General features: G+C 48.6%; 2 protein-coding genes across 3 annotated transcripts in view; both read right to left on the bottom strand.

Annotated features, from left to right (window-relative positions):
- IGLL1 (immunoglobulin lambda like polypeptide 1) overlaps window positions 1-4,848 on the bottom strand; it is a 7,940-nt gene extending 3,092 nt beyond the window's left edge. For both annotated transcript variants that reach the window (XM_032139450.1, XM_032139449.2), the window contains exon 1: window positions 4,121-4,848. In XM_032139450.1, coding sequence (XP_031995341.1) covers window positions 4,121-4,326 — 206 coding nt within the window. In that variant the 5' untranslated portion in view covers window positions 4,327-4,848. The remainder of the gene's footprint in view (window positions 1-4,120) is intronic.
- A 2,409-nt stretch (window positions 4,849-7,257) lies between these two features.
- Window positions 7,258-27,104, bottom strand: LOC116459203 (uncharacterized). Its single transcript, XM_032139515.2, has 5 exons — window positions 27,014-27,104; window positions 26,370-26,800; window positions 24,419-24,604; window positions 22,830-22,912; window positions 7,258-7,603 (listed from the first exon to the last, which is right to left on the bottom strand). The coding sequence occupies exons 1-5, from the start codon at window positions 27,102-27,104 to the stop codon at window positions 7,366-7,368; spliced, it is 1,029 nt and encodes a 342-aa protein (XP_031995406.1). The 3' UTR covers window positions 7,258-7,365.
- Window positions 27,105-50,763: the final 23,659 nt, after the last annotated feature.

Raw genomic sequence — 50,763 nt, forward strand, 5'->3', positions numbered from 1 at the left:
AAAAAAAAAAAAAAAAAAAAATTAGCTGTGCGTGGTGGCATGCACCTGTAGTCCCAGCTACTCTGGAGGCTGAGGCAGGAGAATTGCCTGAACCTGGGAAGCAGAGGTTGCAGTGAAGCAAGATCGTGCCACCACACTCCAGCCTGGCAACAGAGCAAGACTCTGTCTCCAAAAAAAAAAAAAAGAAGTGTAATATTGATCTCTCCCTCTCTATCCTACTACATACAGTCCCATTTCCTTTTATTTTTTGAAACGGAATTTCACTCTTGTTGCCCAGGCTAGAGTGCAATGGTGCCATCTCGGCTCACCGCAACCTCCACATCCTGGGTTCAAGTGATTCTCCTGCCTCAGCCTCCCGAGTACCTGGGATTACAGGCACGTGCCACCACACCTGGCTAATTTTTTCTATTTTCAGTAGAGACGGTGTTTCTCCATGTTTGTCAGGCTGGTCTCGAACTCCCGACCTCAGGTGATCCACCCACCTTGGCCTCTCAAAGTGCTGGGATTATAGGCGTGAGCCACCACACCCAGCTCCATTTTTATAATTGCAGTAAAACATACATAGCATCAATATTTCCACTTTAACTATTTTTAAACGTAGAGCTCCGTGGCACTAAGTACATTCACACCGTTAGGCAACCTTCACCACCATCCATCTCCAGAACTCTTTCATCTTCCCAAAAAGACACTCTAAACCATTAACTACAGCCGCCCATTCTTCCCTCCCCCTCGCCCTGCTAACCTCGAATCTACTTTTTGTCCAAGTGAATTTGCCTATTCTAGGTACCTCATAGAAGTGGATTCGGCCGGGCGTGGTGGCTCACGCTTGTAATCCCAGCACTTTGGGAGGCCGAGGCGGGCGGATCACGAGGTCAGGAGATCGAGACCACGGTGAAACCCCGTCTCTACTAAAAATACAAAAAATTAGCCGGGCGTGGTGGCGGGCGCCTGTAGTCCCAGCTACTCGGAGAGGCTGAGGCAGGAGAATGGCGTGAACCCGGGAGGCGGAGCTTGCAGTGAGCCGAGATTGCGCCACTGCACTCCAGCCTGGGCGACAGAGCGAGACTCCGTCTCAAAAAAAAAAAAAAAAAAGAAGTGGATTCAAATGACATTTGTCCTTTTGTGTCTGGCTTATTTCACTCAGTATAATGTCTTCAAGTTTCATCCATGTTGTAGAAGATTTTTGAAATTAATTTTAAAATAATTAACATTTAAAACCTATTAAGACCTATTAAAAGTAGTACAGGCTAAGCAGGGTGGCTCACGTCTGTAATCCCAGCACTTTGGGAGGCCAAGGCGGGTGGATGGCTTGAGCCCAGGGGTTCAAGACCAGCCCAGGCAACATGGCGAAACCTCATCTCTACAAAAAATTATCCCGGTGTGGTAGCGCATGCTTGTAGTCCCAGCTACTTGGGACGCTGAGGCAGGGATATTGCTTGAGCCCAGCAGTTGGAGGCCAGCCCGGGCAACATAGTGAGACCCCCATCTCTAAAAAAATAAAAACAACAAATAAATGTACAACTAAACATAAAAAGTGATACACAATATGTTTCTTAAAAACAATGAAAATATCTTTTAATAAGCTATGAATAGAAGAGACATTTATTTGGTAGGAGATATTTACCAGAATTCTGCAGTAATAATCACTTTTTTTTTTTTTTTTTTTTGAGACAGGGTCTCCCTCTGTCACCCAGGCTGGAGTGCAGTGGTGGGATCTCAGCTTACTGCATCCTCAACCTCCGAGGCTTAAGCAATCCTCTCACCAGCCTCCTAAGTAGCTGGGACCACAGGCAAGTGCCACCATGACTAGCTAGTTTTTATAATTTTTGTAGAAATGAGGTCTTGCTGTGTTGCTCAGGCTGATCTCGAACTCCTGGGCTCAAACAATCCCACCTCAGCCTCCCAAAGTTGTGGGATTACAGGCATGAGCCACTGCACCTGGCCCATAGTATTTCTAAAGATTATAAAAACTCATATTCATACCCCCGCAGCATAATACTTTTTTTTTTTTTTTTGAGTGGGAGTCTTGTTCTGTCATCCAGGCTGGAATGCAGTGGTGCCATCTCAGCTCACTGCAACCTCCACCTCCTGGATTCAAGCGATTCTCCTGCCTCCCTCCCCAGTAGCTGGGACTATAGGCTCCCGCCACCACACCCAGCTAATTTTTGTATTTTTAGTAGAGACAGAGTTTTGCCATGTTGGCCAGGATGGTCTCGATCTTCTGACCTCGTGATCTGCCCACCTTGGCGTCCTAAAGTGCTGGGATTACAGGCGTGAGACACAGCACCTGGCCCACAGTATTTCTATAAGATTTCTAAAGATTCTAATATAAAAACGTATATTAATAGCCCCCCCAACATAATACCATTTTTATTATCTGTGTCTCCCTCCACCTGTCACCCGTCCCTTGTGGAGACCCCTTGGGCCTTCCCCATCCCAGTCTCTGTTCTGTAGGCATCACCCTGCATGTGGCTGTCTCCTCACCCAGCCCCCACTCCTTGTAGACTTGAATTGGGGCAAATCTAGATCCTTTGGGACCTCAGCCCCAGCACAGAGCCTGACCCTGATGGGGAGTCCTTGCCCAGAAGTCCATGCAGGACACTGCCACCTCACCCCGCCTCCATGGCTGGGCTCCTGGTGTGGGTCAAGTCGGCTGCCACTGCTGGAGCTCTCACCACAGCCACCCCAGCATCCTCTGGGTGGGTGGGAGTCTGAAGGCCCTCACCAATCAGGGCCCCTCGGATTGCAGAAGGGGAAACTCAGGCCCGGTGTGGTGGCTCACGCCTGTAATCCCAGCACTTTCGGAGAAGGCTGAGGTGGGCGGATCACCTGAGGTCTGGAGTTCGAGACCAGCGAGGTCTGGAGTTCGAGACCAGCCTGGCCAACATGGTGAAACCCTGTCTCTACTTAAAAAAATACACAAAATTAGCCAGGTGTGGTGGCAGGCGCCTATAATCCCAGCTACTCCGGAAGCTGAGGCAGGAGAATCTCTTGAACCTGGGAGATGGAGTTTGCAATGAGCCGAGATCTTGCCATTGCACTCCAGACTGGGCGACAAGAGTGAAACTCCGTGAAATTTTGTTTGAAGAAGAAAAAAAGGGAAACTCAGGCCCCAGAGGTGCATGTGTCAGCTCGATCAGCTTCGAGGATGGGACAGGGGAGAGCTAGAGGCCATCCAGCTTGGGCCTTAGAATCCGTGCCCATGAGCTGAGTGACTTGGACAGGTCGCCTCACCTCTCTGGGCTCTATCCCCATCTGCACAAAGGGGATCACAGCAGGACCTGCCTATGGGGCCACCGAGAGGGAGGTTCTGCCCCTGAAATGATTATCGCCTGTGGAGTATAACGTGCACCAGTGATGAACAGGCTGTTGTGTCCCAAATGGTCATAAATGGACCCAGATACTTGGTGCTTTGTGCTGGGACCTTCCACCACACGCAGAGTGGTGGCAAGGGCTGAGGTCACACAGGGAGTTGTGGCCTCCCAAGAGCCTCTCCTGGGCTTTTTCTTTGGAGGCACTTGCACCCTGGATAAGCTTGGGTCTTCTAGGGGCTGGTTTCAGGAGGCAATGCTGGCTGAGGTCTAGTGACCCAGGGACTCCAGGAAAGGCCCCTCACACCTCAGCTGGAGCTCCAGGGAGTGGCCCCTGCCCAGTGAGGGTGGGAGTGGACAGGTGACATAGGCCAAGGGGAAAAGAGGAGGGGGAGGACGAGAGGGGAGGAGGAGGAGTGGAGGAGGAGGAGTGGGAAGGAGGGAGAGGCCTGGGCACCCTTCAGGGATAGCGGCCACCACTCCTGTGGATGTCCTGCCCCTGCCTCCAGTCCTACCCTACCCCAAGGACTAGGGGGAGGTGAGGGAGACATTCACCTTGGTGCCAAATGTTAAGTGGGGGAAGAAATCTCAGGAATCAAGATAAATATTTTAATATGACATTAAGCAATAAAAAGTAATTCAAACAAAGATGGACAAAATCTTAACACTTTAGTTAAAATCAGTGTGTCTGTGGCTCCCCTCCAGGGGTTAACCTTCCTCCTCACCCCTCTGGCTTGTCTCCCCTTGGTCATCCTTTCCTGCCTCTGCCACCTAGACCCCCACATCCCCTGGAATCTCTCACCCCTTACCTGCCCCACCGGCTCCTCAGGCTGGACCGGCTGCTTCCTCCAGGGGCTCCAGGGCCCAGGGCCCTGCTCTGCGGTGCAGCTGTTGGGCGCAGCAGGCCATGGGTTACCACGGCCAGACCCAGCAGCAGCAGGGGCCAGCGCTGCCTGAGGTTGGGGCCTGGCTCACCAGGGCCCTCAAGGCCCCCCTGGCCTGTCCCTGGCCTCATCGGCCCTCAGGGTCGGAGGCCCTTGTGGCCTGACTTGCAGCGTGGGCTCCCTAGAGAGTGGTGCCCTGGTCCCTCTCGCTAGCAGCAGCTGTCCCAGTGCACCCCAGTCCCTGTGGCCCCATCCTCATCCTCTGGTCCCTGCCCCCAGCCAGGCCCCTTCCAGAGTCCATGACCGTTACCCCTGGGGTTCTATCCCAGAGGCACATCTGCCAACTGCTCTGCTGTGGTCAGGATCCAGGGCTCAACTGCCTCCCACACCTGTCAGCTTGGCCTTGCCCCTGGGGCCCTGGGTGCTTTGTTTGGGGACCTCCCACCACAGGCAGAGGGTCGGCAAGGGCTGAGGTCACACAGGGAGGTCGGCTGCACTGTGGCCCCCCAAGACCCTCCCTTGGGGCTTTCCTTTGGAGGCACTTGCACCCTGGACGGGCTTGAGTCCCCTCGGGGCTGGTCCCAGGAGGTGATGCACCTGACTTCCCTCCTTCCCCACTTCCCCCAGGGCGTCCTGGGTCTGTGGAGCATCTCACTGGGGTCCGGAGAGCTGCCCAGCAGGAGTTCCCCAGGGCTTGAGCTCAGGGGGCTGGGCTGAGGCTCCTCCAACCAGCCCTGGAGGGAGGTGTGGTTAGAGAGGAGGAAACAGGTTTGGGTTTAGCCAGAAGCCACTCAACGGTTCAAGTCCAGGAATCGTGAGATAAGAATGAAAATGTTGTTTAATGCACCATGTTCAGCACCTCACGGACCTCATATCGCAGTCACACATACACACCAACCACCCCAGCTTCCTGAAAGTATAATTGACAAAACTGTACGTATTTACCACCTACAATGCGATGCTTTGCCACATTGCAAAATGATTAAATCAAGCTGACACACACGTCCGTCACCTCCCATACTTACGCTTTTGTAGTGAGAACATGGAGGATCTAATCTTAGCAATTTTCCAGTATACATTTATTAAGTGTAGACTCCATGTTGTACGATACATCCCCAGAGTTCATACTTATAGATTTCACTCAGAGGCCAGTAGCTTCCTCCCGAGCAGTGAGTGCATCTTGTCATGGCTTCTGACAGGCCCCGGGTCCTCTCCCAGCCCAGCATCTCCGACCTCTCCCAACATCTCGGGACCCTGTGCTTTGGTGTTGAGGGAGCAGTGGCAGTCAGGAGGGACTGAGAACCTGTGCTGGGCGACCAGGGCCAGGCTCTTTTGCTGGTGCTGCCAGAGACGCCTCAGGTCACCCAAGAGTCTCAGGTTCCTCTCCTTCCTCCAGAGGTGGGGCTGGAAATGCTGCTGGCTCTGCTCACTTTCCAGGGCTGGGTTGAGGTTGGTGTTGGGAGATAATGCATGTCAAAGTGTTGTTTTCTTCATCTGTAAAAAAGTAGTAACATACACACAACCTAAAATTTATCATCTTTTTTTTTTTTTTTGAGAGTCTTGCTCTGTCGCCAGGCTGGAGTGCAGTGCGGTGTGATCTCAGCTCACAACCTCCAACTCCCTGGTTCAAGCAATTCTCCTGCCTCAGCCTCCCGAGTAGCTGGGATTACACCACGACAAGCTAAATTCTGTATTTTTAATAGAGATGGGGGTTCCACCATGTTGGCCAGGCTGGTCTCGATCTCCTGACCTCATGATCCACCCGCCTGGGCCTCCCAAAGTGCTGGGATCACAGATCTGAGCCACTGCGCCTGGCCCATCTTGACCATTTTTAAGTACACAGTTCAGTGGCATTAACTACATTCACAATGTCATGCAACCATCGCCACCATCCATTTCTAGATTTTTCTTTTTTGAGAGTCTTGCCCTGTTGCCTAGGCTGGAGTGCACTGGCGCAATCTCAGCTCATGGCAATCTCTTCCTCCCGGGTTCAAGCGATTTTCCTGTCTCAGCCTGAGTGGCTGGGATTACAGGCGCCCACCACCATGCCAGCTAATTTTTGTCTTATTAGTAGAGATGGGGTTTCAGCATGTTGGTCAGGCTGGTCTCGAACTCCTGACCTCTGATCCGCCTGCCTTGGCCTCCCAAAGTGCTGGGTTTATTTTACAGGTGTAAGCCATCGCAACTGGCTTTTTCTTTTTTTTTTGAGACACAGTCTCACTCTGTTGCCCAGGCTGGAGTGCAATGGCATGTCTAGATCTTTTTCATCTTGCAAAACTCAAATTCTGTCCCCATTCAACACTAACTTCCCATTCCTCCCTCCCCCAGCCCCTGGCACCCACCGTGCTAGTTCCCGTCTTTATATTTGGCTACTCTGGGTACCTCCTATTGGTGAGACCATACATTACTTGTCCTTTGAAAGTCCTTTTTAAACTGGAAAGTGCTGCATGTATAATACCTTCAGGGGCTTATTATTATTATTATTATTATTATTATTATTATTATTATTATTATTTTGAGATAGTTTCACTCTGCTGCCCAGGCTGGAGTGCAATGGTGCTATCTCAGCTCACTGTGGCCTCTGCCTCCTGGGTTCGAGCAATTCTCCTGCTTCAGCTTCCCAGGTAGCTGGTCTACAGGTGCCCGCCATCATGCTAAATTTTTGTGTTTCTAGTAGAGACGGGGGTTTCACCATGTTGACCAGGCTGGTCCCGAACTCCTGATCTCAGGCGATCAGCCCACCTCAGCCTCCCAAAGAGCTAGGATTATAGGCGTGAGCCATCGTGCCCGGCCGATTATCATTATTATTATTACCAGCTGGCCCAGTTAGTGTGGCCTGGAAAATGTTGTTAACCATCATAAAATAAATGAATCCTTGATGATACTGAGCTTCAACTGCCACTCTTCAAATTTTGCACTGCAACTCAGAGGGTGTGAAATTAATTCCAATGGCTGCAACCAGCATTTTGTTAAAGTGAGGCAGCCCAGAGCTGACTCCAGCTGGAGAGCGAGCTGTTCAACGGGAGGGATGGTGAGGGTTCCTGGAATGTTGCTTCAGTTACCTGAATGCGTAGATATGCTCTGGATAACGATGGAAGATCTACTTCTTGCTGGAAGTTTGGATGGAAAATCTTTTGGAAAGTGCTGTCCTGGAACACCTGGCCCAGCTGTCAAATCCCCTCTGGCATTTCCCCAGCGGCTGATCCACTGTCACATTTGAAGCCACCCTCTGCCTTAGGTCCTCCGTAACCCTGTCCACGCCACCGGGTGTGTCCCTCGGAGCAGTGCCATCCAATGGCTTGTCCAGCGCTGTGAGGCTCTCCCCAGCTTCCCTCAAGTTGAGTTTCATCCTGGAGCTGGGCCATCTCACACATCCCCTTGGCATCTGCCAGCCATGGTTGTGGGATGCTATAACAGACAGACGGAGAGACAAACAGAAGACTTCACGTTATCTCATGGAGATCACGAGAACCATAGTGAGCTTAGGCTCCATGGACTGATGCTCAGATCCCAGTGTCCCACAAACACTGAGAGTCCCCTAAGCGCCAAAGGCTGCATCCCAGACAGCTCCCGATCGTCGGGGAGATGGGCAAGGTGCTGAGCAGTAATGAAATGTGGACACCCTAAGAAACACTGATGCAAGGACAGGGGAAGCCCCTGGGAGGCCCCAATCCAGTCTAGCTTCTCCCCTGTTGGGAGCCTTGGTCCACTGCTGCCCCTGACCCTGGCTCCTCTCACCTTCAGGGCTGGAGCAGCACCTGCCCTGGGGGTCTGCTCCCTTCCCAGCACTCCCCTTGAGTGTGACACTCATCACTGCCTGGGACTCAGAAGCTGCGGTTCTCCCAAGGACAGCCCCACGTCTCGGGAGAGGAAGGGATTGTTTTAAATAGTGCCCCCAGCGGCTCCCTTTAGGGCCCTGCCTGACCCTGCACCTGCCATGGCCTCTCAACAGAGGCAGCCTCAGACCACATCTTTCTGTGGTGGGAAATCTGGGTCTGGCTGGATCCTGGGGACCTTGCGGGGCTGGGCTGGGCTGGGCCTCTCCAGCAGGTGCAGCTGCAGCTCTGACCACCCAGGCTCACCTCACCCCTTCCTGGACTGAGATGTGTCCAGGCCTGGGCAGAGGAGGTTGGGTCCTGCTGTCCTGCTCAGTGACCTCCCTTTTTAGGGTCCCTGGTGCCTCTGCAGAGCCCTCTGGGTCCTGCCTGGCTGTCCTCTCTCAGAGCACAGGTGACTGCCCCATCCAATCACCTCTGCCCTGCTCCCATGTTTGTGGGTGTCCCCCATTCTGGCCTCCTGCTGGTCAGTCCCCTGCCCACTCTCTATGCCCCAGGCCTCAAAGACTCCGCCTGTACCACCAAGGATCCCTCTCTCTCTCAGGCTGTCTCCAGAGGAAATACAGGACCATTTTCCTCAGGACCCAGAAGTGAAGGCTCTAGAAACTCTCAGGTTTTCAGGGTCACTGGAAGTGGTCTGTTATTTTGGCAGCTTCAAAATATTCTTCAAAGCCCAGAAGTCTTGAGGTTTCCTTGGACATTAGGATGATGATGTACCTACCATTATTTGCGGCCAGGGTGATGTTTAATTTTATGTGTCAACTTGGCAGGGCCACAGTGCCAGATATTTGGTCAAACATTATTCTGATGTTTCTGTGGCATTATTTTGTGGGTGGGATTAACATTTAAATTTTACATTTCACAAATTTGTGAAAATTAAACAACAGTCTTTTTTTTGAGACAGGGTCTCACTGTTGCCCAGGCTGGAACGTAATGGTGCAATCATAGCTCACTGCAGCCTCAACCTCCAGGGCTCAAGGGATAGCTCCCACCTCAGCCTCCCAAATGGCTGGGATTTAAGTTACCAGTTTCCCTCTATGTGCTGATTTATCTGTATCCTACAAATTTTTATGTGGTAGTCTCATCATTGTTCAGTTCAAAATGTTACCTAATTTTATTTTTTGAGTTCTCCAACTGTTGGCTTATTTAGCAGTTTCTTTTCTCTCTTTTTTTTCCCTCTCTCTCTCTCCTTCCTTTCCCTTCTTTCTCTCCTTCCTTCTCTCCTTTCTGTTTTAGAGACAGGGTCTTGCTCTGTCAGCCAAGCTGGAGTGCAGTGGTGCAATCAGAGCTGACTGCAGCCTCCAACTCTCAGGCTCAAGCGATCTTCCCACTTCAGCCTCCCAAGTAGCTGGAACTAGAGGAACATGCCACCACGCCTGGCTAAATTTTGTTAAATGTTTTGTTAAGAGAGAGGGTCTTGCTATGTTGCTCAGGCTGGTCTCAAGCTCCTGAACTCAAGTGATCCTCCCGACTTGGCCTCCTGAAGTGCCGGGATTACAGGCGTGAGCCACCATGCCCGCCTAGCAGCGTTATTTCTTAATTTCCAAATATATGAGGATGTTCTAGTTATATATTTGGTTTTGGGGGATATTTTGTGGGTTTTCTTTTCTTTTTTTTTTTTTTTTTTGAGACAGTCTCACTGTCACCCAGGCTGGAGTGCAGTAGTGTAATCATGGCTCACTGCAGTCTCCAACTCCTAGGCTCAAGTGATCCTCCTGCCTCAGCCTCCTGAGTAGCTAGGACTACAGGCACATGCCACCACACCCAGCTACTTTCTCTTTTATTTTTATAAAGACAGGGTCTCACTATGTTGCCCAGGCTGGACTCAAACTTCTGGCTTCAAATGATCCTCTTGCTTTCGCCTCCTAAAGTTCTGGGATTACAGGGATGAGTCACTGTGTGCCCGGCCATGTATTTGTTATTGATTTCTAGTTTAATTGTATGTGTTTAGGGTGCATACTCTGAATAATTTCAATTCTTTGAAATCTGCCTTATGGAGACTTGTTTTGTAACTCAATATATAGTTACTTTTTGTCAATGATTCTTGTCTGTTTTTATCTTTGAAGAGAATATGTACTCTGCAACCTGAATGCAGTGTTCTAGATATAACTCCATTAAGTACTCAGTATTGTCTTTCAATCTTCTATTTATTTTTGTTTTTTAGGGTTTGTCTGCTGAGAAGGAATCATCTCCCTCAGGGACTGTGAATTTATTTGTCCCTGTAGCTCAGCAGTTTTTGGTTTCATATTTTTTGAGACTACATTATTAGATGTATACAAATTTAAAACTGCTAGTCCGGCTGGTGGCTTATGCCTGTAATCCTATCACTTTGGGAGGCCAAGGCAGAAGGATCACTTGAGCCCAGGAGTTTGAAACCAGCCTGGGGAACATGGTGAAACCCCATCTCTACAAAAAAATTAAAAACTAGCTGGGCATGGTGGCTTGCACCTGTAGTCCCAGCTCCTTGGGAGGCTGAGGTGGGAGGATCATCTGAGCCCAGGTCTAGGCCACAATGAACCGTGATCACACCACTGCACTCCAGCCTGGGCAACAGAGTGAGACCCTGTTTCAAAAGAAAACCAAAAAACACCATTACCTCCCTGATGTTCCCTGATGAGGTTTTTGTTTGTTTGTTTGATTGTTTTTGAGACTGAGTTTCACTCTTGTCACCCAAGCTGGAGTGCAATGGCAGAATCTCGGCTCACTGCAACCTCCTCCTCCTAGGTTCAAGTGATTCTCCTGCCTCAGCCTCCAGAGTAGCTGGGATTACAGGTGCATACCACCATGCCCGGCTAATTACTGTATTTTTAGTAGAGACAGGGTTTCACCATGTTGGCTGGGCTCTGTTCTTGAACTCCTGACCTCAGGTGATCCACTCGCCTCGGCCTCCTAAAGTGCTGGGATTACAGATGTGAGCCACCACGTCCAGCCGAAATAAAACTTTTATTAGCATAAAATAGCCCTATTTATTCCGGATGACACCTTTTACCTTAAAGTTTCTTTTGTCTGATATCTATATAACTACATCAGTTTTCTTTTGAGTAGGAATTTCACGGTATCTTTTTCTGTTTACTTTCACAGCCATTCTCTATCCTAGCCCACCACCCCTGCACACGGGAGCTCTTCTCTAAAAGACTTACATGTGCCCTTACCATGCAAGAGTCATATCTGTTCTTGCATTTCCAACAGTTTAGTCGCATCTCTATGATGGGATTTCTAGGCCTTTTCTGTACAGTATCTGGGGCTGGGATAGCACTGCCGGGTGCCCCTCCCCCCATGCTTCCAGGGTACATGTGCAATGTCTGTTATAGACCATGTCAGAGAGCCATCCTGTGGGTCCCAGAAACCCAACTCAAGGCTTCAGACAAGAAGGGAGTTACTGCCTGGCATAACCGGGAATCTGGACATGGGGCACCTAGGGTCATTCCATCCCAGAGCCCTGCTTCCATTCCTGTGGGTTTCTCCCTGCCCTTTCCCCCAGTTGGCTGGATTTACTCATGGGAAGCCTTATCAGACCAAAATCCGAGGGGACAGAGAGGCCTTCTCCATCATCCAGGCAGAGGGGCCCATCCCTGAGGACCAGGACCAGGGCCAGGGCCTGACTGCCTTTCCTGGGGCACAGAGAAGGGAGGGAGTGGTGAAGGCCTCAGGCCTAGGACAGGCAGCTGACCACCACCCTCCCCTCCCCACCATCCAGGCCAGGGACAATCTGAGAACCAACTAGCAATCCAGCAATGGGACACATTCAGCAGAACCCTTGAAGGTGCCCCAGGAACCAGGCCCAAGGATTCTGATGTCAGGGCTCACAGAAACCCAGGGGTCTCCCCACCGTGCATGCAGTGTGACAAACACTCTCTCCTTGAAAAAACTTGGGCCAGGCCCCTCTAAGCCTTCTCAACTAGGCTTTGACCTTGAGCTTCAGTCCCCACCTTAACTGCGTCTGCACTGCACAGTTTTAGCAAGATTCCTGCTAAGTGGGTTTAGCCATAGTCACCTACCCTCAACATCTGATCACCTTCCCTATCTGCTCAAATTCCCTATCCCCCAGGTGATGTCTGATCACCCTGGCCTGCCTGCTGAGGAATCCCCACTTGCCCATGCTATATTCGCATGGAGCCCAGTCTCATACCGAGGCCTCTTCCCCACTGCAGTAGTTCCTGATAAAATCTGTTTTGACCCTTTTGCTACTGTCCAGTTCTGGCTTTCTTTTTTCTTTTTTTTGAGACAGAGTCCTGCTCTGTCACCCAGGCTGGAGTGCAGTGGTGCAATCTCACTGCAACCTCCGCCTCCCAGGTTCAAGCAATTCTCCTGCCTCAGCTTCCCAAGTCACTGGGATTACAGGTACCCACGGCCACACCCAGCTAACTTTTTTGTATTTTTAGTAGAGACGGAGTTTTGCCATGTTGGCCAGGCTGGTCTTGAACTCCTGGCCTCAGGTGATCCACCTGCCTCAGCTTCCCAAAGTGCTGGGATTACAGGCATGAGCAACCGTGCCCAGCCCGAGCTCTGATTTTCTATAACAAGTTGGGAAGGCGCTCGGTGGGAGGGTTCAGCCCACAGCAGAGAAGTCTATTCAGAATCTCTTCCTTCTTGAAGGTCACACCTGAGCTGCCCTCCTCCTGAGAACACAGACAGCTTCCAGGCAGGGGGCCCTACTGTGTGCCCAGCAGGTACCTAGGGCCACCATTTAAGAGGGTGCTCACTCTCAGGTGCTGACCCTGTACTCACACAGATGCCTGCTCCCCTCACTCTGGTCCTGGGCAGGCCCAGCACCTCTGCATCAGTCTTATGGCCTCCAACCGAACAGGCCTGTAATGAGTGATGGCTGTCGCTTCCTTTCTGCCACCCGGGTATCTCACAATTTTTTTTAGCCAATTCTGACCCCAAATCATATGGAGAAGGGGTCTGTGGGAAACTTAGTTCTAGTTTAGCCAGGTGGACACAGGGCAAAACCACTCCAGCCCACCTTTGTCATTGTGGCATTTCTGCACACTTCCTCTAACCAGATTAACCTCCAGATAAGCCACTAGCAACATTATGCTTCTGCCAAACATGATGAAACTAGGCTTATATAACCCAAACAGGATAACCCTCCCACAAAAGGACTCAGGTCTATAGATCACTTCATCCATCTTCAGGTGATGTTTATTACTCTCCCAGCTGATACACACACACACACACACACACACACACACACACACCCCTTTGATATTCTATAACGTAGATATCAAAATAGGTTACCAGCCAGGCGAGGTGGCTCATGCCTATAATCCCAGCACTTTGGGACGCCAAGGTGGGCAGATCTCGAGCCCAGGAGTTCAAGACCAGCTTGGGCAACATGGTGAAACTTTGTCTCTACAAAAAATACAAAAATTAACCAGGCGTGGTGGCCTGAACCTGTAGCCCCAGCTACTTGGGAGGCTGAGGTGGAAGAATCACCTGAGCCCAGGAACTCGAGGCTGCAGTGAGCTATGATGGTGCCACTGCACTCCAGCCTGAGCGACAGAGCAACACTGTCTCATAAAAAAAACCCAAAAAAACATACGTATGTATGTTTGTACATATTTATATGTGTATGTGTATATATAAAATAAAAAATATACAAATGTTCATATATAATACAAAATTTAAAAGTAGGTCACTTATTAACATAAGAATATATTAATCACAGGGAAATGAGGAGGAGAAAGTGTTACTAGTGTTACGACAAATGCAAATATAGTCATATCAAAACAAAGAAGAAACATCCTCACTCTGAGAGTCCTCCTTTCTGTCACTCTCACATGGCTGCAGCTGGTGCTGACTGTTTCCACTACCCATTGTGTATTCTCTGTGCCCTCAGCAGATACCTTGGTGTTACCCGTTTGGCGGGGTGACTCAAACCCTTATTCTTGAAGGGCTGGGCCATTCACGCCCCTGCCTGAATTACGTGGCTGTAGTTTGCAGTATGTTACCACAGGACATGAAGGGACCCCGAGGCTCTCAGTGTTCCAGACATATCCTCCCTTCATCCCTCTCTGTGTGGCAGCGCCCCAATACCCTGAAAGTTTGGCTCGATCCCCCGATGTCTATTGTTTTCTGGCATAGGGAGCCCACAGTGGCCAAGGGGGCAGCCTCTTGTGGAATTGGTCGAAGGTTTCCTCTCTTGGGAATTAAAGCCTCTAAAGCAGCAGAGCCCAGAGCTGTGAGCTGTGTGGATGGGAAGCACCTTCTGTTTGTTGATTTCCAGAGCCATGAATCCTGGCTAGGGGGGAGGTGATGCCACATAATGGCTCTCTGGTTGCATTTTAGTGATTGATTTCTAGCATCGTTGCATTGTACTACAAAAGCATAACCTGTATTTCAGCCCTTTTTTTTTTTTTTTTTTAGATGGAGTGTTGCTCAGCCACCTAGGCTGAAGTGCAGTGGTGTGATCTCAGCTCACTGCAACTTCCACCTCTTGGGTTCAAGCAATTCTCCTGCCTCAGCCTCACAAGTAGCTGGGATTACAGGCATGCACCACCACACCCAGCTAATTTTTGTACTTTTAGTAGAGATGGGGTTTTGCCATGTTGCCCAGGCTGGTCTCGAACTCCTGAGCTCAAAGTGATCTGCCTGCCTTGGTCTCCCAAAGTGCTGGGATTACAGGTGTGAGCCACTGCACCCAGCCAGCCCTTTGATATTTGGGGACATATTCTTTTTTTTTTGCGATGGAGTCTCGTTCTGTCACCCAGCCTGGAGTCACAATCTCAGCTCACTGCAACCTCCGCCTCCCAGGTTCAAGTGATTCTCCCACCTCAGCCTCCCAAGTAACTGGGATTACAGGTGTGCACCACCACACCTGGAGAGAGAGAGAGAGAGAGAGAGAGAGAGAGAGAGAGATATATAGTGTATATATATATATATAATGTGTGTATATATATATAATGTGTATATATATATAATGTGTATATATACATAATGTGTATATATAATGTGTGTATATATATGTGTATATATGTGTATATATATAATGTGTATATATGTGTATATCTATATAATGTGTATATATGTGTGTATATATAATGTGTATATGTGTGTATATATATAATGTGTATACATATATAATGTGTATATATATATAAAATGTGTATATGTATATAATGTGTATATATATAATGTGTATATATATAATGTGTGTATATATATAATGTGTATATATATAATGTGTGTATATATATAAAATATATATAATGTCTATATATATAAAATATATATATATAATGTATAAATAAAATGTATCTAGAGATGGGGTTTCACCATGTTGGCCAGGCTGGTCTCAAACTCCTGACCTCATGTGATCCGCCTGCCCCACCTCGGCCTCCCAAAGTGCTAGGACTACAGGCGTGAGCCACTGGGCCCAGCAGGGGACATGTTCTTTATAGCCTGGAATATATGCGCTTTTGTTCCGTATCTGCTTGAAAAGAATGTGTCCTGCACTCGGAGCGTGCTCTGCTCCGTGGATGGCATAAGGCTGTCTACTGTCTTCCTCAAACCTTCTCTAGCCTTTCTCACTCATGGCCCACTTATTCCACTAATTACAGAGATGTGTAAGAATCTGGGAGCACCTCTACATCTATAGGCATCCCACACACAGCTGGAACGGGGCTCCCCTACACAGGTCTGGCCTTCAGGCCTACAGAATGGTTGAGGCAAAAGGAAGAAAAAGACACTGAGCCCCAAGCGGAGATGTGGGGTCCTCCTCCCCCAGCTCAGCCTGGGCCAGTCTCACAGCACCCCCTGGTGGCCTCCCGCTGCAGGTCACACACTTATACCCTCAAGGACTGCACTGGAGCTTCAGACAAGGAGGGCCACTGTTCCAGGCCCTGTTCTTGCTGGATGGGTCAGGTCTCTTCCTCTCCCTCCCTGGGACTCCCCTTTCTCCACCGACTACAAGGAAATGGGCTCCTGCCAGCCTTCTCGCTGTCTGAGAACGTGAAATGACAAGGTCTCCTGTTGAGATCTTGAAATACTCCAAGCGCTTCCCGCTTCACTCTTCTATGAACCGAGCTTCCCTCAAAATTTCTGCTGACCCCACCTACGAAACAGGGAAGAAACCAAGGGCAGGTTAAGCCTCAGCCATTGTGAGGGTCTATCTGAGGCCTGGGGGGTCCTGTCAGGAGCTAGGTTGTGGAGCACATGGGCTCAGGGAAAATCACGGCTGGGGTGCTTGTGAAATCATTGTTTTTAGGAAATACGTAAATATGTCAGGCATTAAGGCGACATGAAAACATAACAGTGAGACGCAAGAAGAAAATGGTTATAGTTGAACCCTATTTTCTCCTTTTCCACTAGCCAAAGGGCTGGCTCTGACCCCAAATTTGGCCTTCTTCCCTGGTTCAGCTGCACCTGACACCCAAAATACAGCACAGGGCTGGCGAGGGGGAGCAGGCCCTCTGCTTCCCATGTTAGAGTAGCTAACATGGGAATAGAACTCCCCCAAACCTCCAGCCCAGGCTCCTTCCGTGGCTCTGGGAGGGGTGTTTCCCAAGGCATGTCCTTCCCTCCAGAGGAAGGCATGTTCAGGGAACACAGGAACTCAATGGGGCTGGAGCATGGAGGGTCCAGAGATGGGGAGCCAGATCAGGAAGGGTCTGCAGGCTGACCTTGACACTTTGGTTTACCTGGGACTCAATGGGGCTGTTTGAGGAAGGGAATGACCCCATCAGGCTAGCAGGGTAGAAAGCACTCTGGCTGCCGAAGGCAGAATGAATACAAGGGCAGTCAGGTCAGGAGGCTGTGCACTGGGCCAGCAGAGGGATGGCAGCAGCCTCAGGTAAGGCAGAGTAATCAGAGAGAAGGTGGCATCCAGTGATATCAAGGAGCAAGACTTAGGGGGGATCCGTGAATTAGAAGGTAGAGGAGGAGGGGGTTTTTGATTCCAGGCTTAAGAGGAGGAAAGGACAGGAAGTAGAGAGAGGGCTGAGAAACACCATCAGTATGCGTAACAGGCAAGAGAAAGTCACTTGTTCACACAGCAAGTGCTACTGGGAGGCCTATCCCATAGCCTCTTCAGGGGCAGAGCCCATCCCTCCAGGGCCCAGTCTGCATAGTGGGAAAGGAAGATGGGCAGAGAGAGGCTGATATTGGGCACCTCTGGGGCGGGCCGCTGATAGAAGGGAGAGGCTTCAAGCTTTAAGATAAGACTTCCAGCCAGGTGGCTCACACCTGTAATTCCAGCACTTTGGGAGCCTGAAGCAGGCAGATCACCTGAGGTCAGGAGTTTGAGACCAGCCTGGCCAACATGGTGAAACCCTGTCTCTATTAAAAATACACACACACACACACACACACACACACACACACACACACACACACAATTAGCTGGCGTGATGGCATGCACCTGTAATCCCAGCTACTTGGGAGGCTGAGGCAGGAGAATTGCTTGAACCTGGGAGGCGGTGGTTGCAGTGAGCCACGATCATGTCACTGCACTCCAGCCTGGCGACAGAGCGAGGCTTCATCTCAAAAAAAGAAAAAAAAAGAAATTATTCCTGAAGAAACACAGGTATCAGACTTGCTAGACAAAGACCTTAAAACAAAACCATCTTAAATATGCTCAAATAGTTAAAGGAAAACATGGACAAAGAACTGAAGGAAATCAGCAAAATTACATTAATAAAATGAGAATATCATTAAAGAGATATAAAAAGAACCTAAACAAAAATTCTAGAGCTGAAAAATACAATAACTAAATTGAAAAATTCAGTAGAAGAAGTCAATGGAAGGTTCAAGCAGGTAGAAGAGAGAATGAACAAACTTGAAGAAAGTACATTTGAAATTACTTTGTCTGAGGAGCAAACAGAAAAGAGCAAACAGGCCAGGCATGGTGGCTCATGCCTGTAATCCCAGCACTTTGGGAGGCTGAGGCGGGCACATCACCTGAGGTCAGAAGTTCGAGACCAGCCTGGCCAACATGCTGAAACCCTGTCTCTACTAAAAATAGAAAAATTAGGCCAGGCGCAGTGGCTCATGCCTGTAATCCTGGCACTCTGGGAGGCCGAGGCAGGCAGATCTCAAGGTCAAGAGACTGAGACCATCCTGGCAAACATGGTGAAATCCCGTCTCTACTAAAAATATAAAAATTAGCTGGGCATGGTGGCGCATGCCTGTAGTCCCAGCTACCTGGGAGGCAGAGGCAGGAGAACTGATTGAACCCAGGAGGCGGAGGTTGTAGTGACCTGAGATCGCACCACTGCACTCCAGCTTGGCGACAGAGTGAGACTCCATCTCAAAAAAAACAAAAACAAAAAAATTAGCCAGGCATCGTGGCGCATGCCTGTAATCCCAGCTACTCTGGAGGCTGAGGGAGGAGAATTGCTTGAACCCAGGAGACGGAGGTTGCAGTGAGCAGAGATGTCACCACTGCACTCCAGCTTGGATGACAGAGCAAGACTCCGTCTAAAAAAAGAAAAAAAAAGAAAAGAGCAAACAAAGGTGAAGGCATCCTAAGGGACTACGGGACACCATCAAGAGGACTGAGATACACATTATGCAATTCAGCAAAGGAGACGAGAAAGAGGAAGGGACAGAGATTATTTGCAAAAATGGCCAAAAACTATCCCAAATTGGAGAAAGACGTGAAACTACAAATCAAAGCAGCTCAATGAACTCCAATAGAATTAACCAAAAAAAGATCCACACCAAGACACATTATAATCAAACTGGCAAGTGGCAAAAAATCTTGAAAGCAGCAGCCAAAAAAAAAAAGTTGGCTGGGTATGGTGGCTCACGCCTGTAATCCCAGCACTTTGGGAGGCCAAGGGAGGTGGATCACCTGAGATCAGGAGTTCAAAACCAGCCTGATCAACATGGCAAAACCCCATCTCTACTAAAAATACAAAAAATTAGCCAGGTGTTGTGGCAAGTGCCTGTAATCCCAGCTATTCAGGAGGCTGAGGCAGGAGAATTGCTTGAACCCGGGAGACAGAGATAGCAGTGAGCCGAGATTGCACCACTGCACTCCAGCGTGGGCAACAGAGTGAAACTCCATCTTAAAAAAATAAACGATTAAAAATTTAAAAAAAGGTGCTTGTCAGGCATTAAGGCGACATGAAAACATAACAGTGAGACGCAAGAAGAAAATGGTTATGGTTGGACCCTATTTTCTCCTTTTCCACTAACCAAAGGGCTGGCTCTGACTCCAAATTTGGCCTTCTTCCCTGGTTCAGCTGCGCCTGACACCCAGAATACAGCACAGGGCTGGGGAGGGGTGGGGAGAGGGATTCCTCAATGAGATTGTTAACTGATTTCTCAGCACAAACTATGGACTCCAGAAGGGAGTGGGGTGATAGATTTAGCATGCTGGGGGAAGAAAAACAAACCTGTTAACTGCAAATTCTATACATGTAAAAAAGTATCCTTTGGTTACTATTAAAAACAAACTAAGATCCCAGAAATAACAAGTGCTGGAGAGGATATGGAGAAATTGGAACCCTTGTGCAATACTGCTGGCAATTTAAAATGGTGCAGCTACAATGAACAGTGTGGCAATTCCTCAAAAAATTAAAAACAGAATTATGATACAAAGTAGCAATTCCATATCTTTGTATATAGCTGGCCCTCTGTATCCAAGGGTTTTGTTGTTGTTGTTGTTTTTTGCCCAGGCTAGAGTGCAGTTGCACTACCTCGACTCACTGCAACCTCCGCCTCCCGGGTTCAAGAAATCCTTGTGCCTTAGCCTCCCGCATAGCTGGGATTACAGAAGTGCACCACCATGCCAGGCTAATTTGTATTTTTAGTAGAGATGGGGTTTCACCATGTTGGACAGGCTGTCCTGACCTCAGGTGATCCGCCCACCTCAGCCTCCCAAAGTGCTGGGATTACAGGCGTGAGCCACTGTGCCCGGCCTGTATCCATGGGTTCTGCATTGTTGATTCAACCAACTGCACATGGAAATTGTAGTTAGGCCTATGATAACTGTGTCTGTTCTGAACATGTGCATACTTTTTTTTCTATCATTATTCCATAAACAATACAGTATAATAACTATTTACACAGCATTTACATTGTACTGGGTATTATAAATAATCTAGAGATGATTTAAAGTATACAAGAGGATATGCACAGATTATATGTAAATACCACCTCATTTTAAATCAAGGACTTGCATATTTGCGGATTATGGTATCCTCAGTGTGTCCTAGAACCAATCCCCTGTGTGGATACTGAGGGATGACTGTATACACAAAATAACTGAAAGCAGGGTCTTAAAAAGATATTTATACACCCATGTTCACAGCAGTCTTATTCACGGTAGCAAAAACATGGAAACGGGCTGGGCACAGTGGCTCACACCAGTCATCCCAGCACTCTGGGAGGCTGAGGCGGGTGGATCACTTGAGGTCAGGAATTCGAGACCAGCCTGGCCAACATGGTGAAACTCTGTCTCTACCAAAAAAAAAAAAAAAAAAAAATCAACAAAAATTAGCCCAGCGTGGTGGTGCATGCCTGTAATCCCAGCTACTCGGGAAGCCGAGGCAGGAGAATCGCTTGAACCCAGGGTGGGCGGCAAGCCATCCAGGTGCCGAGGCAAGAGACCGAGGGCACGAGCTGTTCCAGTATAATAAAATATATAAAACAACAAGAGTTATACTAGATCTAGATATGATTATATATGAATATCATTAATCATTAGTTTGTAGCAATTACTCTTTATTCCAATATTATAATAATCCTTGCTCTATAATCATAACCTAGGAAAAACCAGGCCATACAGAGATAGGAGCTGAGGGGACACAGTGAGAAGCCACCAGAAGACAAGAGTGCGAGCCTTCTGTTATGCCCAGACACGGCCACCAGAGGGCTCCTTGGTCTAGCGGTAATGCCAGTGTCTGGGAAGACGCCCGTTGCCAGGCGGACTGTGGTCTAGCGGTAGCCTAAGTGTCAAGGAAAAACACCGGCTACTTAGCAGACTGGGAAAGGGAGTCTCCCTTTCCCCAGGGGAGTTTAGAGAAGACTCTACTCCTCCACCTCTTGTGGAGGGCCTGACATGAGTCAGGCTCGCCCGCAGTTATCTGGAGGCCTAACCATCCCCCTGTGATGCTGTGCTTCAGTGGTCACGCTCCTAGTCCTCCTTCATGTTCCATCCTGTACACCTGGCTCTGCCTTTTAGATAGCAGTAGCAAATTAGTGAAAGTATTAAGAGTCTCTAATAAGCAGAAATAATGGCATAAGCTGTCTCTTTCTCTGTCTCCTCTCTCTCTCTGCCTCGGCTGCCAGGCAGGGAAGGGCCCCCTGTCCAGTGGACACATGACCCACGTGGCCTTACCTATCATTGGAGATGGCTCACTCTCTTTATCCTGCCCCTTTGTCTTGTATCCAATAAATATCAGTGCAGCCTGGCATTCGGGGCCACTGCTGGTCTCTGCGACTTGGTGGTAGTGGTCCCCCGGGCCCAGCTGCCTTTTCTTTTATCTCTTTGTCTTGTGTCTTTATTTCTACACTCTCGTCTCTGCACACGGGCAGAGACCCACTGACCCTGTGGGGCTGGACCCTACACCCAGGAGGTGGAGGTTGCAGTGAGCGGACATCACACCACCGCACTCCAGCCGGGGCAACAGAGTGAGAATCTGTCTCCAAACACATACACACACACACACACACACACACACACACACACAATAAGGAAACAATCAGTGTTCATCAATGAATAAATGGATAAGCCAAATGCGGCATATACATACAATGGAATACTATTCAGCCTTAAAAAGCAAAAAAAAAGTTCAGACACTACAATATGGATGACCCTTAGGGATATTATGCTAGATGCAATAAGCCAGTTACACACAAAAAATACTGTATGATTCCACTTACACAAGGTACTTAGCATAGTCAAAATCATAGAGACAGAAAGTAAAATGGTGGTCTCCAGGGGAGGGGTGGAGAGGGGATTGGAAGTTACTGTTTAATAGGTATCTATTTTTGTTTTATGAGATGAAAAGAGTTATGGAGATAGATGGTAGTGATGGTTTACAACATTTTAAATATCTTTAATATCACTAGGCTGTACACTTTTTTTTTTTTTTTTTTTTTTTAAATTTTTTGAGACGGAGTCTCGCTCTGTCGCCCAGGTTGGAGTGCAGTGGCGCAATCTCGGCTCACTGCAAGCTCCGCCTCCCGGGTTCACGCCATTCTCCTGCCTCAGCCTCTCCAAGTAGCTGGGACTACAGGCGCCCGCCACCACACCCGGCTAACTTTTTGTATTCTTAATAGAGACGGGGTTTCACCGTGGTCTTGATCTCCTGACCTCGTGATCCGCCCGCCTCGGCCTCCCAAAGTGCTGGGATTACAAGCGTGAGCCACCGCGCCCGGCCGGCTGTACACTTATAAAAGGTTAAGGCTGGGTGAGGTGGCTCACATCTGTGATCCCAGTACTTTGGGAGGCCAAGGTGGGAGGATCACTTGAACCCAGAAGTTCCAGACCAGCCTGAGAAACATGGTCAGACTTATTCTCTACAAAAATAAAAAAATTAGCTGGTTATGGTGGCAGTGCCTGTAGTCTCAGCTACTCAGGAGGCTGAAGCGGGAGAATCCCTTGAACCTGGGAGGCAGGGGTTTCAGTGAGCCGAGATCATGCCACTGCACTCCAGCCTGGATGACAGATCGAGGCTTCATCTCAACAACAACAAAAAGGTTTGGCTCCTATCCTGCCTTCTTTGGAAAGCCATTCCTCATCATCTTACAAAGTACTCTAACCTTGTGATACATTGCAGGAGTTTGTTGGTTATTTGTTATAAGCTATATGTGGCCTTGTGATGTTTCTGTGATTCTCACCTTACCCTGTTATGTAAATCCAGGAGTCACTCTTGATTCCAATTCCATCCAATCCATTTACTTCAGTTTTATGCCCATGCAGGATTTCCTGGGAAAAAAATTAGAGGATTTGGTTTTGAAATAATCTTAATTTTAAAATTTTACAATAAGACACAGATACAGAAAAAAAAAAAAAAAACCCGCACAAAACATGAGAACTGCTGGGCCATGGTGGCTCACACCTGAAATCCCAGCACTTTGGGAAGCCGAGGTGGGCAGATCACCTGAGGTCAGGAGTTCAAGACCAGCTGGGCGCGGTGGCGGGCACTTGTAGTCCCAGCTACTCGGAGAGGCTGGGGCAGGAGAATGGCGTGAACCCGGGAGGCAGAGCTTGCAGTGAGCTGAGATGGCACCACTGCACTCCAGCCTGGGCAACAGAGTGAGACTCCACCTCAAAAAAAAAAAAAAAAAATACAAAAATTAGCTGGATGCAGTGGAAGGTGCCTGTAATCCCAGCTACTCGGGAGGCTGAGGCAGGAGAATCACTTGAACTTGGGAAGCGGAGGTTGCAGTGAGCCCAAGATTGCACCAGTGTCCTCCAGTCTAGGATACAGAATGAGACTCCAGCTCAAAAAAAAAAAAAGAAAAGAAAAAAGACAAGGTCTCCCTCTGTTGCCCAGACCAGAGTGCAGTGGCGCGGTCACAGCTCACCGCACCCTTGAACTCCCACGCTCAACTGATTATCCTGCCTCGGCAGCTGGGACTACTGGCATGCATCACCATGCCTGGCAAAGTTTTTAATTTTTTGTGGTGATGGTCTCGCTATGTTGCCCAGGCTGGTCTTGAACTCCTGGCCTGAAGTGATCCTCCTACCAAATCCTCCTTACAAAGAGCTGGGATGACAGGCGTGAGCCACCGTGCTCAGCTCCCCGAAGCTGCCTGTTCCTTGAGCACGATGTCTAGGAAGGGGAGATGGAGTGAGAGCAGCACCGTGGGGAAGGGACGGGATTGCCACCCTGAGCTGTGTGACGCTAGGCCAGACCCCTCTTCTCCAAGTGAGATCAACCACATGGGTGATTTCGGGAGCCCGTGCCCGCTCACACAGCCTGGATTTCAGCTTCGTAGGTGGATGGGAACCTGTGAGGGTTTAGAGATGCTGGGAGAACCTTTTTCCTGGGAGAGCTGTCCAAACAGCGAACGGAGCCACCCTGGGCCCCGGTGAGGAAGGATCCTACCAGAAGCCCTCACCACTGTCTCGCTCCATGCCGGTGGTGACGGTGATGTCATCGACATAGATGGTGGGTGTCGTGTATAGAAGCAGAGACCGCTGCAGTCCCGCGTAGTTGAAGAAGTCAAAGTAACCCTTGGGATACCTAGGGCGGGAGGACTGTGGTTCGCTAGGCCCTTGCCATGGGTCTTGCCATGGGTCTCCCCCATGGGTCTTGCCATGGGTCTTGCCATGGGTCTCCCCCTACACAGGGCACAGCCCCCAGGGCAGGGTAAGGCCCCCCACTGTCCCACCCCAGGAAACAGGCTGTAGGTGGCAGCTGAGAGTCCCATGCTGTTCAGCAGCTGTGTCCACCCACCCGCCCTGCCTGCTCCTGGCCACACTGACCACGATGGCATGGAGGTTGGCACTGCCAATCCTCAGCACCACTCCTGTGCGCAGGTCCTGGATCCATCGCTCCAGCAGGGTCACCTCCCATTCATACCACACCCAGCTGACAAAATGCCGCAGCCGCCAGCCCTGGCCGATGTCGTTGAAGCTGGAGGGAACCAGCATGTCCAAGGTGGGGCCCAACTGCGAAGAGAAGGGCCGGGCTCAGCTCCTAGGCCCCCAAAGGGATCCGGGACCAGTGTACTGCACAGCAGCGCCCCCAGGCCTAGGGCAAGCCCTGATACACAGAAGGGACTCCTGGCGGAAAAGACAGATAACTTGCTGATGACAGGTCAACTGCCAGGGCGGTTTGTGCACCTGGGCCAGTGGGGCCAGGAGTTCCTCCTCGGAGCGGAGGGGACCCAGTATCTCCCAAGACAGGGGTGAGCCCAGGGGCACATTCCAGCCCAAGGCAAGAAGGTTCAGACCTGTGACTAAGAGGCAAATGACCTACTGCCTGTCACAGAGAGGAAAGCTGGTTAGGGGGTTGGGGGGCTTTGCTTAGGACACTGTGAATGGGGTACACGCTGGCACCCAGCCCTCTCCTCTCTTTCTCCTGTACTGAATGCCGTAAAGTCAGAAAAAGAGGACGTAGGCTGGGTGCGGTGGTTCACACCTTTCGTCCCAGCACTTTGGGAGGCGGAGGCAGGCAGATCACAAAGTCAGAAGTTCGAGACCAGCCTGGCCAACATGGTAAAACCTCATCTCTAGTAAAAATACAAAAATTAGCTGGGTGTGGTGGCGGGCGCCTGTAGTCCCAGCTACTCGGGAGGCTGAAGCAGGAGAATCGCTTGAACCCAGGAGGTGGAGGCTGCAGTGAACCAAGATCGTGCCACTGCACTCCAGCCTGGGTGACAGAGGGAGACTCTGTCTCAAAAAAAAAAAAGAAAAAGAAAAAAGAGGATGTAGACCAGGCAAACGCAGCCCAGACCTCACCAGATCCCACTTCTCTGCTGACCACATCCAAGTCAGGAGGGGAACAGGGGTGGTGTCCTTGGCCTGATGTCACATTCTGTCCTCTATCTGAACGGTGAAAACCAAGGTACCTTCCCACCTCGGCAGAGCTGACCTCAGAATGTCTAAACTGTCCCCTCCTCCCGATCCCCAGGCCCAGCTCTGGGTAGCGCCTGCCGCTCAGGCCTGACGAGTGTCTGGGTGGCTCATGCCTGCAATCAGTGCTTTGGGAGGTCAACGTGGGAGGACGGCTTGAGGACAGGAGTTCGAGACCAGCCTGGGTAACACAGTGAGACCCAATACCTTAAAAAAAAAAAAGTTGATTTTGTTTTTGTTTTGAGACGGAGTCTGACTCTGTCGCCCAGGCTGGAGTGCAGTGACGTGATCTCAGCTCACTGCAACCTCCGCCTCCCTGGTTCAAGCAATTCTCCTGCCTCAGCCTCCCAGGTAGCTGGGATTATAGGCGCTCACCACCACGCCCTGCTAATTTTTGTATTTTTAGTAGAGACGGGGTTTCACCACGTTGGCCAGGCTGGTCTTGAACTCCTGGCCTCAGGTGATTGGCCCGCCTCGGTCTCCCAAAGTGCTGGGATTACAGGCATGAGCCACCGAGCGCGACCAAGTTTTTTTTTTTTTTTTTTTTTTTTTTTTTTAATTAGCTAGGTGTGGTGGCCCCAGATAACTTGCAAGGCTGGGTCGGGAGAATCGCTTAAGCTCAGAAGTTAGGATTGCGCCACTCCGCTCCAACCTGTGCGGCTGGGCCAAACCGAGTCTCAAAAACGTTTCAAAAATTAAAAATAAACATTAAAAAGAAGAACACTGCCCGGACTCAGCCTTCCCCTCCGGACGGGGCTCGACAGGAGCGCTTCCTCCTCCTCCTGTCTCCTCCGCCCCGGTCCTCCCGGGTCCCCCTGGTCCCCCAGTCCTCCAACCCCGCGCCCCCAAGCCCGCTGACCTTTAACCTCCTCTGGGTCCCCGGCTCCGGGCGCTCAGGTGAAGGAGGCTGCAGGGCGCCTGGGCTTACCCCATTCCCACCGCCGGGCTTCCGGGCGCCACCCGCAACGGTCGCCGGTACCTCTGCTCCAAGTCCCGGCGTCGGTTGTCGGAGAAGTCGGCGCGGAAGCTCCAGAGGCCGTCCAGCTCCCTGCGCTCCCACGACGGGCTCCCCGGGGGGTACAGCATCCCGCCCGGCAGCGCCAGTGTGCAGGCACACAACAGCGGCCCGAGAGCCGCGCAGGCCACCGCCGTCCCCCAGGTCAGGCTTCCCGCTCCCCGTCTCGGCCTCCGTCTGCGGGGAAAAGAGCGGCGCGGGAGAAGTCTTGCGGTCGAGTTGCGTGACGCGCGTGAGGTCGTCCGCGCCATATTTGTTGAGGGCGAGTGCCAGGCCTGGAGGGGCGGGGCGGCGCCAGGTGCTGCCCAGTGGGGGCCTCTGGCTGGAACCCTCGGCTAGGCCTTACGGGAAGCGGGACCCCCACCCTCAGCGCCAGCCAAGAATGGCGTCGTCTGCTCCCCATCCCAGCACAGGCTGGACGATCCAGGGCCACAGGCCAGAACAGAACCCCTGAGATTGGTGGGATCCCCGTTTTTTCAAGGGAACACCTCCACTTGCTTTCCCCAGCAGGAATTGGAGCAGGCCCCAGCGGAGCCTCTTCCATGACTGCTGGATGCAGCCTCTTGCAGGGATGCACATCCTTGGGAGGCGGCCGTAGCCTTGACCCTGGGACTCTGGAACCTCGACCCTAACCAAGGGGCCAGAAGCTCCCTCTTGGCGTTGAAGACACATGAAGATGCAGGAAGACAGGCCAAGTGCAGTGGCTCACGCCTGTAATCCCAGCACTTTGGGAGGCTGAGGTGGGTGGATCACTTGAGGCCAGGAGTTCGAGACCAGCCTGGCCAACATGGCGAAACCCCATCTCTACTAAAAATAAATAAATAAATAAATAAATAAATAAAGGAGCCGGCGTGGTAGCAGGCACCTGTAATCCCAGCTACTCCGCAGGCTGAGGCTGAAGAATTGCTTGAACCCGGGAGGCGAAGGTTGCAATGAGCCGAGGTCACACCACTGCACTCCAGTCTGGGCGACAGAGAGAGAATCTATCTCAAAAAAATAAATAAATAAATTGCAGGGAGAGGGTGCCCTGCGAGACCCCACTTTACTCCAGTAGGGAAGGCAGTGTGTGGAAGGGTAGAGGAAGATCTGGAGACAGTAAAAAAGACATAGGTTTATTGAGGGGACTTTCACAAAGGTGTAGTGGCTGTGGCTGGACATGAGAAGCACTACCATTTGTAAAAAGCATGCAGCTTCTATAAATTTTCACCTAGCATCCCTGACCAGTTACCGGTGGAAGGTATCTGAGTTCCCGGTGGTGAATCCATACACACCTGTAACAACCTCAATTCTTGCCTCCTCAGAAGAAAGAATTTGACTGAGGGTCATAAGGCAGAAACCAGACAGAGGCAAGTTGCAGAGTAGGAGTAAAAGTTTATTAAAAAGCAGGCCGGGGCCGGGCATGGTGGCTCATGCCTGTAATCCCAGCACTTTGGGAGGCTGAGCCAGGTGGATCACCTGAGATCAGGAGTTCAAGATCAGCCTGGCCAACATGGTGAAAACATGTCTCTACTAAAAATACAAAAATTAGCTGGGTGTGATGGTGAGCGCCTGTAATCTCAGCTACTCAGGAGGCTGAGGCAGGAGAATCTTTTGAACCTGGGAGGTGGAGGTTGCAGTGAGCTGAGACTGAGCTACTGCACTCCAGCCTGGGCTATAGAGTGAGATAGTATCTAAAAAAAAAAAAAGTTTATTATAAAACTTTAGAACAGCAAGTAAAGGAGGAAAGGAAAGAAGGAAAGTACAACTTGGAAGAGGGCCAAGTGGTCGACCTGAGAAACCAAGTGCCCAGCTTGACCTCTTGACTCAGGGTTTCATAGGTTGGCATCCTTCCGGGATCTTGCCACTCCTGATTCCTTAGCTTGGAGCTCCGAAGACACATTCTTCTTAGACCATAAAGTCATTCTTTTTTTTTTTTAATTTTATTTTTTTGAGAAGGAGTCTTGCTCTTTCGCCCAGGCCGGACTGCAGTGGCACTATCTGGGCTCACTGCAAGCTCTGCCTCCCGGGTTCACGCCATTTTCCTGCCTCAGCCTCCTGAGTAGCTGGGATTACAGGTGCCCGCCACTGCGCCCGGCTAATTTTTTGTATTTTTAGTAGAGACGGGGATTCACCGTGTTAGCCAAGATGGTCTCGATCTCCTGACCTCGTGATTCGCCCGCCTCGGTCTCCCAAAGTGCTGGGATTACAGGCATGAGCCACCGCGCCCGGCTGACCATAAAGTCATTCCAAGGGTACACATCAGTTACGGCTGTCGGGTGCCTCTGCCATACAGAGGGGTCTCTCTGGTCCTAGGAACCTGGACTGGACACAGTTGTTTGTACGATTACTCCCCCACCCCTTTTTTCATGCTCGCCACATCCACCTTCTGAGAATGGACCTTAATACTGGAAGGAGTCCCCAGCGCAGTGAAAATAAATACATTCTAGGAACTGACAAGGCCTAAGGGCTGTTTCCCCAATGTTTATGCTTTTTTTCTTGTTTTCTTTCTTTAAAATTTTACTTGTATATTCCTTTAGTGAAATGCTTACATGCTTAAATTAGGATACAGTTCACTGTTTATGAGGCAGCTTTAGGCCAAATTTAACAAAAGTAAGAAAAAGTAGGATGCAAAGTTTATACAGTATGTAAAAATCAGTAATTCAGGATGGGCTTAGTGGCCACACCTGTAATCCCAGCACTTTGGGAGGTGGAGGCAGGAGGATGACTTGAGCCCAGGAGTTTGTGACCAGCCTGGACAATATAACGAGACCGCTGTCTCTACATAAAATACAAAACAAAACAAAAATAGCTATGTGGAGTGGCACACACCTATAGTCCCAGCTACATGAGAGGCTGAGGCAGGAGAATTGATGAAGCCCGGGAAGCAGAGGTTGTAGTGAGCCGAGATTGTGCCACTGCACTCCAGCCCAGGTGACAGAGCGAGACCCCATCTCAAAAAAAAAAAAAAAAAAGACTAAAGGGTACCAGAGAAGATGCCTTCCTTTTCCTTTTTCTTTCTTTCTTTCTTTTTTTTATTTTATTTTGATTTTTTTTTTGAGAGTCGCGCTCTGTTGTCCAGGCTGGAGTGCAATGGCCTGATCTCAGCTCACTGCAACCTCTGCTTCCCGAGCTTCATCAATCCTCCTGCCTCAGCCTCTCATGTACCTGGACTATAGGTGTGTGCCACCTGGTGCAAGCAGTTCTCCTCCATCAGCCTCCCGAGTAGCTGGGATTACAGGCACCCACCACCATGCCTGGCTAATTTTTGTATTTTTAGTAAAGACAAGGTTTCACCATGTTAACCAGGCTGGCCTCGAACTCCTGACCTCAGGTGATCCGCCTGCCTCGGCCTCCCAAAGTGCTGTGATTACAGGCATGAGCCATCGCGCCTGGTGAATTCAAATATTTTTTACGTTTACAGTTGGCTAAGAAAGCAAAGCTTTATCTAAAACCTTGGGGTCAGCAGAAGGGATGTTAAGTTTTCACCTGTGAGTGTGATTCCCTCCAAGCCCCTCAGGAAGAAATTTAGAACAAAGAACTCCAGTCAGAGTTCAGTCCTCGGTTCACCCTCATCTGAGGTCGACGTGAAAGCTGTCGCCATTTTTCATCCGGTGGAGGTCTGCGCTTCCGAGAAACAACTTAGGGACATTTGTCAAGATGTTATCTTTACTTTCTATAGGGGATCAAATATCTTATGGCTCTAACCGACTTGGGTAGCTGTTGTTCTGAGCTATTATTACCTTTTTCTTGTTTTTGTTTGTTTGTTTGTTTTTGAGACGGAGTCTTGCTCTGTTGCCCAGGCTGGAGAGCAATGGCCCTATCTAAGCCCACTACACCCTCCGCCTCCCGGGTTCAAGCAATCCTCCTGCCTCAGCCTCCCAAGTAGCTGGGATTACAGGCATCCATCACCACACCCAGCTAATTTTTGTATTTTTAGTAGAGATGGAGTTTCACCATGTTAGCCAGGCTGATCTCGAACTCCTGACCTCAGTTGATCTATCTGTCTCGACCTCCCAAAGTGCTGGGATTACAGGTGTGAGCCACTGAACCCAGCCAATTATTACCTTCTTCTTATCAAGTTGCTCATTTACTTCTCAAGATAGCTAGGTGCCCGGAATTTCCCTCAAAAGGTAATATGGTTTGGGTATATGCCCTCCAAATCTCATGTTGAGATGTGATTTCCAGCCAGGTGCAGTGGCTCACACCTGTAATCCCAGCACTTTGGGAGGCTGAGATGGGCAGATCACTTGAGGTCAGGAGTTCAAGACTAGCCTGGCCAATATGGCGAAACCTTAATTCTACTAAAAAAAAAAAGACAGGCCGGATGTGGTGGCTCATGCCTGTAATCCCAGCACTTTGGGAGGCCAAGGCGGATGGATCACAAGGTCAGGAGGTCGAGATCATCCTGGCTAGCACAGTGAAACTCTGTCTCTACTGAAAATACAAAAAATTAGCCAGGTGTGGTGGCAGGCGCCTGCAGTCCCAGCTACTTAGGAGGCTGAGGCAGGAGAATGGCGTGAATCTGGGAGGCGGAGCTTGCAGTGAGCCGAGATGGTGCCACTGCACTCCAGCCTAGGTGACAGAGCAAGACTCTGTCTCAAAAAAAAAAAAAAAAATACAAAAATTAGCCGGGCGTGGTGGTGTGCATCTGTAGTCCTAGCTACTCAGGAGGCTGAGGTAGGAAAATTGCTCGAAGCTGGGAGGCAGAGGCTGCAGTGAGATGAGATCGCACCACTGCACTGCAGCCTAGGCGACAGAGCAAGACTCTGTCTCAAAAAAAAAAAAAAAACAAAGAGATGTCATTCTCAGTATTGGGGGTGAGGCCTGGTGGCAAGTGATGGGATCATGGGGGCGGATCCCTCATGGACAGTTTAGCAACATCCCCTTGGTGATGAGTGAGCTCCCACTCAGGTAGTTCCCATGAGATCTGGTTGTTCATAAGAGTGCAGCGCCTCCCCGTTCTCTCTCTCACTCCCTCTCTCGCCATGTGACATGCTGGATCCCCTTTTGCCTTTGTGAAAGGAAAATAAATCTTGAGAAATCACTAAGCCAAAGGGAAAAGTCAAGCTGAGAGCTGCATCAGGCAAAGGTAGGATAGGCATGAAGGGGGCAGAGAGGGCTCTCCCCCCGCCCACTAGAAATGTCAGCAGATGGTTTGGCAATCATCACATTGCCTCTCTAAAAGGGATAAATTGGCCGGGCGTAGCACCTTGTGAGGCCGAGGTGGGCAGATCACTTGACGTTAGGAAATCGAGACCGGCCTCGCCAACATGATGAAACCCCGTCTCCACTAAAAATACAAAAATATTAGCTGGGCATGGTGGTGCGTGCTTGTAGTCCTAGTTGCTCAGGAAGCTGAGGCAGGAGAATTGCTTGAACCCAGTAGGTGAAGGTTACAGTGATATTGCACCACTGCACTGAAGCCTGGGTGACAGAGCCAGATTCTGTCTCGAAAAAAAAAAAAAGTGACAAATTGGCAGCTGGCACCAGGAAAAGGCCATTGCCTGCTGGTCCACACCTGTTGCATTAAAGTGTGAATTGAATGCAGGCACCTGGGAGAGGCAAAAAGGGGCTTCTGATAAAATGTCAGGTATTGGATGAGTGAGTCCAGGCATGTGCAGTAAGAGACAAAATGGGGAGTATGATCTTCCGGGGGCACTCCACCAGAAAAGGGAAGAAAGCCTCAGATGGGTGTGCACACAAGTTTGTAAACACATGGTGGGTGCTCACCTGCCCGCTGTGGCAGCCCACCCTAAAGGAAGGAACATGGGAAAGAGGCCAGCCTATAAAGTCCTAGGGTCAAGGTTAAACACTGCACTTGACCTTGGTGCCCTCTTGGATCTCTTCCAAGCGTACTTTCCTCTCCTTTCTTTCCTATTCTAAAGCCTTTTAAATAAACTTACACTCCAGGGCTTAGCATGGTGGCTCATGCCTGTAATCCCAGCACTTTGAGAAGCCAAGGCAGGTGGATCACTTGAGGTCAGGAATTCAAGACCAGCCTGGGCAACATGGCAAAACATTGTCTCTACTAAAAATACAAAAATTAGGCAGGGCACGGTGGCTCATGCCTGTAATCCCAGCACTTTGGGAGGATGAGGCAGGCGGATCACCTGAGGTCGGGAGTTTGAGACCAGCGTGACCAATATGGAGAAACCCTGTCTCTACTAAAAATACAAAACTAACCGGGCATGGTGGCGCATGCCTGTAATCCCAGCTGCTCGAGAGGCTGAGGCAGGAGAAGCGCTTGAACCCGGGAGGTGGAGGTTGCAGTGAGCCGAGATCGTGCCATTGCACTCCAGCCTGGGCAACAAGAGTGAACTCCGTCTCAAAAAAAATAAAATAAAATAAAAATAAAAATACAAAAATTAGCCAGGTCTGGTGGCACATGTTTATAGTTCCAACTACTAGGGAGACTGAGGTAGTAGAATCACTTGAACCCAGTGGGTGGAGGTTGCAGTGAGCTGAGACAGTGCCACTGCACTCCAGCCTAGGCAACAAATTTTTTTTTTTTTTTTTTTTTTTGAGATGGAGTCTCGCTCTGTCCCCAGGCTGGAGTGCAGTGGCACAATCTCGGCTCACTGCAAGCTCCGCCTCCCAGGTTCACGCCATTCTCCTGCCTCAGCCTCCTGAGTGGCTGGGACTACAGGCGCCTGCCACCATGCCCGGCTAATTTTTTTTTTTTGTATTTTTAGTAGAGACGGGGTTTCACCGTGTTAGCCAGGATGATCTCGATTTCCTGACCTCGTGATCCTCCTGCCTCGGCCTCCCAAAGTGCTGGGATTACAGGCGTGAGCCACCGTGCCCAGCCTAAAATTTTTTAAATATATAAGCAAACAAGCTAACTTCCATTCCTGCTCTGAAACTTACCTCGGTCTCTTTTTCTGCCTTACACACCTCAGTTGAATTCTTTCCTGAGGAGGCAAAAATTGAGGTCACTGCAGACCCATACAGATTCACTGCCTGGAACACTGATACCTTCCACCGGTATCAAAGCTGCCTCATATTTTATTCCTAAATAAGATAGCTACAAAGATTTTTTTTTTAAAAAGCTACATATGCCAGGTGTGGTGGCTCACGCCTGTAATCCCAGCACTTTGAGAGGCTAAGGTGGGCGGATCGCTTAAAGTCAGAAGTTCCAGGCTAGGCTGGCCAACCTGGTGAGACCCTGCCTCTACTACAAAAACAAAAATTAGCCAGATGTGGTGGTGTGTGCCTGTAATCCCAGCTACTAGGGAGGCTGAGAAAGGAGAATCGCTTGAACCTAGGAGGTGGAGGTTACAGTGAGTCATCATGCCAGGTTTTGTAATGTGTTTCCCGTCTTTATAACATTAGGGTCTGATGGACTTAGACATCCCAGTTCCCAGGATCAGGGTAAGCAGAATACTTTCTTTTCTTTTTTTAATTTTTTTTTTTTTTTGGCTGGGCGTAGTGGCTCACACCTGAAATCTCACTTTGGGAGGCTGAGGTGGGTGGACTGCTTGACCTCAGAAGTTCGAAACCAGTCTAGGCAACATAGTAAAACCCCATCTCTACAAAAAATACAAAAATTAGCCAGGCATGGTGGCACATACCTATAGTCCCAGCTGCTCAGTGGGCTGACGTGGGAGGATCACTTGAGCATGAGAGGTTGAGGCTGCAGTGAGCTGTCATTGTACCACTGCACTCCAGCCTGGGGGACAGAGCAAGACCCTGTCTCAAAAAAAAAGTGGGTAGTAGAGGAGAAACAATGTTTGGAGGCTGGGCGTGGTGGCTCATGCCTGTAATCCCAGCATTTTGGGAGGCTGAGGCGGGAGGATCACCTGAGGTCAGGAGTTCAAGACTAACCTGGCCAACATGGCGAAACCCCAGCTCTACTAAAAATATGGAAAATTAGCCAGGCATGGCAGCACGTACCTGTAATCCCAGCTACTCAGGAGGCTGAGGCAGGGAAATCGCTTGAACCCCACAGGCTGAGGTGGCAGTGAACTGAGATTGCACCACTGCACTCTAGCCTGAATGACCGAGCAAGACTCTGTCTCAAAAAAAAAAAAAGAAAGAAAGGAAAGAAAGAAAAGAAAAGAAAAAGAGAAAAAAGAAATAATGCTGGATATGTATGGACCCAGAAGCTAACGTGTATAAAGTATTTCCAGTCATCAGAGAAGTACAATTGTAAGCATATAATTCCATAATTCCATTCTTGTTGATACCTAGTCATAATGTCTCATCCATCCTAACAGAATGGCCTCAATCATTTGGTGTATGCAATCTCACACATAGAGTTTTGTTTTGTTTGCTTGTTTTAGAGACAGGGATGTGCTCTGGCACCCAGGCTGGAGTGCAGTGGCACAATCATAGCTCACCGCAGCCGCCAACTCCTGGGCTCAAGCAACCCTCCTGTCACAGCCTCCTGAGAAGCTGGACACAGGCATGGACTACCACACCCAGGTAACTTTTTAAAAATAGAGTTTGAATTTTTATGATAATTTTGTGCAGTAGAAGTTATTACAATTTTTGTGTTTGTAGGGTACAAACCTGTGCCAGTACTATAAACAATAATAATATATTTTCATGAAGTCACAGCCCAATGTATCAGTTCACTTCTTTTTTTTTTTTTTTTTTGAGACGGAGTCCCACTTTGTCTCCCAGGCTGGAGTGCAATGGTGCAATCTCGGCTTACTGCAACCTCCGCCTCCTGGATTCAAGCGATTCTCCTGTCTCAGCCTCCCAAGTAGCTGGGATTACAGGCACACGACACCACACACGGCTAATTTTTGTATTTTTAGTAGAGACCATGTTTCACTATGTTGGCCAGGCTGGTCTCGAACTCCTGACCTCCAGTGATCTGCCTGCCTCAGCCTCCCAAAGTGCTGGGATTACAGGCATAAGCCACTGTGCCCAGCCTTCAGTTCACATCTTAGCACACCAGGAAGGCTATGTGGTTCTACAGCAAATAGACTAAAGAAATGCTTCAGTAATAAATCTCCCACATATATTCATCAATATATCAATGTGTGTTGAGAAAGAATAATTTGACTACATAATTATGTAGTTTAGTACCAATGTAGCAGCTTTTTGAGACAGGGTCTCACTCTGCTGCCCAGGCTGGAGTGCAATGGTACCATCATAGCTCACTGCAGCCTTGACCTCCTGGGCTCAAGTGACTCTCCTGCAGCAGCCACCAGAGCAGCTGGGACCACAAGTGCACACCATCATGCCTAGCTAATTTTTCTATTTTTAGTAGAGACGGGGTTTCACCATGTTGGCCAGGCTGGTCTCGAACTCCTGACCTCAAGTGATCCACCCACTTCAGCCTCCCAAAGTGCTGGGATTACAGGTGTGGGCCACTGCACCTGACCTATTTTTGTTATTATTATTATTATTTTTTTTTTTTTTTTTTTTTGGAGACAGGATCTCATTCTGTTTCCCAGGCTGGAGTACAGTGGCACCATCACATCTCCCTGCAGCCTCGACCTTCTAGGCTCAAGTGATCCTCCCATCTCAGCCTCCCAGGTAGCTGGGACCACAAGCATGTACCACCATGCTCTGCTCATTTTTAAAATTTTTGGTGGCATTTTGGGGTCTCACTATGTTGTTCAGGCTGGTCTCAAACTCTTTGGCTCAAATGATACTCCCACCTCGGCCTCCCAAAGTGCTAGAATTAAAGGCTTGAGCCACCATGCCCGGTCTCCTGGTGCACTTGAAATGTAATTTTAAACTCCGCACAGTGGCCAACAAGGCTTTGTGTGACCCAGCCCCTGCTCAATTCTTACTCTCATTCACCGTTCTCCAAACATTCAAGCCACTTTCTGTTCCTCAAAAGCCCTTTCCTGCCTTAGAGACTTCGCACCTGTAGCTCCTACAATTTCTCCTTCTTTATCATTGAAGCCTCAACTCAAATGTCGCATCCTCAGTGAACTCCCATCTGCCCCCTTTTTAAATTATGATAACTAACCATGGAAGTTCAGCAAATATTTCTTTCTCCCTCTTTTTAGACATGAAGTGGAATTGCATGTCTTTGACCTTGTCATGTGAGGGGTGACCATGTGACTTTTTTGGTCCATAAAATGTAAAGAGCAATTTTTTCTTTTTTTGAGAGAGAGAGGGGGTCTCACTCTGTCACCCAGGCTGGAGTGTAGTGGCACGGTCTCGGCTCACTGCAACCTCTGCCTCCCAGGCTCAAGGAATCCTCCCAACTCAGCCTCCCAAATAGCTAAGACTACAGGCGAATGCCACTGAGCCGGGGCAATTTTTTGTAGATACGGGTTTTTGCCATGTTGGCTAGGCTGCTCTTGAACTCCTGAGCTCAAGTGATCTGACCGCCTGGGCCTCCCGAAGTGCCTGGATTACAGGTGTGAGCCACCACACCCAGCCTTAAACACCAAAAATCAAAAAATTTTAAGGCGGAATCTCAGTCTGTCACCCAGGCTGGAGTGCAATAGTATGATCTCGGCTCACTGCAACCTCTGCCTCCCAGGTTCAAGCAATTCTCCTGCCTCAGTCTCCCAAGTAGCTGGGACTACAGGTGTATGCCACCACATCCAGCTAATTTTTTTATTTTTAGCAGAGATGGGGTTTCACCACATTGGCCAAGCTGATCTTGAATTCCTGACCTCAGGTGATCCACCCACCTCGGCCTCTCAAAAGTGCTGAGATTACAGAAGTGAGCCACCGCGTCCAGCAAGCAGCAACATTTTTAAGAGCCAATGCCTGATTTTCTGCATCCCTTTTTCCTGTCTTGGTGATCAGGGAAGCATGTGTTGAAATTGAGCACCTCTCAGCCAGGATCCCTGAGCAGCTTATGGAAATCAAAGCCCCCTTTCCAACCGGTGATGGATGTGTAGGATGAATGAGAAATAAACCTTTATTGAGTCAAAAGACTGAGGTTTTGGAGTTGTTTGTTACTGCAGCTTAATTAGCCTGTCCTGACTGATACACTATGTGCCAGACCCTCATCTGGGGGCTCTACCCATATTATCTCATCTACTTCTCACAACATCCGAATAAAGTAGCTTGTCTGCTTATAAAGGAATAGCTGAGGTTGAGGCTGGACCATTTGTCTTTTTTGTCAAAAAGAGACTTGTTTGGCTCATGGTTCTGCAGGCTATACTAGAAGCATGGCCCCAGCATCTGCTTCTGCTGCAGGCTTGGAAGCTTCCACTCATGGCAGAGGCAAAGGAGAGCTGTGTGCAGATCACATGGCAAAGGAGGAAGCGAGAGAGCAGAGGTGCCAAGCTCTTCCAACAACCAGTTCTTAGGTAACTAAGAGTGACAACTGGCCAAGTGTGGTGACTCACATCTGTAATCCCAGCACTTTGGGAGGCCGAGGCAGGGGGATCACTTGAGGTCAGGAGTTCGAGATCAGCCTGGCCAACATGGCAAAACTCCATCTCTACTAAAAATACAAAAATCAGCCAGGCGTGATGGCAGGTGCCTATAATCCCAGCTACTTGGGAGACTGAGGCAGAATTGCTTGAACCCGGGAGGTGGAGGTTGCAGTGAGCTGAGATCGCACCACTGCACTCAAGCCTGGGCCACAGAGCCAGACTGTCTCAAAAAATTTTGAAAAAGCTGGGCGCAGTGGCTCATGCCTGTAATTTCAGCACTTTGGGAGGCTGAAGCAGGTGGATCGCCTGAGGTCAGGAGTTAAAGACTAGACTGATTAACATGGTGAAACCCTCTCTCTACTAAAAATACAAAAATTAGCTGGGCGTGGTGGTGGGTGCCTGTAATTCCAGCTACTCGGTCGGCTGAGGCAGGAGAATCGCTTGAACCCCAGAGGTGGAGGTTGTGGTGAGCTGAGATCGCATCATTGCAGTGCAGCCTGTGCAACAAGAGCAAAACTTCATCTCAAAAAAAAAAAAAAAGAAAAGAAAAAGAAGGAAAGCAAGTATTTTGTAGTCAGGCTCTCACTATGTTGCCTAGTCTGGCCTTGAACTGCTGGCCTCAAGCAATCCTCCCAGCTCAGCCTCCCAAAGTGTTGAGATTATAGGCATGAGCCACCATGCCTGGCCTCAAAGACTTTCAAATTTATGTCTGAAGAGTCATGGGTTTTATTATACACTCATATATTGCGAGAAAAGAGAACTGCCAATTTTCATACTCTGGGTATATATGAATGAAATGTATAGTTTTTATTTTACTTACTTTATTTTTATTTTATTTTATTGTTGAGATGGAGTCTCGCTCTGTCACCAAGGCCGAAGTGCAATGGTGCCATCTCGGCTCACTGCAACCTCTGCCTCCTGGGTTGAAGCGATTCTCCTGCCTCAGCCTCCTGAGTAGCTGGGACTACAGCCACGTGCCACCACAACTGGCTAATTTTTTGTATTTTTGGTAGAGACAGGGTTTCACTGTGTTAGCCTGGGTGGTCTCGATCTCCAGACCTCATGATCCACCCTCGTTGGCCTCCCAAAGTGCTGGGATTACAGGTGTGAGCCACTGCGCCCAGCCAGATTTTTTTTAATAGAGATGGGGTGTTGCTATATTGACCAGGCTTGTCTCAAACTCCTGGCCTCAAGTGATCCTCCCATCTCTGCCTCTCAAAGTGCTAAGATGACAGGTGTGAGCCACCATGCTCTATCAGGAAATCTGCCCCGATATTCACGTAGGTTCTTTTCTATTTTTCCTAAGCATCGGCCGGCTTGAGAAATAAAGGGACAGAGTACAAAAGAGAGAAATTTTAAAGCCGGGCATCCGGAGGAGACATCACATGTTGGTAGGTTCCATGATGCCCCACAAGCTGCAAAAACCAGCAAGTTTTTATTAGGGAGTTTCAAAACAGGAGGGAGTGTGTGAATAGGTGTGAGTCACAGACATCAAGAACTTTACAAGGTAATAGAATATCACAAGGCAAATGGAGGCAGAGCGAGATAACAGGACCACAGGACCGAGGCGAAATTAAAATTGCTAATGAAGTTTCGAGCACCATTGTCATTGATAACATCTTATTAGGAGACAGGGTTTTTGAGATCAACTGGTCTGACCAAAATTTATTAGGTGGGAATTTCCTCTTCTTAATAAGCCTGGGAGTGCTATGGGAGACTGGGGTCTATTTCACCCCTGCAGCCTCATCCATAAGAGGCAGGCACACCTGGGTGGGGGGGGGGGGGGCTGTTTATAAGCCTATACCTCCAGGCACGTGTTCTCTTTCCCAGGGATGTTCCATGCTGAGAAAAAGAATTCAGTGATATTTCTCCCATTTGCTCTTGAAAGAAGAGAAATATGGCTCTGTTCCACCCGGCTCACTGGTAGTCAGAGTTTAAGGTTATCTCTCTTATTCCCTGAACAATTGCTGTTATCCTGTTCTTTTTTCAATGTGTCCACATTTCATATGGCTCAAACACACATGCTATACAATTTGTGCAGTTAATGCAATTATTACAGGGTCCTGAGGCGACATACATCCTACTCAGCTGACAGGATTAAGAGATTAAAGACAAACGGCCGGGCGCAATGGCTCACGCTTGTAATCCCAGCACTTTGGGAGGCCGAGGCGGGCGGATCACGAGGTCAGGAGATTGAGACCACGGTGAAACCCCGTCTCTACTAAAAAATACAAAAAATTAGTCAGCGTGGTGGCGGGCGCCTGTAGTCCCAGCTACTCGGAGAGGCTGAGGCAGGAGAATGGCGTGAACCCGGGAGGCGGAGCTTGCAGTGAGCCGAGATTGCGCCACTGAACTCCAGCCTGGGCGACAGAGCAAGACTCCGTCTCAAAAAAAAAAAGAGATTAAAGACAAGCATAGGAAATCACAAGGGTGTTGATTGGGGAAGTGATAAGTGTCCATGAAATCTTTACAATTTATGTTTAGAGATTGCAGTAAAGACAGGCATAAGAAATTATAAAAGTATTAATTTGGGGAACTAATAAATGTCCATGAAATCTTCACAATCCACATTCTTCTGCCATGGCTTCAGCCAGTCCCTCTGTTTGGGGTCCCTGACTTCCCGCAACAATGCTCGGCCCATATGTAAATAAATACAAGTGTTTATATCTTTATGTCTACAGAGATGTCATTTGATATTTTAATTGTTACTTTAATATTCTAATAGCAATATCATGACAACAATTATCAAACACAACATCCAATTAGAATAATACACATTTCTGATCTCCCACCTCAGCCGCCTCTTGTGCGATTTTTCAGGTTAAAGGTTTTTGGTTTTGGGTTTTTATTTTTGGCAAGACCTAAAAATAATGTCTGAATTCTGACTGTCTTCAAAGACCCCTCCCCTTTGTATAAATACTGCCAGGGACAGTTGTTTTATTACTTAAAATAAACTTCATTGAAGTATAGTTTACATACAATACAATGCACTTATTTTAAGTATATAGATTTTTTTGAGACAGGGTCTCACTTTAACTGTACAGTTTGATGAGGCTTAGCAAATGGATATATCTGAATACCCACTGCCACTATCAAGATATAGAACTTTCTACTGGATGCAGTGGCTCATGCCTGTAATCCCAACTTTGGGAGGCCGAATCAGGAGGATTGCTTGAGGCCAGGACTTCCAGGATAGCCTGGGAAACATAGGAGATACCTGGCTACAATTTTTTTTTTTAATTAGCCAGGCATGGTGGCATGCACCTGTGGTCCCAGCTTCTCAGGAGGCTGAGGCAGGAGGATCACTTGAACCAGGAGTTGGAGGCAGCAGTGAGCTATGACCACAATACTGCACTCCAGCCTGGGTGACAGAGCAAAATGCTGTCACAAAAAAAAAAAAAAAAAAAAAAAAAGAAAGAAAAAAAAATTTTAAGCCAGGTGCGATGGCTCACACTTGTATTCCCAACACTTTGAGAAGCCAAGGTGGAAGCATTGTTTGACCCCAGGAGTTCCAGACCAGCCTGGGCAATATAGTGCTATATCATCTCTACAAGGAATATTTAAACATTTAGCCAAGTGTGTTGGCAAAGGCCTGTGGTCCCAGCTACCTGGGAGGCTGAGGTGGAAGGATCACCTAGGCCCAGGTCAGGAAGGCTGTTGTGAATTGAGGCAGTGCCACTGCACTCCAGCCTGAGCAACACAATGAGACCCTGTCTCAAAATAAAAACAAAAACAAATCAACAAAAAAAAACTTTCCCTCGGCCAGTGCGGTGGCTCATACCTGTAATCCCAGCACTTTGGGAGGCCAAGGCAGGCTGATCATCTGAGGTCAGGAGCTCAAGTCCAGCCTGGACTACACGGTGAAACCCTGTCTCTACTTAAAGTATAAAAATCAGTTGGGTATCATGGTGCATGCCTGTAATCCCAGCTACTCAGGAGGCTGAGGCAGGAGAATTGCTTGAACCTGGGAGGCAGAGGTTGCAGTGAGCCGAGATCGAGCCACTGCACTCCAGCCTGGGTGATAAAGTGAGATCCTGTCTCAAAAAAAAAAAAAAAAAAAAAAGAACTTTCTCATTACTCCAGGGAGTTCCCTCTGACCCCTCCCAGTCAATCCACCTTCCAGCCTTGACCCAAGCAACCACTGATCTGCTCTGTGTCACTATGGATTCGATTCGGTGTTTCCAGAATTTCATATCAACAGAATTATACAGGGTGCTGTTTTAGATCTGGCCTCTTCCACACAGCATGTTTTTGAGATTCATCCATTTTCTGCATGTTTTAGTATCTTGTTCCCAAGTATCACTTTTAGCAACAAAAAACAGAACAAATTTCATGAGTATATCAATTACACACCTTATTCAGGCAAGATTCTTTGAATCAATTTTATGACATGAAATGGTGTCTACCACTTTGCAGCTGCTGGAAAGAGACACATCCTCTTTCTTTCTTTCTTTTTTTGGGGGGGGAGACAGAGTTTCACTCTTGTTGCCCAGGCTAGAGTGCAATGGGATGATCTCGGCTCACCACAACCTCCACCTCCTGGATTCCCAGATTCAAGCGATTCTCCTGCCACAGCCTCCTGAGTAGCTGGGATTACAGGCGTGCACCACCACGCCCAGATAATTTTTGCACTTTTAGTAGAGATGGGGTTTCACCATGTTGACAGGCTGTTCTCGAACTCCTGACCTCCGGTGATCCACACTCCTTGGCCTCTCAAAGTGCTGGGATTACAGGCGAGAGCCACTGCGCCTAGGCTGTCTTTCTTGTCTCCCTGAAATTGCTTTTCTTTCACAACATTCTCATTCTCAACCTCAATATCAGTTTTCCATAAGCTGAAAAAAAAAAAAAAAAAAAAAAAAAGAAGGCTAAGGAGCTCAAACCCTAACATATGAAAAGCGAAAAGGCAAGAAGGGAATTTTAAACAGGAGGAATGAGGGGCACATAATGTGTTTCTTGGTTCCACCTGATATAAATTTGTATCCGTAGCCTGGGCAGCATAGCAAGATCCCATCTCTACAAAAAAATACAAAAACTAGCCAGGAGTGCTGGTGCACAGCTGTGGTCCCAGCTACTTAACAGGTTGAGGCACAAGGATCTTAAGCCCAGATTGAGGCTGCGGTAAGCTGAGATCACACTACTGCACTCCAGCCTCGGTGACAGAGTGAGACCCTGTCTCTAAATAAATAAATTAGCACGTGTTCCACTCACCGTCTCACATCTCCCTGATTAATCTTTGAAATTTAGCATAATCTGAAATTACCACTGAGCAGATACGGTGGCTCACGCCTGTAATCCCAGCACTTTGGGAGGCCAAGTCTGGAGGATCACTTAAGCCTAGGAGTTTGAGAGAAGCCTCGGCAACAGAGTGGGGCCCCATCTATAATAAAAATGTTGTTAAAGGTCAGGCGCAGTGGCTTATGCCTGTAATCCCAACATTTTGGGAGGCCGAGGCAGGCAGATCATGAGGTCAGGAGATAGAGACCATCCTGGGCAACATGGTGAAACCCCGTCCCTACTAAAATACAAAAAATTAGCCGGGCGTTGTGGTGCACGCCTGTAATCCCAGCTACTGGGGAGGCTGAGGGGGGGAATTACTTGAACCCAGGAGGCAGAGGTTGCAGTAAGCTGAGATCACACCACTGCACTCCAGCCTGGCAACAGAGTGAGACTGCGTCTCAAAAAAAAAAAGTTGTTAAAATCAGCCGGGTGGCATGTGCACATAGTCCCAGCCACCTGGGAGGCTGAGGTAGGAGGATCATTTGACCCCAGGTGTTTGAGGCTGCAGAGAGCTATGATCGCACCACTTCACTCCAGCCTGGGCACCAGAGTGAGACTCTCTCTCAAAATAAAAAGAAAAAAAAAACAAATTACTTTATTTCTCTGAATGCCTGTGGTCTGCAATTCTGCTGCCTTTGCCTCCCGAGTAGCTGGGACTACAGGCGTGCACCACCATGCTCAGCTAATTTTTGTATTTTCAGTAGAGACAAGGTTTCACCATGTTGGCCAGGCTGGTACCGAACTCCTGGGCTCAAGCAATCCTCCCACCTCAGCCTCCCAAAGTGCTGGGATTACAGGTGTGAGCAACTGGCGCCCAGCCGATACCTGAAGTTCCAGCTCATCCATATTAACTGCTGGAGTATGTTCCATGGTGTGGATTCACCACTATCCTTTTCTTGTTGAGCATTTAGGCTGTTTTCATTTTTCACTTGTTCAATCAATGCGGCCATGTACACTCCAGCAGTACACTGTGGTAGTGGCTCATGTGTGAGATTTCTCCAGGTGTGTCCTAGGGTTGGAGCTGCTGGGTTGCAGGGTCTGTTCGTCTCCAAGGAGGTTGTCCACACCGGGGCTTTTACCTCCAGCTGCCTCACAATAGAGAAGCATCCAGTAACCAGGGCCTCCCTTGGCCCCATGCAGGCCCGGGTGTCCACCCCCATCAACAGTTTTGCTTATTTCTGGTCCACAAAAAGGTTTCAGTTATTTTGATCTTGGCTAGACCTTTTGGGGGTCTTTTTTTTTTTTCCTTGAGATGTAGTTTCGCTCTTGTTGCCCAGGCTGGAGTGCAACGGTGCAACCTTGGCTCACGGCAACCTCCGCATCCTGGATTCAAGTGATTCTCTTGCCTCAGCCTTCCAAGTAGCTGGTATTACAGAGGCCCGCCACCACACTTGGCTAATTTTTTTGCATTTTTAGTAGAGACAGGGTATCACAACATTCGTCAGGCTGGTCTCAAACTCCTAATCTCAGGTGATCCACCCACCTTGGCCTCCCAAAGTGCTGGGATTACAGGCATGAGTCAGTGCGCTCGGCCTATTATTATTGTGATAATACCTGTCATGCTGATCTATAACCAGTGATCCTTGATGTTACTATTGTATCGGTGCAAAAGTAATTGTGGGTTTTGCCATTAAAAGTAATGGCACTAGGCTGGGCCCTGCTCAGTAGCTTATGTGGTAAGCCAGTGGGTCCTGAAAGTTTGCTTTTCTTTTTTTGGATACGAAGTCTCATTGTCACTAGGCTGGAGCGCAGTGGCACGATCTTGGCTCACTGCAACCTCCACCTCCCGGGTTCAAGCAATTCTTCTGCCTCAGCCTCCTCAGTAGCTGGGACTACAGGTGTGCGCCACCACGCCCAACTAATTTTTTTGTATTTTTATTAGAGACGGGGTTTCTGCATGTTGTTCAGGCTGGTCTCGAACTCCCGACCTCAGGTGATCCACTTGCCTCGGCGTCACAAAATGCTAGGATTACAGGTGTCAGCCACCGCAACCGGCCAAAAGTTTGCATTTCTAGCAAGTTCCTGGGCAATAATGACAGCCTGAGAATGACTGCTCTGGAAGATTTTAATGCCCAAGAATGACAGCCTGAGAATGACTGCTCTGGAAGATTTTATCTGTGACCCAGAGCTTTGACCCTTTTGGGGATTTGATGTGTCACATCCTCACTGCTGGAGTTTACTTCTTTAGTTAACAAAATCTGTCATTGCTCCCAAATCACTTGGTAGGGGTTACTCATTCTTCCTTGAGTTGAGCTTCTTTATCTTTGTTGTTAATAAAATGTAAGTTTCAAACATTTCTTTTTTCTTTTAGGGACAGGGTCTTGCTCTGTTACCCAGGCTGGAGTGCAGCGGTGCCATCACAGCTCACTGCAGCCTCCTACTGCTGGGTGTGGTGGTGTGCGCCTGTAGTCCCAGCTATTCAGGAGGCTGAGGCAGGAGAATCGCTTGAACCTGGGAGGCGGAGGTTGCAGTGAGCCGAGATTGCGCCACTGCACTCCAGCCTGGGCGACAGAGTGAGACTCTGTTTCAAAAAAAAAAAAAAAGAGAGAAAGGAAGGGAGGGAGGGAGGGAGGGAGGGAGGAAGGAAGGAAGGAAGGAAGGAAGGAAGGAAGGAAGGAAGGAAGGAAGGAAGGAAGGAAACAGAAAAGAAATGAAACCTGACTTCAAGAAGTTCCAACATAGCATGGCGGAGGAGTGCAGGGAGCACAAGGGTGTGTGGGGCGGCGTCTCTGTTGGGCACTCAGGGAAGATGTTCTTGATCTGATTAATTATTCAACCAAAATGACAGGCTGGATTCTAGGCACTGGGAGTACCCTGAAGGGGCCTCTGGTAAACCTGTCCTCTGCATTGGGTCTTGGAAGATAGGGGGAATTTGCCCAAGGAAGAAGGGGAGAAGAACATTCCAGGCAGAGGGAGAAGTCTGGACAAAAAGGGTGACTGGCCTGCTTGGAGAACAGGAAGTCATCCAAGTGGCTATAACAAAAGGTAGGGAGGAGACATGGAAAGAGTTTGGGGGAAGGCTGTGAAGAGCTTTGAATGTCAAGAGAGGGAGTTTGATCTTGGTCCTTTAGGTCATAGGGAGCCCCAGTCGATTTTAAAATCAGAGGAGCCAAATTTATTTTATTTTATTTTATTTGTATTTATTTATTTTTTTTGAGACGGAGTTTCACTCTTGTTGCCCAGGCTGGAGTGCAATGGCATGGTCCAGGCTCACCGCAACCTCTGCCTCCCAGGTTCAAGCAATTCTTCTGCCTCAGCCTCCCAAGTAGCTGGGATTACAGGCATGCGCCACCACGCCCGGCTAATTTTGTATTTTTAGTAGAGATGGGGTTTCTCAATGTTGGTCAGGCTGGTCTCGAACTCATGACCTCAGGTGATCCACCCCCCTCGGCCTCCTAAAGTGCTGGAATTACAGGTGTGAACCACTGCTCCCGGCCAAAACCCCATCTTTCAAAAGAAAGAAAGGAAGGAAGAAAGATAAATCTAGCTATAGTATTGAGCTATATGGGATGGAACAGAGGGAGAAAAAGAAACCAATGGCTGGAATGTGTTGTGGTTTGAAGATTTTTAGCCCTGGCTCAATTTAAGAGTGGAATTACTTGGAGTTCCCAGAATGCATCCAACTGTTTCAAGACTTCCTAAATGCTCTTCCCTGTGCCTGGGATGCCCTTGCCTCAGTGTCGGTCTTGCTACCTCCCATTCATTCATCAGTATTCTAGCCAAACATCATCAATGTCAGGTGGACTCCCGGTTGATCCAGGTGTCAACTCTGGGCTCCCATGTGATTCTGAGTAGTACGGGCATTTAGCAATCTGTTCCTGATTTGGGAGCACTGTAGTAGTGCCTTCTGGGCCTTCTCCACCACCCAAGTGGTAAGCTCCTTACAAGCAAAGCTTCGTCTGACACATTTTAGTGCCCTGACTCCCAGCCCTCTCCTGTCTTCCCCCACAGAAGCCCTAGAACTGGGCTGCAGCTGACCACTGGGAAGACAGGAAGGACTGTGAGACCAACTGTATGCCATGTGGTCCTGAAAAATGCGAAAATGGAGTGGCAAGTCCTGAGAGCCACCAGCTAGTGTCTGAGGCCTGGCATCCCTTTCTGGGAGGCCTCGTGTGAAAGCCAGTGGCATTCTGCAGATGTGAGGTCGTACTTCTGAATATGCTGCAAAATACTGGGGCCAAATGCTCTGACAAATGAATTGAGGCTAGAAAGAGAGTTGGAGAAGTGGTTTGACAGCAGGGCTGTAACCACAATACCTAACATGGGTAAGTCACCAGGTGGCAGGCTCTGAGCTAAAATTCATCTCATTGCGTCTTCATGACAGTACTGTTTATAAATAAAGAAACAGAAGCTGGCTGGGCATGGTGACTCACGCCTGTAATCCCAGAACTTTGGGAGGCTGAGGCGGGTGGATCACCTGAGGTAGGGAGTTTGAGACCAGCCTGACCAACACGGAGAAACCCCGTCTCTAATAAAAATACAAAATAAGCCGGGCATGATGGCGCATGCCTATAACCCCAGCTACTCGGGAGGCTGAGGCAAGATAATCGCTTGAACACAGGAGGCAGAGGTTGTGGTGAGCCAAGATCTTGCCATTGCACTCCAGCCAACTCTGTCTCTAAAAAAAAAAGAAAAAAAGAAAAAAAAAAAACAGAAGCTTCAAAGGGTTAGGGGTTAGAGGACATGCACACAGGCACCCAGGTAGAAGGGGACACTCAGTCTGGCTGGCCAGATGACAGAAGAGAGATTGTCAGTCCAGCTTTCTTTGCAGCAAACAGCAAGCTTGCAGGCTTGGTATGTGCGGAGGCCACACTGTACGTATGGGGAAGGGAACTCAGAAAGAGGAGAAAGACAGGAAAGCAGCATAAAGGCTTGAAAAAAAATTAAAAAGCAAACAAAAAGCAGACGAGTCAAAAGAGTCTACAGCTGAGTTCCTGACAGTTGACACTGAAATGGACATGAGCCTTTATCTTGAGGAAGCATCCTTGGCATTAAAGACTCATAAGAGGCCCAGGTGCAGTGGCTCATGTCTGTAATCCCAGCACTTTGGGAGGCTGAGGCTGGTGGATCACCTGAGGTCAGGAGATTGAGACTGGCCTGGCGAACATGGGGAAACCATGCCTCTACTTAAAATACAAAATTAGCTGGGCATGGTGGCGCATGCCTGTTATCCCAGCTACTTGGGAGGCCGAAGCAAGAGAATCGCTTGTACCTGGGAGATGGAGGTTGCAGTGAGCCGAGATCGCACCACCGCACTCTAGCCTGGCAACAGAGTGAGACTCCGTCCCCCCCCAAAAAAAAAAAAAATTAGCCAGGTGCAATGGCATGTGCCTGTAATCTCAGCTACTCGGGAGGCTGAGGCAGGAGAATCGCTTGATCCTGGTTGCAGTGAGCCGAGATTGCACCACTGCACTCCAGCCTGGGCTACAGAGCGAGACTTCATCTCAAAAAAAAAAAAAAAAAAATACTTCAAAACACTAATAGTGTAATAATCAACTGCACCTCATAGTTTGCTAGGCATGTTTGCATTCCTTATACCGCTGAGGCCCCCAGGGCTGTGAGTGTCATCATTCCCCCATGTTATAGCTGAGGACTCTGAAGTCAGAGGCTGTAACTTGAGGAATGGGCTCAGGGCAGATCCTGGCACAGAACCCAAATGTGACAAGAAGAGACAGGTGGGCCCAATGGCAGACCTCTAGTCTATCCAGAAATGACACTCCACATATGGTTAATAACTCCTAGAGATGGGAGTGAGGGGTGAGCATGGCTTTTTGAGGTTAAATTAGTTAATATATATTAAAATATTAAAATGAAAATAAATTATGCCTTGCTCAATAGTATTGATAGAACTTCTTGTACAAAAATAAATTACAGAAAGAACCAGAAAACAAACTCTAACAATTTGTTGTTTATGTACAGATGTATAGCAAAATATATACACAAATTTAAAAAATAAAATGCTGAGCTAAACTCTACCATGCAAATTCAAGAAAAGCAGGGGGCTTCAATTATAATATTTGGAAAAGACAAGTTTAAGCTAGAAATATTAAAAGAGGCAAAGAGGGTACTTAGCATAGTTTTTCTTGTTTTTTTTGAGTCTTGCTGTGTCACCCAGGCTGGAGTGCGATGGCACAATCTCTGCTCACTGCAACTCTGCCTCCTGGGTTCAAGTGATTCTTCTGCCCCAGCCTCCCAAGTAGCTGGGATTACAGGCACACACCACCATGCTCGGCTAATTTTTTGTATTTTTAGTAGAGATGGGGTTTCACCATTATGGCCAAGCTCGTTTCAAACTCCAGACCTCAAGTGATCCGCCCACCTTGGCCTCCCAAAGTGCCAGGATTACAGGCATGAGCCACTATGCCCAGCCGAGTTTTTCAATATATCACTATTAAATATATATGCCCCAAACATGATACTTATTTATTGATAATTCATACCCTGCCTATTTCTCAAAAATGACTTGAGAAAAACTGCACAACATAGCGACAATACACATACAGAAATTAAAAGTGAAACAGGAATACATAAAGATATAACACACAAAAATCAAACTATGATTAGATCAGGTAAATGAGTGTTCTGAACTGCTTTGGTGTCACAGAGGCATTTAAAAATATAGTAAATACTACAGATCCTTGTCCCAGCAAAATTCCTTCATGCACATACCCAGCTTTGTTCGATCCCTAGGGGTCTGCAACTCCTAAACCCCTACATGCTAAAGACTCCTAGGCAGGCCTGGACCCCAGATTAAGAACTCTAAAGTAAATGAAAGTCAGAGAAAGTATGGATTTGAATAAAATAATGAAAAAATTGAGTTAACGAATAGAAGTGGTACAATAAAAACACATTTTGAGATTACACAAATGCTTTTATAAAAATTGATAATATATTCAGGCCCAAAGAAGTCCTATGGACACTTAGAAATGTTGACACCACAGTACAATAAGAAATAAGCAGTAATACCCTAAGCATTCATCACTTAGAAATTTTTTTTTTTTTTTCCAAGACAGAGTCTAGCTCTTTTGCCCAGGCTGGAGTGCAGTGGTGCCATCTTGGCTCACTCCAAACTCTGCCTCCCGGGTTCACACCATTCTCCTGCCTCAGCCTCCCGAGTAGCTGGGACTAAAGGGGCCTGCCACCACGCCCAGCTAATTTTTTGTATTTTTTGTAGTGATAGGATTTCACCATATTAGCCAGGATGGTTTCGATCTCCTGACCTCGTGATCTGCCCCCCTAGGCCTCCCAAAGTGCTGGGGTTACAGGCGTGAGCCACCACGCCTGGCTATTTGTTGTTGTTGTTGTTGTTGTTTTCCCTGAGACGGAGTCTTGCTCTGTCACCCAAGCTGAAGGGCAGGTGGCACAATCTTGGCTCACCGCAACCTCCACCTCCTGGGTTCAAGCAATTCTCCTGCCTCAGCCTCCTGAGTAGCTGGGATTACAGGCACCCACCACTGCGCCCAGCTAATTTTTGTATTTTTAGTAGAGACGGGGTTTCACCATGTTGGCCAGGCTGCTCTTAAACTCCTGACCTCGTGATCCACCCACCTCAGCCTCCCAAAGTGCTGGGATTACAGGTGTGAGTCACCACGCCCAGCCCACTTAGAAATTTTTTTTTTTTTCTTTTTCTTTTTTTTTTTTTTTGAGACGGAGTCTCGCTCTGTCACCCAGGCTGGAGT

The sequence above is a fragment of the Hylobates moloch genome, unplaced genomic scaffold (genome assembly GCF_009828535.3).
Source record: "Hylobates moloch isolate HMO894 unplaced genomic scaffold, HMol_V3 SCAFFOLD_19, whole genome shotgun sequence".
In the NCBI taxonomy this organism is placed as follows: domain Eukaryota; kingdom Metazoa; phylum Chordata; class Mammalia; order Primates; family Hylobatidae; genus Hylobates; species Hylobates moloch.

Bases quoted from the DNA above. Each gene is read 5' to 3' on its own strand.
- LOC116459203 (XM_032139515.2), bottom strand. From the start codon at position 27,104: ATGTGCATCCCTGCAAGAGGCTGCATCCAGCAGTCATGGAAGAGGCTC. The intron at 24,605-26,369 runs GTCAGCGGGCTT...TTCTCTTCGCAG, and splicing joins GGACCCAGAGGAGGTTAAAG to TTGGGCCCCACCTTGGACAT. The intron at 7,604-22,829 runs GTAAGGTGAGAA...TGTCTGTTATAG, and splicing joins TCCTGGATTTACATAACAGG to CATCCCACAACCATGGCTGG.